Source organism: Phocoena sinus, chromosome 1 (assembly GCF_008692025.1).
Source record: "Phocoena sinus isolate mPhoSin1 chromosome 1, mPhoSin1.pri, whole genome shotgun sequence".
Lineage (NCBI taxonomy): Eukaryota > Metazoa > Chordata > Mammalia > Artiodactyla > Phocoenidae > Phocoena > Phocoena sinus.
Genome location: NC_045763.1, coordinates 20778920 through 20849656, shown reverse-complemented (window position 1 = coordinate 20849656; position 70737 = coordinate 20778920). Strand labels below are relative to the sequence as shown.

At 45.9% G+C, this 70737-nt stretch overlaps 3 protein-coding genes across 11 annotated transcripts; all 3 read right to left on the bottom strand.

Annotated features, from left to right (window-relative positions):
• Positions 1-12176: 12176 nt before the first annotated feature.
• On the bottom strand, positions 12177-15983 carry HMGN2 (high mobility group nucleosomal binding domain 2). Its single transcript, XM_032628522.1, has 6 exons — positions 15769-15983; positions 14695-14739; positions 14465-14494; positions 14048-14098; positions 13520-13615; positions 12177-13026 (listed from the first exon to the last, which is right to left on the bottom strand). Exons 1-6 carry the CDS (start codon positions 15781-15783, stop codon positions 12991-12993), a joined length of 273 nt encoding a protein of 90 aa, XP_032484413.1. The 5' UTR covers positions 15784-15983; the 3' UTR covers positions 12177-12990.
• DHDDS (dehydrodolichyl diphosphate synthase subunit) lies at positions 12184-45663 on the bottom strand. 9 transcript variants are annotated; one of them, XR_004349381.1, is made up of 14 exons: positions 45575-45654; positions 44754-44869; positions 42584-42700; positions 40053-40195; positions 37189-37305; positions 36257-36358; positions 29878-29992; positions 27255-27362; positions 18976-19403; positions 15769-18460; positions 14695-14739; positions 14465-14494; positions 13520-14098; positions 12184-13026 (listed from the first exon to the last, which is right to left on the bottom strand). XR_004349381.1 is itself a non-coding variant. In XM_032628498.1 (9 exons), exons 2-9 carry the CDS (start codon positions 44814-44816, stop codon positions 19164-19166), a joined length of 1005 nt encoding a protein of 334 aa, XP_032484389.1. In that variant the 5' UTR covers positions 44817-44869; positions 45575-45654; the 3' UTR covers positions 12184-19163. The 9 variants fall into 9 exon arrangements, 1 of the variants encoding a protein (XP_032484389.1); XR_004349386.1 differs by having other exon boundaries at positions 15769-19400; positions 45575-45663; XR_004349377.1 differs by having other exon boundaries at positions 15769-19403.
• A 4613-nt stretch (positions 45664-50276) lies between these two features.
• On the bottom strand, positions 50277-62567 carry LIN28A (lin-28 homolog A). Its single transcript, XM_032628471.1, has 4 exons — positions 62465-62567; positions 61815-61999; positions 51303-51487; positions 50277-50572 (listed from the first exon to the last, which is right to left on the bottom strand). The coding sequence occupies exons 1-4, from the start codon at positions 62493-62495 to the stop codon at positions 50356-50358; spliced, it is 618 nt and encodes a 205-aa protein (XP_032484362.1). The 5' UTR covers positions 62496-62567; the 3' UTR covers positions 50277-50355.
• Between the last annotated feature and the right edge of the window lie 8170 nt (positions 62568-70737).

The window sequence follows — 70737 nt, the reverse complement described above, 5'->3', positions numbered from 1 at the left end:
ATTGCTACTGTTATTATACATATATCTCACATCTTTATCCATTCATCTGTCGATGGACATTTAGGTTGTTTCCATGGTTTCCATGGTTGAAACCAGCCATGGTTTCTTGGCTGTTGTGAATAGTGCTGCTATGAACGTAGGGGTGCATGTATCTTTTTGAATTATAGTTTTGTCTGGATATATGTCCAGGAGTGGGATTGCTGGATCAATCCAGCAACTCTGGCAACTCTATTTTCATTTTTTTGAGGAACCTCCATACTGTTTTCCAAAGTGGCAGCACCAACTTACATTCCCACCAACAGTGTACGAGGGTTCCCTTTTCTTCGCACCCTCTCCAGGATTTGTTATTTGTAGATTTTTAATGATGGCCATTCTGACCAGTGGGAGGTGATAGCTCATTGTAGTTTTGATTTGCATTTCTCTGATAATTAGTGATGTTGAGCATTTTTCTGAACATGTCCCTCATTGTCTCATCTCTGGCCTTGCTTATGATCTCAGACCTGAAGCTTGTCTCTTTTCAACATCTTATATTTGCCCTCACCCACAGTTTACTTGTTCACATAACATTTATTGTTTCGGTCCTTTATACAGGACAGTAGAGGCCTGGTTGGATAAATTATAATACATTAATACTGTATAATACTGGATATCTATGATTGCACAGCAGTTTCAAAATTAACCTCAGTGGACTCAGAATGCTTGAATTCAAATCCCAGCTCAACCGTTCATTAACTTTGCGACTTTGGGGAAATTATTTAACTTTTCTGTGCCTCAGTTTCCTCATCTATAAAATGGGCTAACAATAGTATCTACCTGGTATACTTATTGTAAATAATTTGCAATCTAGAATGGAAGCTCTGTAAGGGCAGGATTTTGGTCTGTTTTATTCATTGCTGTATCCTCAGTGCCTAGCCTAGTGCTGGCACAAAGAAGCTATTCAATAAATATCTGTTGAACAAATCTGTGGAATAATGAGGTAATGTATATAAAGGAGCACTGTCCAACTGAAATATAATACAACCCACATATATAATTTTAAGCTTTCTAGTAGCCATGTTAAAAAAGTAAAAAGAAACAGGTAGAATTAATTTTAATAATATATATTTGAACATAATACTGTATATCCAAAGTATAATTGTAACATGAAATCAATATAAAAATTATTAATGAGATATCTTCCATTCTTTTTCTCCTACTAAGTCTGCAAAATCTGGTATTTTACACCTATAGCACATCTGAGCTATACAACAATATCTCAAGCAATATAATAAAGTAAAACATAGTTCTACCAAAAAACAAAGTTGTATTTAGCAAACAAATATTTTTAAATTTAATTAAAATTAAATACAAATTTAAACTTAGTTCCTCAGTAGCAGCTGCCACATTTCAAGAGCTGAGTAGCCACATGTGGCTAGTGGCTATCAGGTTGGGACAGCAAAGATATAAAGTGCCCAGCACAAGCTAAGTTCTTAAGAAGTTCAGCCATCATTACTAGTGATCTGGAAGATATGTCTGTGCTTTAGGTTGAGTGAAACCAGCCAGTCACTGACCACTGGGTACAACATGATTTCACTTGTGCAAACAAAAAAAAAACCCACCTCCAAACTATATATGTTAAATATGTAACCCAGATATATGCAGAAGCCTCCTTATGAGAGCTCCAATCCCAGTCCATGAGAGCAGCAGGAAAAAATGAAACGTACCACCACAGATGCCTGCTGAGGAGGGTGGGCCCAGGACAATGGAAGGCCTTTGTGTTGGCTCCACGAGGAGCTGGGGAGCTGAACTGCTTGGGTAAGGGAAGGAGGAGAATTTGAATTTCCCGAGTCAGGGAAGAATGGGCGAGGGGCAAGATGGTGGGATGTATGGGGCAAAGGACCAGGCAGGGGGTATTTCTTATCGGCAGGGGTGGCTGAAAGGACTTTGAACCCATCACAGAGATGATGCTTAAAATTGGTTGCTGCATGGGGTACAATGTGAACCCTTCAAGGAACCCCCGAACCCTTTGTGAATTCTAGTTGGCTGACCGACCAATGTCCTGGGTGCATGAGTTTCAGGGTAGAATCCAGAAAGGGGTTGAGCTTCTCACCTGGGTCAGAGAAAAGAGACGGCAAGGGTAGAACCAAGGGCTGGAGACGGAGGAGACAGGAGACTGGGCACATTCGGGCCCACCTCTTTCCCCCCATGCCTTTCTTGGGGCTCAAGGGGTCCACACCAACATGGTTGTGGCTGCCTCTGGGAGGACAGTGGGTTTGGGGAGGTGACGGGGATTTTCACGGTTCCTCTATGTTTCTAATCCTTGAATTGTTTCAAAGAATATTTTTATAGTGAGCAGGCAATACATTTATGTTTAGAAGGCAAAGAAAACACTCCCCTCACACCTCCCTCCCAGCCCATTCAAGGAATACACGGGCTATGTGGAAAATTTAGAACATATGGGCAAGCAGGTAAGAATAAGAAACAAAAGTCATTGTTGACTCCGCTGCCCAGCAGTGACCACTGTGTCCTCAACTGCTAAAACTCTCTGGGGAAGCATCCAGCCTCTGGCTGGTCCCCTGCCACGCAGGCCCTGTCAGGGCCCCACCATTTCCCCCAGCTCCAGAACAGCCAAAGGTCAGAGTAGCCAAAAAGGTTCCTTTTGGGCCCAGGGACAGAGAGGGATCTGGGCCCCTGTGCTGGGAGCGGAAATGGGGTCCTTGCTTTGGCATGGTGCCTGCTGGGCTCAACTGGGGCTATGCCAGGAGCATGGGAGCAGTGCCCACCTGTGGCACCACGGACACTGCCTTCTCCCAGCACAGAGGTCAGGAGTTTGGACAACTTACTAACTGCTCTGGGCTTCAGTGTTCTTTTTTGTAAAATACTGTTGTGAGGGTTTGTGATAATGTATGTCGTACATTTAGCACAAAGTGATCTTAGTAAGAATAAAAACATTCCAGAAACTAGTCTTTGCTCAGCTAAACCTCCAGCCCTGGTAAAGGAAGTGAGAGGGGGTAAAGTTTTTTTCTGTTAAACATAGTGGGTAAGAGATGGGGTCCCAAGGGCCAGTTTTGTCTGGTAGCAGCAGCAGGAGACAGAGTTACTGGCAACCCCATGTGGGGTGGTGGCACCAGCAGGGAAGCTGGATACATTCAGAGGTTCAGTGGTAGAAAAATGGTGGGTGGTGGGGTGGGAGTTGGCAGCTTTAAGGGCTGGGGCATATCATGCAGACTAGACCAGTGAAGGCAGGTGTAGATTCTGGTCTTCACTCTGCCATCAGTGTGGCCCAGGGAGAGCTCCCGGGGACTCAGAATAATGTGGAGATTTCTAATGCAGCCTTCTGGCTCAGACCACCCAAGTTCAAGTCAGATTTAGTCACTTGCCAATTACGCAATCTTGGGCAAGTTACTTTAACTCTCCTGTGCCTCAATTCTCCCATCCGTAAAATGGGAGCAATGATGTTACTAGGTTGTGAGAATTAAATAATTCAAATAAAGAGTTTAGGAGAGTATCAGGCTTATAGAGACCTCAGTAAGGATGCAGAGTTGTTGCCATTTCCTTTATGCATCATTAAGAGTAGAAGGTGATCCTTGGGGTTCTTTCTGATTCTTTCAAGTGTTTGACCCAGACTTCTTAGAAGGTGATTTAAGATCCGTCCCTCCTGTTCAGTTCTACCTGTGGCCCTGAAGAAGATAAAGTTTTTGAATAACTGAGAAAAATGTTCTCTACTCCCTGCATTTTTGTGGGAAAACGAAGAGCACGTTTCTGCTGTGGTCAGTCAATAATGCTTCAGCCTTCCCGTCTAGAGCTCAGTCCAGGCTGACAGTTTACATTCACATTTCCAAGCTCAACTCGTTCATTCACACTGCAGAGTAAATGTTGTCTGAGCCAGCTTGCAGGACAGAGCCATGGTTTGGGATACAGGGGCTCTGGAGCCAGATGGGCCTGTGCTGGACTCCTGGCTGTGCCACTATAGCACGTGTGACCTCGTAAGGCCACAACTTCTCTGAGACCCAGTTTCTTCACCTATAAAGTCGAGAAATTAATTCCCACTTCTCATTAATGTGAGGATAAAATGAAACAATATATGGAATCAGGGCTGTTTTCAGCTGCAAGTAACAGATTACCTGACAAAAATAAAGGCGTCTCATTATCTCACAGAAGTATCTGGAGTTTAGTAGCTCTAAAATGAGCTCACCAGCTCAGTGCTGTCCCAGGCTGTCCGCTCTGTCATCCCGTGTATTAGCAACATTTGGCTTTATGGTCACAAACTAGTTGCTGCAACTCCAAGATTCACATTGCCATAGGCCACCACCCAAGCAGGGAGTAAGCAGGGGGAAGACAGCAACAAGTTTTTCTCCTTTAGAAACTTTCTTCTTCAAACTTTAGTGGACACGAGAATCACCTGAAGAGATTTTTAAATCACAGAGTCCTGAGCCCCTTCTCCAGCAATCTGAGTCTGTGGGTCTGGGGTAGAACTCCAGACCTGCACTGTTCACAGGTATTCTGAGGCACTGCCCCAGAGAGTGTTAATAGTGGCTTGGACTGGGGTTGTGTCTTACCCTGGCATTAACCTTCTTCCTTGAGAAAGAAAAGGATTAAAGTGCTGATCCTTTACTTGGGAGATGCAAGCCCACGGTGACGAGGGTGAGGAAAAGGAAAGATGCAGAGCCATGAAATGGGATGCATTACACACTGGCTACTGCTCCCAACAAGTTGCAGACACAGCAGGACATTCAGAGGGTGTATCTGCTTGGCACAAGAGCCTTTCCTGGAAGAGCTTAAAGGAGGAAACTTGGAAGCAGACAGAGGTGCTTACCAGCCCAGTTCCCTCCCCTTTCATCGCCTGTTTGCCATCTTTCAACTTCTGCCTCTGGGGAGCTAATGACTCCACAGTTCTGGACCAAATCAACCAGCCACTTGGCTGCCTTTTAGGAAGCCAGATCTCATGGCCCAGGAGTGGTCTTTCATCCAAGTCTGCAAGTGGAGGGCTGGCTTGGCGCAGGTGGGATCCAAATAAGAGCTGAAGAGGCAGCTGAGGAACCTCATAGAGTCTGCGTCCACTGTAGGTAGCATGATGTAAACTGGTTGGGTCCAAAACAGATTTTAAAAATTGAGCCAATAGAATTTTATCAATGGATTGATCATGAATGGACTGATGGACTGGGAGAGAGAAATTAAGGTTTTGGTGGATGATGGTGCCACTTACTTAGATGGGGAAAGCCTGAGGGAAAGATTCTTTGTTAGGAAAATTAATAAATTTTTGTTAGATTGGTGAAGTCTATTAAGTGGTCTAAATCTGGATCTGAGGGAAGAGGTTCTGTCTGGAGATAAGAATTTGAGTCACTGTCACGTAGATGGTACTTAAAATCAGAACACTGGTTGTGGACACCTAAGAAAAGAGGTTGGTTGAGAGGAAAAAGGAGATAGGGGAGAATTTTTGACTCTGGCAATACGTACACCACTGTGGCCTGTTTAACAGGTGGGGGAGAGGCAAAATCCTCCTTACTGGAGTGGGTTGAGGAGAGACTGCAGGGAGAGAAAGTGGTGATGGAGAAAACAGACAACTTCTTTGAGTAGTTTTGCTGTGAAGCGGAGCAGAAAAATGGGGTGGTGGCTCAAGAGGGCCAAGGGAAGATGCTTTTGAGGTTTGGTGTGTTTGCCTACAGGAATGATCCAGTAGAGGAGAAATGGATAAGAGAAAAAGGGGACACCTGCATGGGTTTAGTCTTAGAGGAGCTGAGAGGGATGGATCTGGATGACAAGTTGAAGGCTTGGACTTAAAGAGAGGTCTACCCCCATAAGAGGAGGGGATGCAGGTGGTAGGGGAGGAGGTGGTAAGATGAGGGGGCTCCTCTCAACTGCATCTTCCATGACTATGAAACTTGAGGGGAAGTCACCGATGAGGATGGAGATGGGGTGTTGCAGAGGGGAGATGAGGTAAAGTGTGGAACAGTTTATCTGAGAGAGGAAAGGTGAATCTTTTAGGGAAATGTAACGGGGGGGTTGGCAGTGTTTGGGGCCCATTTGAAATGTGGTCTTAACTGTGAAGTGAGTCCAGCTGCACAGCAGTGGGTGTTTTCTGCAGCGTTTAGCTGTCTTCACGCACATACTGGCTAAGTGCTGGGTGAGATGACGGAGGTGGCAGAAGGGAGCCGAGTGTGGCTTCAATGCTGGGCAATGCAACCTAACTTGGGTGAGAAATGAAATGAAGACATTAAGAGAGGAGGTGACTGGTGGAGAAAAAGTGAAAAAAGTCAGTGAATTGGGAGGTTGGGTTGGAAGAGACTAAGGTTATTATATAAAGGCACCAATATAAAGTTAACCACTGAGCAAAAACACACACCGTTCTCAACAATAAAACCAAACAGCTAAAAAAAAAAAAACTAAAAGAGAAAAAATATATACTACATAAGAACTATATACAAAAAACTTGAAATACATGTAAATATAACACAAAACAATATGATGAATGCTGCTGTAAAAGGAGTGAGGTATCTGTCACACATCTCCAAATTATACCGTTAAGTGAATAAGCAAGGTGGAGAAATGTATGCTATCTTTATATAAGAAAGGGGGAATATAACATTATTTATCTGTTAGAGGGCATAAGGCAGAGAATGATAAAGGAACAGAAACTAGACTTCTCTGACTACATCGTTTTGTAGATTAGACCTGGAACTATATAATTACTTCACATAAGCAAAATTAAACTAGGTAATTCCCTGGCAGTCCAGTGGTTAGGACTCCGTGCTTCCACTGCAGGGGGCATGGGTTCAATCCCTGGTCAAGAAACTAAGATCCTGTAAGCCACACGGTGCAGGAAAAAAAAAAAAATTAAACTAAAAAATTCTTAAAGAATGTAAAAATAAAACAGGTTAATAATATAAATGTGCATCCAGTTAGGGGCAAGCCACACAGAGAGGAAGTATACTAAGTAAGTTTAAAACCAATTGCAATATGAGACCCTGTTTGGATTCTCAAACAAAAAAATTACTTAAAAAAAAAAAAAGGGGGCTTCCCTGGTGGCGCGGTGGTTGAGAGTCCGCCTGCCGATGCAGGGGACGCGGGTTCGTGTCCCGGTCCGGGAGGATCCCACGTGCCGCGGAGCGGCTGGGCCCGTGAGCCATGGCCGCTGGGCCTGCGCGTCCGGAGCCTGTGCTCCGCAACGGGAGAGGCCGCAGCGGTGAGAGGCCCGCGTACCGCCAAAAAAAAAAAAAAAAAAAAAAAAAGGGCTTCCCTGGTGGCGCAGTGGTTGAGAATCCGCCTGCCAACGCAGGGGACACAGGTTCGATCCCTGGTCCGGGAAGATCCGACATGCCGCGGAGCAACTAAGCCCGTGCGCCACAACTACTGAGCCTGTGCTCTAGAGCCCGTGAGCCGCAACTACTGAGCCCACATGCCACAACTACTGAAGCCCACACACCTAGAGTCCGTGCTCCACAATGAGAAGCGACTGCAATGAGAAGCCCGCCCACTGCAACAAAGAGTAGCCCCTACTTGCCGCAACAAAGACCCAACACAGCCAAAAATAAATAAATTTATTTTTTAAAAAAAGACACTTAGAAATTTGGGAACTTGAGTATTTCATAATATTAAGGAATTAATGTTTTTGATATGCTACTGGTATAGTATTTTAAAAAGTCCATATCCTTTAAAGATATATACTGAAGTATATATGGATGAAATATGATGTCAGGTTATAGTAAGAGGAGTAAGCAGACAGTGGTATTAAATAAAACAAGACTGGCCACGAGTTGATAATTACTGAAGCTATGTGACAGGTACATGGGAGTTTGTTACATTATTCTAGTTTTGCACATATTTAAAATTTTCCATGACAAAAAAATGAAAAAAAATTTTCCCAAAGTTCACCATGATTTAGGCACTCACTGGAAATGAGTGATAATGGGGAGGGAGGTGGGCATCTGGGCTAACTTTCAGGATGATTGCTTGAAGGATGGAATGCTTTTACCAGATGTGGGACCAGCAGGGGACATCAGTTTGTGAAGAACACGATGAGTTCCATTTTGGTCACGCTGAATTTGGGGTCCTGTGGTATGTCTAGGTGGGATTGCACAGGAAGTTGGTGGAAATACTAAACTCAAGAGAGATGTGGGGGCTTCCCTGGTGGCGCAGTGGTTAAGAATCCGCCTGCCAATGCAGGGGACACAGGTTCAAGCCCTGGTCGGGGAAGATCCCACATGCCGTGGAGCAACTAAGCCCGTGCGCCCCAACTACTGAGCCTGCGCTCTAGAGCTTGTGTCACAACTACCGAGCCCATGTGCCACAACTACTGAAGCCCGTGCACCTAGAGAGCCCATGCTCTGCAACGAGAAGCCACCACAATGAGAAGCCTGCACAAGACCCAATGCAACCAAAAAAAAAAAAAAATATATATATATATATATATATATATATATATATATATATAAATTTGGGCTTCCCTGGTGGCGCAGTGGTTGAGAGTCCACAAAAAAAAAAAAAAAAAAAGGAGGGAATGCTTGGACCTCACACCATATACAAAAATTAACTCAAAATGGTTCAAAAACCTAAATTTAAGAGCTAAAATTACTTAAAACTCTTAGAAGACATAAGTGTAAATCTTTATGACCTTGGACTTGGCAACGGTGGATTTAGATATGACACCAAAGGACAAGCAACCAAAAATAAAATAGGCTAAGACTCCATGCTCCCAATGCAGGGGGCCCAGGTTCAATCCCTGGTCAGGGAACTAGATCCAACATGCTGCAACTAAAGATCCTGCATGTTGCAACTAAGACCCGATGCAACCAAATAAATAAATTTTTTTAAATGGGCAAAGGAATTCAATAAACATTTCTAAAAAAAAAAAAAAAAAAAGGGAATTCCCTGGTGGTCTGGTGGTTAGGACTCCATGCTTCCACCGCAGGTTCAATCCTTGGTCAGGGAACTAGGATCCCACATGCCATGTGGCAAAAAAAAACCCCACAAATAGCCAATAAGCACCTGAAAAGATGCTCAACATCCTAGTCATTAGGGAAATGCAAATCAATACCACAATGAAATATCACTTCATACCCACCAGGATGCCTATAATAAAACAGGAAAGTATGTGTTGACAAGGACGTGGGGAAACTGGAACCCTCATACATCGCTGGTAGGAATGTAAAATGGCACGGCTGCTTTGGAAAACTGTTGGTTCCTCAAAGTTAAGAGATGCCATATGGCCCAGCAATTCCACTCCTATGTATATACCCCAAAGAACTGGAAACATGTCCACACAGAAATTTGTACACAATACTCATAGCAGTATTCGTAATAGCCAAAAGGTGGAAACAACCTGAACGTCCAACTCATCAATGGATAAAATATGGTATATCATCCATACAATGGACATTTGGCAATAAAATGAAGTACATACTTCCCTCGTGGCGCAGTGGTTAAGAATCCGCCTGCCAAGGCAAGGGACACGGGTTCAAGCCCTGGTCTGGGAAGATCCCACATGCCGCAACTAAGTCCGTGTGCCACAACTACTGAGCCTGCACTCTAGAGTCTGTGCTCCGCAACGAGAAGCCACCGAAATGAGAAGCCTGCGCACCGCAGTGAAGAGTAGCCCCCGCTCACCGCAACTAGAGAAAGCCCGTGCGCAGCAACAAAGACCCAACATAGCCAAAAAAAAAAAAATTAAAAAAATTAAAAAGTAAAGACAATGTGGATTAGCGGTTGCCTAGGGCTGGGAGTAGAGGGAATGGGGAACAACTGCTAATAGGTATGAGGTTTCTTTTTGGAGTGCTAAGAATATTCTGGAATTATTGGTAACTGTTGCACAACTTGAGTATTCTAAAAACCACTGAACTACAGGCTTTAACATGGTGAATTTCATGGTGTCTGAATTATTTCTCAACTTAAAATAAAGGTGGGAGGCTTGTGCTCAGCAGTGTCAAATACTGCACTCAAGCCACGCAAGGTGAGGCTTGGAGACATCACAGGAACCGAGTGCAGCAGTGATTGTCCACTCAACCCTTCTTCTGTCATCATCTATTCCTTCCCGATTCAATTTCAGTAATTCTGGCTGAATCCGAAACAGATTCTGTGGTTTCATCCCTCTTGCCACGATTGGTTCAAGACTGGGCAGGTGACCTACTTCTGCCCAATTAGACACAAGCTACTAAGGCACTTCTGGGAAGTAATTCATTATTCTTTTTTTGACCACACCAAGCAGCATGCGGGATCTCAGTTCCCCGGCCAGGAATCACCAGGGAAGTCCTGCATAATTCACTCTTCTTAAGGAGAAAAAAAGAAACAATCTTCTGCCTCTGGACACTGGCGTCAAGTTGAGGTCTGGAGCAGCTGACCTGGAGGCTGAGGTGGGTGGACAACATTCTGAGGGCAGCAGAGCAGCAAAGTTGCAAATAACCACCTGGGTCCTTAGACCCACTCTACCTCAGTACTTCTTTTAGGGAATAAATCCTCCTGTTTTAGCCGTTTGATTTTTTTTTTTAATTTAAAGAGCCAAAGCAGAGTCGCCAGTAACTCTTCCCAAATGGGCTTGGAGACAGGACTAAGGGGAAGGGAATCCATTTTTATATTCTCTGATTATTTTTAGTTCAGGTCAGGACTGCCACTGATCAAACTATTATGGCTGTCGTAAATGTCCTCACCACGTTTTCACATTTGGTTTCTTGATTTTTAAGCCCAGGCACTCTCATGGTCCACAGCCAGTCAAATCGGCAAATATTTTCTGGGAAGGAAAAAGAAGTTCAAGTTCACTCTCCTCATTCTAACTTCTAGGTAACACAAAAAAATGGTTACAACTGAGTATAACGCAAGCCAGTCACTTCATATCTGAATGTGTTTCTTAGTTATCAAATGGGGGTAATACCTACACAGGACTGACCCTAAGATTAAAGGAGAGCATCTGGCCGAACTTCTAGCATGGTCCATGGCGCAACACGTCTCGACAACCTGAACTCTTAACAAATACTAATGAGATAACCCCAACTGTGGCTTTCCTCAAATCCTGCAACTTCTGTGCAAGTAACAAGTTGTCATACCCCCACTCCTAACAGCTGTATCAGGCTCCACTCTGGAAGATGAACCATCCCCGAATAAAAACAACCTACATCCTAGAACTATTTCGGCAATAATGGAAGCAAATGCCTGGAAATTGCCCAAGTGGGCAAACGTTACTTTATCCAAAAGGCGCCCCTTAAAAGTCGAACTCAGAAATTATTTGTGACTAAAGTTGGGGGTTTGAACCAGGACTCTGCTACTCATTAGATGTACTCATAACCGCTTCTCTTTAGATGTACACATAACATTTAACAAGTCTCTTCATGTGAGCCGTTTCCTCATCGGTAAAAAGGGTGTTAAACACTTGCACTACACAACTATCTCAAAACTGAAGATTGGAGATAATACACAGAAAACTTATCAATGAAGAGCTTAACTGATATGAAAGCTCTACCGTTTTGACTAAAGGGATAAACAAAGCAATGTAAGATTTTTTTTTTAAATAGCCTCCAATTTACTTTATTCCTCTCAAACAACAGGTGACCCATGAAAGCAAATTCAAATTGCAAGCATCAATTTATTACAAATTATATTTCCTAACATAACTTCTTGCTATTTCCCTAGAGGAAAGGGGTTCTCTGCAGGGTCTCCAGGATAAGGCAATCAGCAAAGTCCCCGTTAATGTCTTTGCTTTTGGAGCTAGAGCAGTTTACCAACAAGGACAAGAATTTAATCAATTCACAGAAGATTTGCAGGTCTGCTCAACAGCAGGGTGCCATCTGCCTTACACATCTTATGGCCAACCGTGTAGACACACAGGCATTTTCTTCTCGCACAAGGACTATACAGCCGTTATCTATTAACTTGCTAATTTTATAGAGATCTTAAATGTGAATGAAGTGGAAAGGCTCTTGTACTATCAGCTGCCAGGCCCAAACCTCAGATCTACCAAATACCTGCAGTTAAAAATACACTTCAGGTAGTGCTACATAACCAAGTACAGAAACCACTTCTCTGCTCCCAGCCTCTCACCACCTGTCTACTCCTGGGATCTTTCCCAAGTCCACGTAGCACTGTGTTCTACAGATGGACCATAAAGACTGACTGTACATGGAACCTCTACACCTCACACCAGAATGCATCCTGTCCCAAGAGACTTGGAGAAACCAGGCTCCCCCACTCCTGGGAAAAGATTAGAGGCAGCATTCCAAGTCAAACTGTATCCAGCTTTATTAAAGATACTTTTCATAAACAATCATGGTATTTCAGGCAGGACATGGGCAGACAATCGTTAACAGTATACAACTTTCAAACTCCCTTTTGCAATGGACTACCAAAATCAGAAAGCCACTATAAAACCCCATGAAGTCTTCATGTGATGCTCTGAACAGGGAAAGTTTAGAGTGAGGGTTGACATTTCACATTTAGTATGTTGTTTAACAACTTTTCACAAGCCGACCCTGACTTTCAGGAAATGAAAATGGCAAAAGTATCAATCTGAAGATCCACAATCTAAAAAAGGAACCGCTGCTCTTTTGAGGGACGCCATCTCAATGGTGACAATGCAAAGTCCAGATTGCCTGACATACTGGTAACCAATTTTTGGGGGTCAGGTTCCAACAGGTCTCTGGGTTTAAGGGAATCAAGTCTATGCTGAAGGTGGAGAGGGAGAAGAGGACATAAAAACTAACTTTAGTTTCCACACCACAAGGCATTTGTGCCAAGGTGGCTACTGTGTGTCAGTATCAAGGAACCCCTCCTTCCTGGGAACCAAGAGGAAGTCTCTCAAAACCAGACGGGAAAGGTGTTTTTCTCCCATGTCAATCCAGCTTCAGAGACAATCTATTAGTGACATGTGCTCTTCCCCCAAAAAACAACAATGAAGTGTTCTGTATGCTAACAACATAGCTTAAAAAAAAAAAAGTAAAACAAAATTCTGCATTTTTATAAAACTTGATAAAAAATAGTATTTCAAACTGTACAGTCACCAGAAGTACACAGTTATCAAAAATGCACACTTCACTTGGCATCTCCAGCACCTTCAGCTTTCTGTGCCTAAAAGAAAAACAAACAGATGAATACAGTATGTAGATGTGGAAACTATCTCCATTCATATTTCATTTATAGCATTTCTTTGCTCCCAGGCCAAAGTTCAGGTTTTAGGTACTTTGACACTGAGACTCAGTACTTCTTTGGAAAATGACTTGGCAGGTAACTTTGCTAAGTCACTTCCCCTCTGGACCTTACTGTAAAATTGGGGAAGGGGGCACACCAATATTACAAGATCTGAGGTTATTCCCAACTTGAAAACCATGGTGTAGCACGAGCACAACACCTAACGACAGGACGAGACTCGTACCACAGCTCTCTACTGGACGGCAGAGCCTTCAAGAATCCAGATTAAACTCACAGAAAAAAACCACAAGCAAACTCCAGACTAAAAGGCACACTTGGAGTGATACAGATGTTAAGAAAAAGGCCATAAAAGCTTTTGGGATCATTAACTGACTGAATGGGCAGACTTAACATAAAGTGAAAACAGGTGTACCTGGTCTGTTTTGGCATCTCCATTTTCTGCAGGATTATTCCCATCCTTGCCAGCATCAGCTTTCCCCTTTTTCCCTTTGGGTACCTTCTCTCCCTTCTAAAATGGGGGGATGGGGGGAAAAAAGCTGTTTCTCCTCATTTCTATCACCAGGATACAAGTCTACAAAGCTCTGCACAAAGTAGGGTTGTTGATCAAATATAAGATACACACATAAACTACATACCCTCCCCCATTCATAAAAACAAGGCCAAATTGTGGTCTTCAATACACGGAATTCTTTATCTGAATGTAAATAATAGAATAAGACAGCTTAAACACTTGCACTTGTTTAATACCCAAGTGTACAGTTTTCTGTAAATTGAAGACAGAGTTCTTGGTTAAGGACCAGTCCTATTAACTCTGTCAAATCTCAACTCTGTATCAACAGATAAAGTTGTTATATAGCAGGTCTCCCTGTCAGCAACATGGGAAACTGTTCAGGCTTTTATGTAAATCCTAGATGCATGTTTGTCTCACCGTCCTACTCACCTTTGCAGGGGCCTTTTTAGGCTTGGGCTCTGGCTTTGGAGGAACAGGTTTCTTTTATTTGGGGGAGAAAAGGGGAGCAGAGAACATTAGTACAATGGACCAAAGAAAACAACCCACAACCAAACCACAGCACCACTGGCATAGAAGTTTCTCCTACTTTGTAAAGTTTGTGGCGGGCTTTCCATTAGAACTTCATATCTTCAGAAACCCACTCAAGTAACACTCGGAAGTGTCCCACTTTGGCTACAGCCATCACAATTTCAGAACGAGCAAATTCCAAATGGGCAAGAGTCCATAGCAGAGTAAGTCATTCAATACCAGCCACTGACCGTAATTCATGGGAAGCAAAGGGAACCGTTTTTCAATGCTTTTTAGTTTCAGGGAATAATGTGAAAATTTTAAAGCAGACACACTTACAGCAGATAACCTTGCAGATCTTCTCTGTGGCTATTTAAAAAAATAAAGAAAATTACAAATAGGACAGTTGAACCACTTAAATACAAAAAAGTTTTGCAGCTGAATTGTTCTAGACTATAAGAAGTAAAGAGAGCTTACTGAGGCAAATTCAGGACTATGAATATGGTTAATTACCACTAAAGGAGCCCAAGGCTTTGTGAGACTCCAAAAGCAGTGAGAGTAAGACTTACTTCATCCTTCACCTTGGTTTTATCTCCTTTAGCATCCCCTTCAGCCTATAAAAAACAAGCAAAAGCTAAGAAAGTTGCAGCTTCTGAAGCAGTTCTTAATGATTCAGTAAACTTAACGAAGTCCTAAAGGGGGAAGAAAAAAAAATCGAAGGAAATCTTGCACACAACTTTCCTAAGACATACAAATCCTCAGTTTGTAGCATCCCCAGCTCCTATGCAAATCCCCGAAGTGCTCAGAAAGCGCTAGGAACGCTGTTATGTGTCAGCCTCACACCCGGTCTGGTTCATAACGCAGGGACGGCGGGGCCCCGCGAAGCGCGCGCAAAGCTGGAGCGAGGCGCGCGAAGCGCAGCCCGCGCCGCTGCGCCAGGCAGAAGCAACAGCTGTACAAGGAGCAAACAAACCCCTACGGAGGTGGGGCCCGAGCGCCGTTGCCATGGCAGCCGTCGAGGGCGGGAGACGGGAGGAGCACGCAGCCGGGGGAACTCGTGGGCGGCAGCGGCGCGCACCGGGGCGAGTCTCGTGCGCGGGGGCCTTGGGCGGCGCGCGGTGGAGGTGGGGCCACACTGCGAAGTCCCGCCCCCAGGGAAGAAGGCCCCGCCCCCTCACGGCGGCGTTTTTTTGGCGGCAGCGCGTTCCCCCGCCCGCCAACCCCGAATGCCGCCTTCCCGCCCTTTCGGGTTTGAATTGCCCGCCCGCGGGGAAGGAGGGTGGGGGGCGGGGGGCGCTAGCGATGGGGGGAGGGGCGCGGGGCGGGCACGTCGAGCCCAACGGGAGCGGGATAAACAGCCGCCAACATGGCTCCTCCCGCCGCGGCCGCCGCTCCTCCAATATGGCCTCTGGCGCCCGCGGGCAATCAAGCCGCGCAGGGTTAGCCCGGGGCCGCCTGACACCGCCTCGAGCTACCACGCCGGGGGGCTGAGTCTGCTCCAGCTCGCCGCTGATTCGCGCTTCCCAAAGCCGGGGAAGCGGCGGCGGCTGCTGCATTGGTGGTGGTGGTGGTGGTGGTGGTGGTGGTGGTGGTGGTGGCGGCGGCGGCGGCGGCCCAGCGCCTGGGGCCCTCGCGCCACGTACCTTTCTCTTGGGCATGGTGGCGACGGCGGCGGGACGTATGCGCTGGACACGGGGATGCAGTGGCGCGCGGCTTTGGCAAGTCCAAGGGTCGCTCTCGCCTCTTCTTCACACTGCTCGGGCTCCGGGGGGTTTATAAAGTTTTTATAGCGCTGGGAGCCCCGGACCGGTTAGAACCGGATTTCACCTCCCGCCGCCGTTCATTGGCCCAGCTGGGGTCACGTGGGCGGGGTTTAAACTCACCTCCTCTGGAGGGAGTGAGGAGGGGGGTATGGGGGGGAGGGCGCGCGAGACGGCGGCGCGCCTAGGGGGTGGGGGCGCAGTGGGGGAGGCGCGCGTCGAGGGCAATAAATGAGGGAGGGGGGTGCGACTCGGCGAGCTCTGGGTTTCGGCTCCCGCCAAGAGCTGGCTTTTCCAAACTACCAAGTTCCTTCCACCTTATGCAACCGAGCTACCCACTTCTCCAAGCCATGCGACACTTAGGGCGCATCTCAGCCGCTTTCCTTCCTGTTCCCGCTGGGGGCCCCAGAAGAAGGGTTTGCTAGGCCTGGCCGCACTGCCCTTCTCCGCCGGAGGCGGGAGGAAGCGCGCGGCTTGGAGGCACAGGCTGCAGTTCCCAGGGCCAAGGCTGACGCTGAAGTGGGGAAAGAGCGGGGAAGCCAGCTCGGCGCAGCCGGACGTGCATCCTTCCAGGCTGCCACTCGGAGGACGCCTCTCGGGCACCTCACCTGGAAGGCGGTCCACTCGAGGTGGGGTGGGGGTTCCAGGGGGAGACTTTACACGCAGAGGTGCCTTTCGGGTGCAGTGGGGCAGGTAGGAGCTGTCCTTTCAGCACCCGTTGCTCAGCCGCCTCCCCAAACACCAACGAAGCCCCCCCAAAGCCTGTCGGGTGGATGGCTCTCCTAGGTCCTTGTATTCCTGGACCTCAGAACCCCGCCACCGAATGACGGAGAGTGGCCGCCAAGAAGGCCTACTAGCACTCCCTTCCCTCTAATCTTTACCCGCTACGGAGACATGAAGCTCAGCTGCCCCCACCCGATGCAGCCACTAACCCTGGGCGCTGCACACGCAGCTGGCGAAATCCCTCCTTCCACACTGGCAGGCTGGCTGGCTTCCTTTCACTTGCGCGAGGGAAAAGGAGGGTGGAGGAAAGCGTCCGGGCATTAGGAAACAAGTAGAGGTACAGGGGTTGCGATGGAAAAAGGGCTCTCCCAGTGGCTCTCCCACCCCGTCCCCAAAGCTAGGGATCCTGGAGGTAGCCAAGTGCACCTGAGGGAGGTAGACAATTGCTGCAGCAAAACATGATCTTCTGTTGCACTGTTCGCAAACAAGTTGTACATCTAAGAATTTTAAAAATTCTATTTGACACCCGAGAGAACGCAACACGATAAATATCCTCAACTGGGGGGGGGGGGTTGGCTCACAGGTGGGAGGACATTTAAATAGGTCTCACCTAATTTCTTGAGGCAAGGGTTGAGCTGGTTTGTACAAATCACACCGGTAGAAAGCAATCACTGTGAGTTCATATCAACTATTTGCAGCCCCTGTTCCTGAGCAGCAGCGATCCCTCCGCCTCTTCTCCTTTCCACCCCTTAGAGGCAGCCACTCCTCACCCCTCCCCACTGTGTACCTTTCCCAGAATACAGGACCTCAGGCCAAAGATACCAGCCCCATTAATCACCTCTGCTGTACCCCAATCGTAGTAGGGAAAGTCAGACCCAGAAAGGAGACAGGACTCAACAACCATGCTTCACAGGGCAGATTCCATTTGCTGCCTCCAGCCCCTCATTCCCGCCTTAATTGTAGGGCTCTGCATTATAGCCGCATAATTCATGCCTCCCTAATTAAGGCTGTCAACAGCCCCCTTGTAAAGCTGCAAAATGTACAGCACCTGCTCTCTGGGAACCCCGTGCCAGGGATTGGTAGTGGGGAGTGCCAGGTGTGTGAGGGGGGACTTGCCAAAGGGTGCATTGATTGGCTTCTCAATCGCAGTGCCGGGCATTTATGTTTGATTCTGGGAGCAGGGAAGATGCCCAAAGGGTCTCTTGTGCCAGGTATCCAGGCACAGAAAGGGGAGGAGACTGGAGTATAGGGAAGTTATAGGTTTTAAAGAATATGCTCTTAGCACTGCTTGCAAGATCCTACCTCTCCCCTAGAGGGAGGTGCTGGGAAACAGTTTGCAGAAAGTAAAACGGGAAGACTAAACAGAGTAGCCTTTGGTTGGTATTACCCGCTGGTGCTTGCTGCTCTGGGGCACCTGAAGCACAGAGCTGCTCAGACAGCTCTTCAAAGGCACTAATCCTCTCAGCAGCTCTGCAGCGAGGCCTGGCAGGGAGAGGTACGGAAAAGGACACGGCCCTTGACTCGGCCCTCTTCTCCCTGCTGGGCAACCTTGGCCCTCACAAGCTGAGACTCTGCCATGCTGGGAATAAATCATCTCACCGTCTACTTAGGGGGACAGGTCAAAAGCTGAGAAAAGCCTCAAAGGCTGTTGAGGTGGGAAGCAGAGTCCGAGATGCTGAGGGCCAGAGGCAGTCAGTTGGGAGAAGTGCTTGTTTCTGTGCTCTTGGTCCTGATGTGATCCAGGGAAGGTGGCCTGTGCTGGATTAGATTCACCAGGGCCTATAGGTCTTCTGTTACCCTGTAGCCATGGAGGGGACCGGTCTCACTGGGGAGTGGAGCCTGGCCCCATGCCCTGCAAGAGGAGAAAAGCTTGTGTGGGCTGAGTCGACAATAGGTAATTGGATTGTAATCACCCGCCTGGCTTCCGCGCACCATTGGGGGCGCTGCTTTCAGTGAACAGTCAGCACTGTGTGGTGGGAGGGGGTAGAGATTCAATAGCAAATCCCAGGTGGAGAGCCAAGGGGGAGGAGCAGCAGATGGGCAACTTTTCTTTCTGTCTCTCCCTCCCCTTCCTTGCCTAAATAACGCTGGCTGCCTATTAGCTATTTACCAGCAGATCCAAGGTGGGTCCACATCTTTTGTGAAGACTAAGATGGATGGGTAAAGGGCTAAGGTTCTGGGGAGAACTCTTCCCCGAAATTCTTTGTGTTGAAGGATGTGCTGGTGGAAAAAGAAAGTGCACCTAGGAGTACAGGTAGAGGTGGCAAAGATGGAAGAGCTGGGGCCCTCTGCTCTCTGAACCTATTCGTGATCAGAGTTTGACCTGGATCAGAGTTTGGGTTTAGTGTCCTTGTGAGAGAGACTCACCCTCAACCCTCCTGTCCAAGGCAGCCCAAAGATGTCTATGGCCAGCAAACCTGGCCTCTGGGGCTCCCTTGCCAAGCAAAGGAAACACAATTCGTCATCAGGAGGGAGGTACCTTTCACCAAGAAAAGAAAGGGGAGTGGGGCCCTGGAGGCAGAGGGCAGGGCAAAGTGGCAGGAGGCCAGCCTCACTCAGGCTGATGCAGTGCCCAGACGTGCCAGCCAGTCAGCCCGCTTGAGTTCTAAGGCCTGCAGGAAGCCTTGGACCCGCTCTTCTCGTCTGGCTGAGAGTTTGTGCAAGCGTGTCCGTCGGAGCTGGGCATCCCCACTGGCCTGGAGCCCCTCTTGCAGCAGCTGTTCTGTCACTGCAGCCTGGTCCCTCTCCAGCTGCTGCCTCTTCCGATCCTCTGCATACATGTCTCGGGCCTTCTGCTAGAGAAAAGTGGGGATTGGGGTGGGGAGATCATTTTTAGGCGTGGGTGGAATTGGGATGGAGGAGGTAAGGGTGGGGCACAGGACGGGCCAAGTTAAGTGGAACAGTGGGAAGTCTGTAGCAGATCTGGAAAGGTTTGGGAGTAGGTGTGCAATGGGTGGTGCCCATGTTGTATAGGCAGGGCAGTGGCAGTTCTGGATCCATCTTGGTTTGTTTTGGGTGGGAGTTTCTATATTTCTTGAAATTCTTCTCAGGTTTGCACTTGGAAGGGAACAAGGCAAATGTGGGTGTGACTTCTGGTTCCCCCACCACCTAGCTTTGTGGCTTTGGGCAAATCCTCTCCTAACCTCACTTCTTCATCTGTAAAGCGGGGGTTGTGACTACCTTGAAGAGTGGTTTTAAGGATTAGAGATAATACATGCAAAACCCCTCCAGCATATTAGCAGGCTCTCAAACAGAAAAAGCAATTTTACAAGTTATCACTCTGATGCAAGGAAGGTTCTATTCCTGCCTGGGGCATATGCAGTGGGTCATTTCTTTGGTTTCCCAGGTCACTCTAAGGGTGCCATCCTCCCAACTGCCTAAAGTTATCTTTCAGAGTCTGGATCCAGAACTGCCTCTCATATGGAGACCAGGCTGACTCGCCCAGCAAATGACCCTCCTGTGAACATCATGAGAAGCAGGTTCAGCTTTCTTAAGCCACTTACTTCATCCTGCCTCTAGAACAGGCATTAGTGTCCACAGTCCACATTTTCTGTTAGAAAAATGAACCCTTGGAGGCTCAGTGGAGCCCTCGGGCTCCTGGAACCAGTTCTGACACCAGGTAAGTGATTACATTCCTTGGCAGCACTTCTCATACCCTGTGTGTGTCTTCAGACAAACCCTGAACTCCTAGAGGACAGAGACTGTGGCTTTTCCTTTCTGGCACTTGGGGCACCCTGTACATGTGAAATGCTCAGTACACTGACTGTATGATCCCAGGAGGACAAGGAGGATGCTCCTGGCACAGAAGGGGAAAACCCTTTTGGAGCAGAACCAAGGCCTTGCTGTGCCTCACTGATGCTCTCTGCTCCTGCCACTCTAACAGGCTGCAGAACCTTAGCACCAGAGTCCCTCCTGCCAAACCTATTCCATGTGTGAGAAACTCCCATTTTGCTGCCGATTTGGTATCCTATACCCTTTGTGACCCTTACCACATTCTACCTTGTACTGTGGTATCGGGGTACCTGTCTGTGTCCTACTCAGCCTGTGAACACCTGGATTGCTTTGTTTTAATCCTTTAAGGAATATCTTACATGTACACAAGCACTTCATCTGTTGTCTCACTTGACCCTCGCAAAAGAGCTACAGAGGTGCTGGAGACAGACATGGAGGTTCAGAGTAGGGAAGTGATTTGCTAGGGTCTCTCAGCAATAAAGACTTACTGCATGAATAAAGATGACAAATGAAAAATCTGGAAAATCCCCCCTCCAGGCTGTTGAATGATCCAAGGCATTCAAGGGTACTCTTCCGCTATGATAACGAACTCCCATGTGGAGCTATGAAGACTAAAACAAGCTTAAAAAGTTGATGTAAGGATCTTCATCTTGTTAGAAGGGCTTCCTCCTGGCCTTAGTCAGGAGGAACCCTGGGTCCTACATACAAGACTTTATTGGGGGTACGGAAATGCACAGGACGTAGTCACCACGATCCATGTGCTTACAGGCTGAGTAGGACACAGAGATGTACCCAAATACCATAACACAAGGTGGAATGTGGTAAAGATCATCATGGAGGTAAGAGAAAGGGCCATGCAGTTCAGAGGAAAGAAACTGTGGTTGACGAAGGTCAAGGGGGCAGTGAAATCTCATGGTCAGGCAGAATCTGAGCTGAGCTTTAACCAATGGGGAAGATACAGATAAAGGTAAAGTGTATGGGGGGAGGAGAATATCAGCGGGGGAATAATGGGCTACTATAGATCACTCAGGAAATCAAAGAGCGTGATCAGGCCAGTGTGAGTCTGCCTGGAATACTGGGGTTTGAGAAGATTCTGTCCAGAGGACTCCCTCACCTCTCCAAGCCTATTTCTTCATCTGCAAAATGGGGACGATAGTGTCCATATCACTGGGTGGTTTGAGGAAAAATGAGATAATGAATGCCCAATCTGGTGCCTGGCTATTAACAGTTAGCCCTTCTTCTGTCACCACTGCTTGTGGCTAGGGCCAAGTAGGCTAAGTCCTGGCTGAACAGGAAGGATGAGGGCACCAAGCCACAGGAGGAGGAAATGCGGAGCTGGTTAAAATTGCTCCATGCGGCTCAGGCTTTTTCCAAATGGCAGCCCTAGACTGAGTGCTGAGCAGGGAGGCTGCAGCCAAGCAGACCCTGGCCCCTAATTTGCCAGGAATCAGCGATTCACTGTTAGGATGACAGAGTCAGGGGAGCTCGTAAAGACCATCAGCTCTAGCCTTCTCATTGTACAGACAAGGACACCAAGGCTGAGGTGGGGAGGGGCTTGGCCTAGGTCACACAGTGGGGTGAAGTTCCCTTGGTTTCTCCACTAACTTTTTTTTTGGCGGTACGCGGGCCTCTCACTGCTGTGGCCTCTCCCGTTGCGGAGCATAGGCTCCGGACGCACAGGCTCAGCGGCCATGGCTCACGGGCCCAGCCACTCCGCGGCATGTGGGATCTTCCCGGACCGGGGCACGAACCCGCGTCCCCTGCATTGGCAGGCAGACTCTCAACCACTGTGCCACCAGGGAAGCCCTAAGATAACTTCTTGAAAGATCTTTGGGAAATGTGTTTCGTGCCTCTGGATAAGCTGTACTTTCTAGGGGTGGAGTGGGGAACCAGTGGCCTGCATCTGGGCACCTCTGTGCAACCTCCACATGGTCTAGATCTACCTCCCTATCTCAAAGGTGTTGCAAGTTCTTCTCAGGTACTCAGCCTCTAAAAATCTAGGCTAATGGAAGTCCTAATAGTCAATTTCTCTCTCCCTGACCATACTGTCTACTCTCCCTGTATAATGACCAATCAGGGGAGAGGGCATTAATAATTACCTTAGACATTTCTTATGCAGACCTTATGTGGTCTTGGTGTAAGGGCTCCAAGGAGCTCCTTTTGAGAAATGGGGCCCTAACCTATTAATATAAATCTCTCCTGGGCATTAAGCCTCTCTGCTCTTGTTCTCTCCTCAGCAGAATTAGGGAACAAGATGTAATAGCCCCTCCAGTATATAAACCCTCAAGTTCTCTGACCTCACTGGGGCATGGAGAGGATGTAGGTCTTGGGTTTCAAAACATTCATTAGCTAATGACAAGTCTTCCCAAAAGTCCCCATTTGCCACAATCAATATGCCCAGGTCAGTAGCATGGCGGGGTGCCTTTCTGAGGGTTGTTAAGAGACAGTACCTCTTGCTGGAAACATGATGTTTTGACGAGCACCCAGAGTCTCCCTGCTAAGGGAACTGTACTGGTGATGGGATGAGCGGGATGCTAAGTGTCTGTGGTTTTTCTGGAGACAGATGAAGTCTGAAGAGCCCAGAGACATACATTGTGAACGATATTGGCCACCAGTCTCTGAAAATGAACTCTGTTCCAGCGCTTTTAGTGTATTAGCTTACTGAAGACTTATCACAAACCTGTGAGGCAGGTATTATTATTATCATTACTCCCCTCATTTTACAGATGAGAAAAATGATTCTCTGAAGGGTTAAGTAATTGCCCAGCCAGTCACACAGCTAGAAGGCTGTGCCATGACTCAAAGTCAGGAATGTCTGAGACAATAGCTGAAGTTTTTAACTTCTCTTGAGAAGAAGATAGTGACTACCTGAAGAGCACTAGAAATAAAATGGCTGATTGTTCCACCCTGGCGTTTAACCTCTGACAAATGCATCAAAGGAAGTTTAGTGGGAATATGTATATTCCCCCTCTATATCATTACAGATTAAGTGGACCGAACACTTATTCCTCATCTCTGTCAAAGATCCCCCCATGGACCTACCATCCATGCAGCTTGTAACTGAGGATCAGTGGCTCTGTACTGCTGCCCACCCCTTCCGTGCCCTAATTTTCTATCTGTCCTACTGTGTCATAGTCGAGATTTCTTCCATTTGCCAGCCCCCATTCTCTAAGACTGATGGGTGACCACCTGGAAACTGCCATGGTCCCTTCAGATACCAAGGTCTAGCCTCCAACAATTTGTAGCTGAGTCCCTGTTTCCATTAGCATCCATCAGCTGCCCTCATCCCAGTGAGCTACTATAGATCAAGAACCCAACTCCCTGCCCTGGCTTCCTGCAGGGAATGGGGACATACTGGGCTGGGCTTAGAGACAGAGCAGCTCAGAATTTAACAATGGGAATTTGGGAGATGGGTCAAGAACACAGATGTGGAGGCAGAATACCAAAGGGTATGGGAACAAGGAACTGTGAAGAGTCCAGTTTGGTGATGATACAGGATACATACAAGGGAGATGTTAGAAAGATCAGCTCTCTGGTCTGAGGCCAAACTGGCCAGGATGTTGTCAGTCTGGATTGTACGCTTAGTGCTTCTGCTGAGGTGCTAAGATTTCTAGAAACAGAGTTTGAGGGCTCCTGGGTAGAGGAAATCTGGCCAAAACCACTATGAGGTCTGCTGAAAAAAGGTTCAGGGCAGTCAGTATCTCTGTTATTACTTTGGTTTCCTCACTCTAAAAATGGGGGCAATTAATAATAGTATCTACCTTACAGAACTACATAGAATATAAGTAAAAGGATGCCTGACACGTAAGAACTCAATAAATGTTTGAAATTATGATTCTTAGGTACCAAATGAAACTCTTAATGGCTGTCCTCAAACACGGTCCACCCCATCCTAGGAAACAGCAGAGCCATCTACCCAGCTGCCCAGGCCAAAACCTAAATGTTTTGGTTCCTAATAACATTAACATTTTACTCATTTGTTTTATCCTACAAGATGAATAAAAGAGTTTCAGAGTTACATCATCAACATTACCACTAATAAACCTCCTAAGTAATGTTTAAGTTAGCTTTCTAGTTTGTATCATCCTTAGAATATATCCCACTAAAAACGTATAGTCAGAGAACTATGTTCAGGTAACTGGAATTAGTCCCTTTCTCTGGGGGTTATATTATCAACTTAGTTTCATTTGTTTCTGCTTTAACTTTTGTTTTTCCTCCATCTCAGTCCACTCAGCCCTCCCCTTCTCTACAGCTGCAACCCCACCTTGAGGCACATTCTCCCACCTGGACTACTGTAGGAGTTTGGTCTCTGACTCCTGCCCTTTGAAAATCCTGAGTGATTTTTACAAAATATAAATCAGATCCTGTCACTCCCCTGATCAAAAGTCTTCAGATGTGTCACCATGGCCTGCAAGGCCCTCAGTGATCAGAGGCCTGACTCCTACCCAGCCTCATCCCACATCCTTCTCCCTCATGTGTGCTGTCCTCTTTGTTCTTCCAAGACCTAAACTTTATAACTTTAGTATCCTTGCCCTTGCTGCTCCCTCTGCAGAGAATAATTCTTTCCCCCCGGATTTTTACCCATCTGGCTATCTCTCATCTCTAATATAATGGCTTAAAAAAGACCTCCTTAGAGAGGCCTTCCTTGACTGCTTTATTCAGCACCTCCTGCTCTCTTCATTACTTTCTAGCATATCACCCTATTTTCTTCATTGCCTTATTACAATCTGAAATTATTGTATATACTTGTTTCTTATTATCTGTCTCCTCAAGTAAAAATACAAGCTCCACGAAGGTAGGGATCTTGTCTGGCCAACCAACTGCGTGACTCTCTTTTTTTTTTTTTTTTTTTTAATCATCTTTATTGGGGTATAATTGCTTTACAATGGTGTGTTAGTCTCTGCTCCACAACAAAATGAATCAGCCATACATATACACATGTTCCCATATGTCTTCCCTCTTGCGTCTCCCTCCCTCCCACTCTCCCCATCCCACCCCTCCAGGCTGTCCCAAAGCCCCGAGCTAATATCCCTGTGCCCTGAGGCTGCTTCCCCCTAGCTATCTACCTTACTACGTTTGTTAGTGTGTATATGTGCGTGACTCTCTTGTGCCTAGTACTAACATAGTGCCTGACTCAGACCAGGTACTCAGTAATAGACATTTATGAAATGAGTGAAACTTGAGGTAATTCCTCCGATAGCCATGTGGGAAAGTATCTGAGAAACCTGAAATTACTAAAAGACTTCTCAGCAGCCAACTTAGAGACAAGAATATCCATACACAAAAGCTCGTGCACCAAGATCCTCTGGGCTTCATGCAAGGCCAGTTTACTCTCACTTTACAGACATAACTCTAACAAGCTTGGTTGCCTGGTTTCCTTGCCTGTAGCTGATTTAAAACTGGAAATAGGAAGAGAAGGGAAGAAGGGATGCTGTCAAAATTAGCCATTGACCATATACAAGAAATCCCAAAGCCAAGTATTTTGGGACAATCTAGCTTAGAGAAAGAGTCCCACCCTTCAAGGCCATCCTGCACAGTGAAGTACTTCAAGAGGGCAGTTACTAACAATATTATCATCAGCAGCATCATTAGAATGTGATTATTCTAATCATCATCATTAGCAAGTGCCTGGTATACAGAAGGTGTTAATGAATTATGCACAAGACCTGTTTCAGAAAGTTTTCTATCAAAATAGGATTAAAAAAAGTTTTAGTTCTTAAAGGGAGACTTGGTCATTTGGAAAAATCTGATATTCATTCCTCTTTGACAGTGGATAATTGAGACTTTGCTGTTTTTCCTTTTACTTGAACTTTACTTCCTTTTTCAAATTCTGAGACTAAGTGATCAAGCACATGACCAAACCTTCATGATCTGATTGACTTATTCCAGGAGTTCTGGACTTGGGATTCATGGAAAGATTTCAGGAGTTATGTGAACCCCCAGAAGTAGTTTATGTGTTAAAGGGATTAATGTAGTTCTATGCAAAATGCCATGTGTTAGAGTGATCTTTGCAATTTTTCTAGGGAGATGGTCTACGGCTTTCGTTAGCTTCTCCAAGGAGTCTGCGATGCCAAGGGGACCGAAAAGCCCTGACTTAGATCATTATTTCCTCCTGGCCATTATCTCTCCAGACTCGAGAAGCATCACCAGCTTTGGGTTTAAAATTCTGTGACCTTGGGACAGTTTCCCCGCCCCTCTGTTGCCATATCTGAAAAACAAGGACGCCAAGCCTGCTGGATTGCTGGAAGGGTTAAATAAGAAAACTTACATGAAAACACCAAAGTGCCTTAATAGACCCTCAATACGTTAGCTGCCACCACCACACACACTGCCATTATTATTAAGAGTCCTAATCAGACGTAGGTGACTCTGCCTCCTAATGAAACCTGTTTCAAGATCTGGTGATCAAAACTGAAAGCAGAACTTCAAGTCTTGGTAGAACACAGTTTCATACAAAGACAGTGCTATTTCATTTTTAATCCCTCTGGAAGCATCTTGGATTTTGTATACTTCCACTTCTACAATCTTTTATTAGGCCAATTCCTTCAGGGAATAATGGCCAATCTCTCTGAGAAGCCTTTCCTGGGTTTCCATAGTAAAGAGATTAAAGATTTATCACTTGAATCCCAGTTCCATCTTTTATTGGTTATGTGTCCTTAGCTAAATAATTTTGATTTACTCATTTGCACAAATGGGGCTAATAATACCTAGCTCACTGGGTTCTTGGGAACACTGAATGAGACAGTGCATATAAACTGTTCGCAGTGCCTGACACATAGCAAATACTCAGTAAGTGGCAGCTCCTCATCATTAACATGATTATCAGCAAGTGCCTGACATCTACAGCCCTGGGTGGCCATCAATGCTAACCTTTTCTTCCATTCCATCCAGCCAGGCCAGCCCTGAACTCTTACCTGAAGCATGCTATGGTTCATCTGGAACTGCAGGATGGCCTCACAGAGGTTCCAAAACGTGTATTCTGGCCACAGAACAGGCTGGAACACCAAGCAGGAGTGGGAGGTCTGGGAAAGGTGGGGAAGGAAGAGAGTATGGTTTAATAACATGTTACTGGAACACATCCCTGGTCAGGCTCCAAAGAAAGAGCAGGCTGATCACACCCAGAGATGAGGCTGGACAGGCATCCTGAGCTGCAGCTGCCGCCAGCCCGGATTCCCTCACCAACAGGGGACGGGTCATCTGAGGCAGTAAAATCACCTGCCTGTAGCAAGGCAGAACTAAAGCGAGACTAGATCAACATTTCCACCAGGATTTTTCTAAGCCAATTTTAGGACTATGAAATAACATCTAGATTATGTTACTGGCTCTTGGCCCTTAGAGGTCATCTGGGAGACACAGTGTCTGATAAAAGTTAGCAATGAACAAATGGTAGCTGCCACTGTTATTTTTAAGTAGCAGAGTATGGGACAATGGTTAAGAGCATGGGCTCTGGGGCCCGACTGCCTGGCTTTGAATTCTGGCTCCACCGTTTACCATCTACTTGACCTCAGGCAAGTTACTTAACTTCTCTGGGCCTCAGTGTCCTCAACTGTAAAACTGGGTAATAAGAATAACTAGTTTTTAAGGTACTGTGACAATTTAACAAGATAACATACATAAAGCAAAGAGCTGGGTGAACCTTTAACAATCATCACTGATATAAGACTCCCTTTTGGAACATTCTTGACAGCCACTGCTTGACACCTTTACTGGTGAGGAATTCAGTGCCTCAAGGGGGATAACTTTAGCTGTCAGATAGCTCATTAAGTTAAACCAATGTCACCTACCAAGGTCTCAGGTCGTTTCTCTGGAACAACTTTATTTCTTCTTCAAAGTGACATTCTTTCAAATATTTGAAGGCTAGCTTAGAACTGCCTGTTATCTGTTCCCAAGGTTGTAATGACTTGTTCACTTGTCTTTTCCAACAAACTGTAAGTTTTAAGATAGTAGGGATTGGGCTTCCCTGGTGGCACAGTGGTTAAGAATCCGCCTGCCAATGCAGGAGACACGGGTTCGGGCCCTGGTCTGGGAAGATCCCACATGCTTCGGAGCAACTAAGCCCGTGCGCCACGACTACCGAGCCTGCGCTCTAGAGTTTTCGAGCCACAGCTACTTAAGCCCACGCGCCTAGAGCCCGTGCTCCGCAACAAGAGAAGCCACCACAATGAGAAGCCCAAGCACTGCAACAAAGAGTATCCCCCGCTCACGGCAACTAGAGAAAGCCCACACACAGCAATGAAGACCCAACGCAGCCATAAATAAGTAAATAAATAAATAAATAAATGATAGTAGGGATTATTTGTAACTTGGTTACTGCCATATTTCCAGCACAAAGGAGGACCTCAATATTTTTTTCCCAAGAGAATAAACTATCACCATTCTTCTCTTTTCCAGACCATTATTCTTCACTCATTCCTTATAGCAGCGGTCCCCAACCTTTCTGGTGCCAGGGACCGGTTTCATGGAAGACAATTTTTCCATGGACAGGGTGGGGTGGGGGGATGGATGGATGGTTCAGGCAGGAGTGCGAGCGATGGGGAGTGGCAGATGAAGCTTTGCTTGCTCGCCCGCTGCTCACCTCCTACTGTGCGGCCCGGTTCCTAACAGGCCACAGGCTGGTAGTGGTCCGCAGCCCAGGGGTTGGGGACCCCTGCCTTATAGGACATGAGCTTCAGACTCCTTGCCATCCAGGCTGGCCTCTTCTGCTAAGTCCTCTAGTTTACCAGTGCAATCTCGTAAAACCCAGTGCCCAGAAGTAAACTCTCTAGACATAATCTGGCCAGCAGAATGGGCCATAAAACCACAAGATGCACATTATACTGCTTTCAATATAGCCAAAGACTAAAGTATCTTCAGTAGCTAAATCTTGTTAGCTCACTCCTAAGACTATGGTCCATTAAAATTTCCAGAACTTTACCATGTGAATTGCTTCCAAGCTGAGTTTCTCCCTTCAGGCTCTCCTTGAACAAGATTTCCCCCAGCCAAGTGCTACCCAGGGGCCAACTTAACAGATAATGGAGATTTTCAAGCAAAGACAAACTTATTTAGATATGGGATTTTAGAGAACTACCTACACTGGGATAACTGAGCTGATAGGCAATGGCAGGCCCTGAAGAAGTCTGCATACAGTTTATATCTCCTGTGGCCTGTGCTTGTGTAGATGCAGCCCTTTATTCTAAAGGCGAGAAATTAGTAAATGCAAGGCGAGGTTCTAGCCCAGAGGTGCTGGGTGACATGGCAGGTTACCAGGGCAGAAGCTTATGCTCAGGGACCTAAGGCAGAAGTCCAGTTCCTTAAAGAGAGGTACAATAAAGCTTTCACCACAGCCGGATAGCCTTGATTCTTCCCCTGGGTACTTTAGACAGCAAGAACTACACAGGCTCACAAAGCCAGGGACAGATGAGGAAGGGATAGCAAAAGTTACCAGGCACAGCCTGGAGACATTTCTCTGGATTTTAGCTGACCCTCCCATCTGTTTTGTGGGTGCAATCACAGTTTTCAGTTTCGACACAAACAGAACAATGGTTGGAAACGACCTACCTGCCAGAGGAGGAAGTCACTGAGCCTCACTTCCCCAGAAGTCCGTATCAAGATGTCAGGATGAGGAGAGTGGTTGGTATAAAGGCACTTATCCAGCAGAGACTCAGAGACATCGCTAAGGTGAGTGGGGAAGAGACAAAGATAAGTCCACATCTCTTTTTGGATTATTCTCATGGTGAACTTCCTTATATAAAGCTTCCCAGTTTATAGAATAACATCAAATACATTAGCCAACACTACCTAGTATGTAGAAGGCCCTCAGCAAATGCTTGATAAATTAATGAATGGTTTCAATCCTCACAACTACATTAGGTACTTCTATCCTCACTTTATAGATAAGGAAACTGAGGCTCAGAGAAGATGAAATGTTTGCCCAAAGCCATTTAGTTGCAGCCTAAAACCAGATGCACCCACCAGAATATGTGTTGTCCTTCACTTAAAACACTTGTTTTTAAAATGGATACACCCTATGATTCTGCAATTTGATGAAATACTATGCAACTGTTTTTTTTTAAAAATAAATTTATTTATTTTTGGCTGCATTGGGTCTTCGTTGCTGCGCATGGGCTTTTCTCTAGTTGCGCTGCACAGGCCTCTCATTGTGGTGGCTTCTCTTGTTGCGGAGCACAGGCTGTAGGCGCGCGGGCTTCAGTAGTTGTGGCACGTGGGCTCAGTAGTTGTGGCTCGCGGGCTCTAGAATGCAGGCTCAGTAGTTGTGGCACACAGGCTTAGTTGTTCCACGGCATGTGGGATCTTCCTGGCCCAGGGCTCGAACCCTTGTCCCCTGTGTTGGCAGGCGGATTCCTAACCACTGCGCCACCAGGGAAGCCCCCTATGCAACTGTTTTTAATAGAGGTAAATCTAAACGCATGGACTTGGAAAGATGTCTAAGATGTAATATTAAATGAAAAAAAGCACATTTCAGAAAAAATACAGTGTGGAAAATACACACACACACTTACTCACACATGTGAATACATGTATATATAAACAAAGAACAAAATCTAGAAAGGCATACACCATTCTATTAATGGTGATTACCTCTGGAAGGTTGGATAAGAAGGAAATACTATCTCTTTTTACTTTATATACTTCTGTTATTGTTTGAATTTATGATAGAGAACATTTTTAAAACCTTAAATTTGGGCTTCCCTGGTGGTGCAGTGGTTGGGAGTCTGCCTGCCGATGCAGGGGACACCGGTTCGCGCCCCAGTCCAGGAAGATCCCACATGCCTCGGAGTGGCTGGGCCCGTGGGCCATGGCCACTGAGCCTGCGCGTCCGGAGCCTGTGCTCCGCAACGGGAGAGGCCACAGCAGTGAGAGGCCCGCGTACCGCAAAACAAACAAAAAAACAAAAAAACTTAAATTTAAGTCATATGGACCGTGAAACACTGCAGAACATCCACTTTACTTAGGATTTGAAAAAACAGCAAAATGATGAGCCCTCTTGTGTTTGATAAGAGCTACTTTCCCAAGCAGACAGACACTCAGAAAGGAGACGGAATGAAGAAGAATGGGGACTGGCAGCACTCATCTTAAGTTAAACTCTCCAGTCCACGGAAAGAGGGTATTTGCAAGACTGGTGTGTGGTGGTTCCAAGAATACTGTTTACCTATCCTGCCAAGTACCCAGAGGCAGGATTCAGAATCTCCAGGTGGTAACAGCTGCATCTTAGGAAGGGTCTAGAAGACAAAATTTCTGTGTGGGAACATTTTTCTGGGAGCATAGTCAAAAAAAAGCAGAGATCTGGGCTGAGTGTTCAGAACAAGGATCTACACTTACTAGCTGTGTGCCTTTGGGTAAGTTACTCCATCTCTCAGTCATCGTTTTGCAAACCACAGAGGGAGCTTTATTTTCTGTACCGTCATATGGTAAATAATATTCACTTATGACTGGGCAATAGGAAGGGCTCTGGTTCAGATTTCCCTGATAATTTCCCTGAGTCTTGTCTTGACAGCATGATCTTAATTCTTTAATTAAGAGTGTGAAACCTGGGAGTTCCCTGGTGGTCTAGTGGTTAGGATTTGGCACTTTCACTGCCATGGCCTGGGTTTAATCCCTGGTCGGGGAATTGAGATCCTATAGGCCACATGGAGCAGCCCCCCCCAAAAAAAAAAAAGTGAAACCCTGTGCAATCAACAATTTCTCAGCTCTCTTATTTTTGAAATGGCATATTTGTCCTATCTACTTATAGGTTATTGTGAGAGTCAAATCAAATGAAATAACAGATTTGAGTGTACCTTGGGAACTATAAAGCACTACATAAATAAGAGGAATAAAGGTTATTTCCAGACCCACTACCTTGCTGTGGGACTTTGGATCCCCACATAACTCCTCTGAATTTCAAATGTGTCTGCATTTTTTTTTTGGCCGCGCCGCGCAGCATCGGAATGACATGCAGATTTCAATTCCCCAACCAGAGATCGAACCCGCAGCCCCTGCAGTGGAAGTGCGGAGTCTTAACCACTGGAGCACCAGGGAAGCCCGTCAATGAAACTTTTTAAACCTTCGTTAACTGGTCTTATAAAATAAGACAAATAATAGTCACTACCTTATACGAAAATTAGATGAGAATATGCATGATAAACTCCTACTAGTCTCATGCCTGCCTCATAAGATCTGATGACTACTGTTTATTTATTTTTAGTGTATATATATATACACACACACACACACACACACATATATTTTTTTTTGGCGGTACACGGGCCTCTCACTGTTGTGGCCTCTCCCGTTGCGGAGCACAGGCTCTGGACGTGCAGGCTCAGCAGCCATGGCTCACAGGCCTAGCCGCTCCACGGCATGTGGGATCTTCCCGGACCGGGGCACGAACCCGTGTCCCCTGCATCAGCAGGCAGACTCTCAACCACTGCGCCACCAGGGAAGCCCCTTTAGTATATTTTTTTGATGTGGACCATTTTTTTTTTAAAGTCTTTATGGAATTTGTTATAATATTGCTTCTGTTTTATGTTTTGGTTTTTTGGCCACGGGGCATGTGGGATTTTAGCTCGTGACTAGGGATCAAACCCACATCCTGTGCATTGGAAGGCGAAATCTTACCCACTGGACAGTCATGGAAGTCCCTGATAACTATTAGTTATTAATTTTTATTTTTATACTGTGTTTTTGTTCGTTTCAACCTTCCTATAAGGCAGTCAGTATGCCATAGTGAAAGAGAACACAAGCTCTGGAGCCAGGTTGGAAATCCTGGTCAACTGTGTGAACTTGGACAAGTTATTTAACCTCACAGCAAGGTTCAATTTATAAAAACAGTATCTACTTCAAAGGGTCTAAGGATTAAATGAAATAATGTACGTGGAATACTTAGCAAGTGCTGGGCACAGAGTAAATGCTTAGTAAACATTAGCAATTATTATTATTTTATTTATTTATTTATTTATTTTGCGGTACTCGGGCCTCTCACTGCTGTGGCCTCTCCCGTTGCGGAGCACAGGCTCTGGACGCGCAGGCTCAGTGGCCATGGCTCACGGGCCCAGCCGCTCCGTGGCATGTGGATCCTCCCGGACCGGGGCACGAACCCACATCCCCTGCATCAGCAGGCAGACTCTCAACCACTGCACCACCATGGAAGCCCGGCAATTATTATTAACACTATTGTTTTAAGAGGAAGACAGAGGCCTACAGATGGTCAAGACCTGCTCAAGAGAGTTTATTAACTATCATTTATGCTAAACCTAATTCCTTCTTTTATAATTTGAGATTCAAAAAACAATCTATTAAAATGACTGGTAGAAAAAAATATATTACCCTGGAAGAAAGGAAAATGAGGAGTTGGATGGTGGTGATGAGAGAATAGAAAAATTCCAGTTATGGGAAGGGTAGAGCCTGACTATAATTAACTCATTGACTCTGTTATAAATATGGATTTGTCTAAAGCTGAATAATGTAAAAACCACTGCCTCAGGCCCTGATCAGTCCAGTCTGAGTTGAACACCAAGCTTCCGGAGCTGATGGGTTGAGACATCAGCCTCCTTACCCTAGTAACCCGCCCAGCCCACGCCATGTCTGCATGACTAACCCACACAGGCAAGTTACTAAACCACGCAGGGCAGAGAAAACGGATATGAGAAAACTAGCTGGGCAAGAAGCAGGGGGTCAGTGGCTACTGCAATGTGGTATCAGTATAAAGCACACTGCACTAGGAGGCAAGATCAGAGTTCTAGTTCCAGGCATGAATGCATATTAAATCTGCTTGCTAAATAGCTTTTTTTCTTTTTAGCATAAACATTTGTCCCTTATTTTTTAAAATATGTTATTTAATTTATACAAAAAATTATATAAAACATGAATCGTAAAGCACTAAGAATAAAATGAACTATGAAATCATTCCCCAAGCCAAGAATCAGAAAATTATCAATACCTTTCATCTACTTATATATCCCTCATCTACTTATATCTCATCTTCCTGCCCAGCCCCCATACTGCCAACTTAACCAGTATCTTAATGTTTCTCCCCCAATGGCTAATTTTCAATCCACATATTAATTGACCTCTCTACAGCATTTAACACTGTTGCTCCCACCAATGCACACCCGCCACCCCACCTGCGCTAACAAACACCCTCTTTTCTTGGCTTCTGTAATACTGGCAGCCCTTTTGTTTCTACCTTTCTGGTTGTTGATTCTCTTTTTTCCTTAAGGCTTATTTTCCTCTACCCAGCCAGTAAAACTTATGAGTTTCTCAAAACTCCATCCTAGGCCCTCTCTTCTCACAACTCCATCCTAGGCCCTCTCTTCTCACTCTAGACTCTCCTTAGATTCCTCATGCTCTCTCTTTGCTTCAGTTACCAGACTGCTATCTCTAGTCCCCACTTCTCTCTACTGTCAACCTGATATCTGTGTTCAACATCTATAATATATCCCAAACCAAACTCCTGACTTTCTTCCTCAAACTGCAGCCTCTCAGGGTTCTCAGCACAGCAAAGGGCACCACTGTCCACTGTTTTATAAGTCAAAAACCCTGGAGTCACCCATAACACATCCTTATCCCAGAGTCAATCCATCAAGTCCTCTCGATTTTTTTTCTCTCTCACTAATATTTTTTCTTTTTTGAATTTTATTTTTTTAATACAGCAGGTTCTTCTTAGTTATCTATTTTATACATATTAGTGTATATATGTCAATCCCAATCTCCCAATTCATCCCACCACCACCCCGCAAGTCCTCTCTATTTGATCTGCTTCATAGCTCTTAATGCAGTCTGTTTGGTCTATTCCACCATCACCACCATAATCCAAGCTCCCTTCCAAGTACTCTCTACTTGAATTATTCCAACAGTATTTGTGCAACCAAAAAGCTCCTCATAATACTGCTTCTTTCCCCAGTTACTGCTTATCCTCTCACCCCCTTCTTATGTCATTTATCATTTCCTTTGGGGAGCCTTCCCTACCAGGTTCATTCCTCTTATTATAAATTCTTGTTGAACCATGCATCAATGCCTTTATCATGCTTATCATCATTATAAATTTATGCTAATTTGTATAATATTGATAATGTTAATTTCATTCTCACTGAGAAACTTCTTCATTTTTAATTTAGTTTCCCAGGAAAATCGAATTATACCCAAGAAGGGAGTCAGAAAACCTCCTGGGTCCCACAATCCCATATATAATAAAGGTAAGGACAAAAGCTCTGGAATCAGACAGTTTTTGATAGAAGTCCCAGCTCTGGCACTTACTAGCAGAATGACCTTGGGACAGTCATTTCAATGTGAGCTCAGTTTTCTCATCTATAAAATGGAGAAAAGACTCAAATCTCTTAAACATGAGAATATTAACTTAATCAAATAAACACAGCATAACACATTGCCTGGCTTGTTTTTTGCTACTATTATTTTACTACTGCTGTTGTTAGTTTACTAATATTATTACCAAAGGTTACACTAATAATAACAGGGGAGGGACTGAGCAGATAGATGGCTTCTAAAGTCTCTTCCAGCTCTAATAATTCTACCGTGTTGCTAATGATGAACAACTTTCTTTTTGAAAAATACCTGGATCTTGCATGAAACTGTAACATGAGAGGCCTAAAGGCCAATACCCCCAACAAGCTGCATTCCTGAAAAATCATTCTTAGAAAAACTCTGCCAAAGGGCCAGCAGGGCATCATGTTTTATTGAATGCCGCAGTGTTGCTACAAGCCATGCCATTTTTTCTGGAGCTTCTTGGTTTGTGGTGAACACAGAAACTCTGAAGCAGGCTATAAGAAGTCATTCCAAAGCTCTAAGTGCAGGGACCACCCCTCTCAAATCTTTCCACATACATTCCCGATTTGACTTCTGGCTCAAGTACATGACTTAGGAGGGATTTTATGGTTCGGTGTATGCCTGTTTTCCCTATCATGCTGAACAACTGCAATACCTGGGATCCAGCAGGCCTTGCTCCACTCCCCAGGCCATCTCTCTCACAGCATTGCTGATCTCATGACGGGATGTGTAAGCAAAACAGACGTTCAGGAAACACCTGAGAAGGGAAGAACAGAATAATTTACCAAAGGGGGACAGGGACTAAGGAGTGGAGTCACTTATTACAGAGCACCCCTTCTGTGGTAGAACAAACACACACCAAATGTTAACCATGGATACCTCTGAAAAGCGAGATTATTAATTTTTTGAGTTTTCCAAGTTTTCTTGGGAAAAAAACATATTAGTTTTGTAGTAAGAAAAATACTAACTGACCCTTATTATTCTCCTAATCTTCTTCCCTTCTGCTAACCCCCAGCTTTCAGAGGATGTGAATTCACTGTGATATTAGAACAAGCAAAGAATAGGAAGGAAGTCTGATGTGAAACAAATCCACTGCCAAATATGCATTATATTCCAAAGCCACACATAATGAAGTCTGGATTATTAAAGTGTTCCCCTCTGCATCTACATGCCCTTCCAAGGTCATCCCCTCTATTGGTTAAAGCAGTGGGACAGAAAGAGAATTTCTTGAAGGATCTGTCTTCAGAGACAGGGATAAGGCCTGCTACATTCCCACCCCATTCCCTGTCAATTAAACACACACACACACATATATATATATAAAAATACATATGTACATGGGGGGCAAGGCACATGAAGGAGGAAGATAAGAAACTGTATGTGTGAGTATACACACATAAAACAAGGTGCTGCAGAACCACCTCTGGTCTGCCCTGCAGATGGAGGAAGAAGTCTCAAGCATCCAAAACCAACTCCTCATTACCTCTTGTACCAAATGCAGACCAACGAAGGGCCAGGACGTCTCCCTAAAGTTAGCAGGGGGTCATAGATTAATACAGGTCCCTAAGGGGAAATCTGAAAACTTACTTGTTGTAGTTCTTGGTGGCCTGCACAGCCTGTGCAATCAGCTCCTGGAGATCCAAGGGCAACAAATGCAGATCACCCAGGACCCGGATACATACCCCATGCTTCTGCAGTTTCTCCCTGATCAGGGGGGAAAGGAGGCAGGTTTGGGAGGTGGGACAGAGCACCTGCTGAGCTGGAGAAAGCAAAGTGCTTAGCTGATACTCAATTACCAGTTTTTGAGTGCCTTCCTGTGTGTCAGGCACTGATCTACAAGTATTATTTCACTGAATGCCCTCAACAACTCTGAAGGAAGTTTACTACATTTCCTGTTCTACAGCGGGAAACTGAGGCTCAGATAGAATAGTTAGATAGGGATTGCCCAAGGTCATACAGCCATCAGGTGTTGTGTCGGGACCGAATCCCAGGTTTGCCTGATTTGAGAACCCAAACCTCTTTACTACACATTACACCGCCTTGTGTGTCCTTGTCGACAAGTTGCATTTCACATGTTCTGTGCTGTTTGTCCCATTTTGATGGGTGAATAAACTCCTCAACAGCAGGAGTTGTATTATTGGTTACTTCTGTAACATCTAACATTAATTATATGTTTACTAAGTGCCAGACATTGGTCTAAGTGTTTTACATGCATTCCATCCTTACGTCAACCTTTGAGGCAGACATCATTATCATTCCCCTTTTACAGACGAAGAAACTGAGGCACAGGGAGGTTAAGTAATTTGTTCAAGATCAGACATATATATATGGAGGCAGTGTAATGTTGTGATTAAAAAGACAGGCTCTGGAACCAAACTCCCTAAGTTCGATTTCTGGCTTTCTACTCACCAGCTGTCTGATCTTGAACAAATTACTTTGTTCAAATGTTGCTTTGAATAAGAACACCTAGATTCAGGAATTCCACGGTTCCTCCGTGGTTCTACTGCAGGGGACACGGGTTTCATCCCTGGTCGGGGAACTAAGATTTTGCATGCTGTGTGGTGTAGCCAAAAAAAAAAAGAATACCTAGATTCAAGCCCTAGTGCCTAGTGCCACCGATTACTATCTGACCTTGCATAACCACCCCTGTCATACTGTGAAAGTGCTTATTCTCAGACATCAGGCACATGACCTGACTAAGGAGGTGTAAAAGCCCTGGCAAGGAGCCAGGAGATCTGGGCTCCCAGCCTGGCTCTGCCACTAGCTAGCTGCGTGACCAGGGGCAAACCTTTCTCTTCTCTTCACCAGGATTAGTTTCCCAACTGATGAAACTGAACTAGGCCAGTGGTTTTCCAAACTTCTTTTAGCAAAACAAGTCTTTCTTCAAATCAAACCTTAAACAGAAGCCCAACATATAAAATAGATAAATGCAAACAAGCACTGTATACCCCATTCCCTCTGGGTCCTTGCGTGCCCACTCCTCACAACTACGGGTTTCTGTGGCACATTGCTGGAAAACCACCACTAAGGTTTCTTCTTGCTCTGTCTAGGACTTCATAACCTAAGACCATCTTCTCTACTCGTAACTGATTAGAACAATCTCAGGAGCACCTCTACTGCCATGCATTTTGATCTTTCAAGAAGTGTTAAGACTGCTTCTTGTCTCTACAGCAGACAACAGCTCAGCTCTAGAGTCAGAAAGACCCTGTGTGTTTTGGCTCTGCCTGATAGCTGTGTGACCCAGGATACACCCCTAAACTTCTCTGGTTTTTACTTTCTTCCTCTCTACAAATGGGATAATAATATCTTTCTCACAGGATAATATGAATTTTAAATGAGAGTACATGTTAGGCTCAGGGCCTGACACATAGTATAAACACTTAAAAAAGGTAAGATTAGTGTGAAGTACAGAAGAATTTGAAGAATTTGAACACCTGGAATGTGTCCCCATTACCTCTGTCCCCAGCCCCTTGGGTGTGAATTCTGAGCCACAAGGGAAGGAGTAATGTCTGTGGCCCAGAGACTAATATGGATAGAGAGAAGGCTGGCTATGCTCCCCACACCCTGACCCACACAGGGATGGAAATACCTGTCCCAGGCCCAGCTCCACTAGAGCTCTAAGCTCTCTGTTCTCTCATCTTCCTGGTCCTGGTGTGGGGAGGAGCTGGGCAGAGAATGGTTGTAATGAACACTTTGGGGCAGTCCTGGCTGAAGAGGGTTCCACGCTGTGAAACAAATAATCTCCACCAAATTTCCATTTTGCCCCATTCTGGCTTTGCTCCCTAAGTTAAGCTTAAACTTAGTGATAGCAAGAACAGTACTGACTCATCCCCATAAAGGGCTTTTATGCATCATCCTATCCCGTCCAAGGGTATATGCAGGGAAGTACAGTAACTTTTTAGGGATGACTGCACAGCAGAAAATGGCTTTTTCAAAGTCTCTCTCACTCTACTTCCCTGGTCCCAGTTCACTGGTCCTGGAGTAGAAATATGAACTAAGGTGGACCAATTAAGGGTTTTAATTCATTCTGAGCAGCTCTCTTGAAGAAGACAAAGTCAGCCTGTGGAGCAAAGGAAATAAATGTCCGAGGAGGCTCTACCTAATCGATTTCAATCCCTGGCTTCGGTTTTGCCTGAGGTTGGCTATCCGTATCCTTGAATTCTGTGAAATACCTCTATATCCTCAAATAAATGTCCAAGAAAGAAAGAAGAAAGGAAGAAAGGAAGGAAGGGAAGGAAGGGAAGGAAGGGAAGGAAGGGAAGGAAGGGAGGGAAGGAAGGAAGGAAGAAAGGAAGAAAGAAAAACTAGCTTGCCATATTTGCCACTGAAGAGGTCTAACTAACAGTAGAAGGGTTTAGAGTTCCTTAACTAGCCTCAGAAAAGACAGTTGAGGGTTAGGTAAGGCTGGAGGTGGTATAAGAACACAGGCTCCCCCTCTGACAGCATCTTACTTTTCTTCCATCAAGCGGCTGAACTTCTGCCGGGCCAGATCCATTAGCCCATCTACCTCACTCTTGGAGCGTTTGAAGTTCTCAATGCTGAATGCGTAGACCGTCACCTCTAGGACGCCCAGGTTCAAACACCAACGCAGAGTCTGAGAGGGGAGAAGGCAAGGAGCTAGGGTACAAGGAAAGAGCAGGAAGGGAAACAGGAGATGCCTCAGCCCCGACTCAGTGAGAGACAGACTTTTCTCCTCCCCAAACTGGGTAAAGCTAGGATAATACCAATGCTTCTCTCAGAATAATGAACCAAATAAGCAGAAAGCCACCACCTGAGAGACTGAAAAATGTGAACTTAATGAGTACTATTATGCTGATGCTATTGTGGTTTACTGGAAAGAGCTCTTAACTGAGAGAATAAAGATCTAGGTTCTAGTCTCTCACTCCATCAAGCACTTGCTATGTGACTGCAGGCATATCATTTAACCTCTCAGGGCCTAAGTCTCCTAATCTGTAAAATAGGATCACAATCCATCCCTCACAAGGTGGCTAAAGATACATAAAAACACAAGGTATTATTACTCACAGCATAACATCATTATTCCAATAGACTGAGAGGCTGATGAGTTATAAGAATAAAAGCAACAATTGCACAGCTGTGTATCATTTAAGCCTGCAAAGGGTTTTCACATACATTATTTCATTTGATTCTTCAAGCTACCCCTTGAGAAAGGAATTATTGTTTTCATGCCTACTTTAGAGATGATAAAATTGAGGCTCAGAAAGTTGAAGACGAGTCAAAAGTCCACAGCTCTACCATATGAATCCATTATATGAGGTTCTAGAACAGCAAAAACTCATCTAGAGTGATAGAAATCAGAAGGTGAGGGGGAAGGGGAGGAGAAGAGGAGGGAGGACAGGGTTTGACTGGGAAGGGGCACAAAGGAACTTGCTAGAGAGATGGAAATGTTCTATATCTTGACAGGGGTGTGGATTAGACAGATGAATGCAACTGTCAAAACCCCAAATCTGTGCATTTCCCTGTATGAAATTATACCTCAACGAAAAAAGAAGTGAAACTCAAATTTAAACTCAGTCCTTTGGTACGGTACTGCTCTAACCCAGTGCCACTAAAGGTGGAGAACAAACTGGAGATGAGAATAACAGTGTTGAGATGGGGAGCCTGGAGGTTAAAGGTAAGGGACAGAAGACATTCAAACAGAACTGAAGAAATAAAGCTGAAGAGCTACCTTTCTAATCCCTTATCAGACATACAAACCCATTCACTGCCACCTCAGGAAAATTACCAGCGCAAACCTGACACTTGAATAGGCTTGGGACCTGAAGATCTCACCAGGCAGCAAACTTGGTGGGTACACCTGGGTCGGAGCCCACCACTGACCTCAGTTAATATAGGCTAATAACAACAGCTTCAATGTTTTGAGCACATCCTTTATGCCAGGTCTTGTGCCACATGCTTTTCATTGTGCCATCTTGTTTAATCCTCATGTAATCTCCCCATTTTACAGATGAAGGAACTGAGGCAAAGGGAAGCTACGTAACTTGTAGCAGGTCACAGAGCCAGGAAGTGGCAGAGCAGGGGTGCCAATGAGTTCTGAGTGATTACAGAGCTTAAGCTCCTAAGCACTAGGCAAAACCTGCCTCTTAGTCACAAAAGAGAAACTGAGATCAACAAACCTGAAGACCTCAGTGTTGGAGAGAACCCCACAACCACTCATTCAAGGCAAAAAATATCACTGCCCTGGCTTCAGGACGTGTTCTTGTGCCAAGAAGCTGGGATCCGTGGGCTACAGAGTTTCACAAAGATCGACATATTCCATTCTTATTGATAAATTTACTGTTTCCCAATTTGCAGTGGGCATTAAAACCGTAAAATGTTGATGACGTTTGGTTGGAGTGATGTCCTGGTTTGTCTGGCACTCTTCCTAGTTTAAGCACTTAAAGGCCTGTGTCCTGAGAAACCCCTCAACCTCAGGATGGGTAGTTACCCTCTACCTTTGCTCTGGAAATGTCACTTCTAAGAATTTATTCTAAACTAGTACCATTTATAATGTCCAGTAATAGTGGAGCAGCTAAACAAACTATGTCAGATCCTCAGGAAAAATGTTCCACAGCCATTAAAACATATAGGTAGAAAGCCACAGATCAACCTAGAAAAATACTTGCCAAAATGTCAAGAAAAAAATAAGGTTATCAAAGCTATAGATGTAATTTTATAAACGTTAAGTCATGTTGAACATATTACAAGGATTGGGATGAGGCACAGAAAAACATAAATTGTTGATTAAGGTGGTAAGAGGAGACAATTTTGTTCTTATTTCTAATATTTTGCGATGATTCACTGGATGACTTAATTTTCTGTTAATGTTGATATGAGATCTATGGCTAGCAAGCAAGCAATAAAACAGACAAACAGCTATAAAAAAGCACTCTCAAACCACAGCAAACTCAGGGCCTGGTTTTCTAGCTATAATCCAATTCTCCACAGACCATTCACCTTGGGTTCTGCAACGTGTACCCACCTCAGCCAGTTTGTTGAAGCCCTGTGAGTGACCCTCTTGCCTCTCCACTTGGCACTTCTTGGCATAGCGACGGTTCCCATCCATTATAAACGCAATGTGTTTGGGCATTGGGCCTGCCTGTGAAGTAAGAAGACAAATGAACACATCACATACTCCTCAGAGATAAAGGGAGACAATAGTCCAAGCTAACAGGCTTGAGCTATATGATAAAAGCCCTGAGGAAGGGAACTGGGTATTCTGTACTTTTAGCTCAATACATAAGCATTAAGCACTTTTATTCATTTTTATTTATATGTTTATTGAGCCCTTACCACATGCCAAGTACTATGCTGAGCTTTTCACATTTCATCTTAATTTTTTATCATACAAACATATGAAGTAAATAGTGTTATCTTCATTTTATAGGTGAAAAAACTGAGGCTCAGAGAGGTCAAGTGACTTGCATAAGTCACACAGCCAAGAAGAAACAAAGTGGGGATTCAAATTTAGGTCTATGTGCTTTCAGAGTTCATCTCCTAACCATATGCCTTTAACCACCACCTTGGTTTCGTTAGCCTTCAACTGGAAGGCACAGGAAGGATATTGATGGGTATGGCCAAATGTAAAGGGCATCCTCCACATAAAAGAGGCATACACTTCTCAGTTGTATCCGAGTCCTGTCACACAGGAATGGGGGCCTCATATTGTTGGATCTTCTTATTTTACAAGAGAAGCTAATCAAGATTTTTATAAAAATTTAAATGTCAGGAGCCATTTGAAAACAAACAAAAAAGATATTTTGGGGGCAAACAAAACTTCTTACCTGGCCTAGAGCAGACTTTTGTTGTCTATCATAGCAAAAATTCACTCCTTGGGCGATTTTTCCTCACTGGAGGGGCTCTTCATAGACCACTTCCCCTGCATCTCCCAACATTTTCTACTTTTGTCCCCCATATATAGCCATAAAAAAAAAATTCCAGTAAAGTCATGTAGCTTGTTCTTCCCAACATGTGACCACAGTGTTTCCTTGAGGAGATGCTTTTCTATTTCCTGGACTGCCTGAGATCACCTGGCATTTGTGTGTGAGTGTATGTGTGGGTACAAGGCTTACTTACTCATAAATTCACTGCTACTTGCTGCTTGACAGCCTGTGGCTGAAAAATAAAACCAAGCTGACTGGCTCCAATAACAAACCTTTCATGTGAGGAGGATATTACATTGCTGTGATTCCTAGAGAAAAAGCTGAGGGAAGATCTAGGGAGTGGAGTGTAGGAAACAGAGTGATTGTAGTCTTGAAATGATTGAAGGACAGCCCCAATAATAGTAATTAAAAACTGCTAGACACAGTGCTGAGTGTTTTCTATGTAGTTTCATTTAATCCTCAAAATCACCATATAAAGTCACATGGTTAATAAACGATAGAAGAGAACTTTCATTCATGTTTGCCTCCAGAACCCTCTTAACCATTATGCTCTACTGTCACATCAAAGAACGATTAGTTATTTTATCTAAACCCAGAGGTCAGGGACTTCCCTGGTGGCGCAGTGGTTAAGAATCTGCCTGCCAATGCAAGGGACACAGGTTCAATCCCTGGTTTGGGAAGATCCCACATGCCGCGGAGCAACTAAGCCCGTGGGCCACAACTACTGAGCCTGAGCTCTAGAGCCCGCAAGCCACAACTACTGACCCGCATGCCACAGCTACTGAAGCCAGCACGCCTAGAGCCCGTGTTCCACAACAACGAGAAGCCAGCACAGTGAGAAGCCCATGCACTGCAACGAAGAGTAGCCCCCACTCACAGCAACTAGAGAAAGCCCGCACACAACAATGAAGACCCAACGCAGCCAAAAATAAATTAAAAAAACAAAACAAAACAAAACAAGCCCAGAGGACAGTACTAGGAATAATAGATCAAAGTTCTAGGGAAACAAATTTCAGGAAGATCTAACAGTCTATGCTGCCCAATGATATTGGGAGGTCTCAGGCTTCCTGAAAATGTGAGAGTTAGGACAATAATCTGCCAGAAATGTAGACCTGGAAGTTACCTGCAATTCTAAGGCTCTTTGATACCATTGCTAAATTCCACTACAAATCCATAAACATCATGGGTTACCCAGTTTTTATAACAGGTTTTAATATAAGATTACCCAACGAACCAAAAGGCCAACTGGTGCATTGGGCCACTGCTCACCTTTATGATGTTGGCACAGAACCGCTCCCAAAACGACAGCTCTCCTTCCTTGATCCATGACATAGTTCTTGCCTCAGCAGAAGAAGCACAGAACAATTAGTCACCAACCAGGTAACCTTGTATAAACAAGACAGAGAATTAGAAGTCACCACACCTGCAAACAACTATGGCTGACTTGCAGGGATTCACCAAAACGGTAGAGATCAGCCAGCATTAGAATCCAAAAACACTGGCCCTGGACTTCCCTGGTGGTCCAGTGGCTAAGACTCTGCGCTCCCAATGCATGGGGCCCGGGTTTGATCTCTGGTTAGGGAACTAGATCCCACATGCCACAACTAAGAGTTTGCATGCTGCAACTTAAGATCCCGTGTGCCACAACTAAGACCCGGCAGAGCCAAAAAAAAAAAAGAAAAAGAAAAAGACACTGTCCTAAGCCTCTAGCCTTTCACTACCCAGAATTTATAAGCCAATAGGACCTTTGGGCGCAGAGGCCTTTCCTTGGGTCTATGGGCTTGGTGGACCTTGCTCCCTCCCATCCCCTTTTTTCTCAGAGTCTGCACTGCCTTTTTCTGAACATGTAAGTCTGCTTCCTGTCACATCGTAGTGCCTACATCCTGATCCTTCCCCCTACTTCCTTCTCCATCTTCCACCAGGCTGTTTCCCACTCTCGGGGCTCCGGGTCACTAACACCCGTTACCTCCTACCCCAGAGATTTCCCAATTATTTACTCCTTCACTTGTATCTTCCACGGTCCCCTTTGTCTCTCCCACAGCTGCCTCCCGCTCAGTCTTCTCCTCTAATCCACCCCCTGAATCCAGCACCTTGACAGGCTCCGCCGGCAGCTTTCAACAGCTCGAGGGGACCGACACTTCCTCACGACGTGGCGCTGGAAGAACACGTCATCGTTTGGCGCTGGGACACGCTTCTGCCGTCACCTAATGGGCGGGGCCGTGGCCTGCGCCTGCGCGCTCGGAGGAGGGGCGGAGCTGAGCTAGAGTTCTCGACTGTTCGCATTCCTGGGGCGGGGCAGATTGGGGTGAAGGGGATAACCGCGCGGGCTACCCGGCCACGGGCCACGTGCGAGGGACCAGGCTGGGGAAGGCGGGGTTCAGACCACCTGGGAGAGCCGAGAAGTCTGTAGACAGGCGGGCTAGGTTACGGGGCAAGAATTAGGGGAGCCCCACCTCAGAAATGCTGGGACTTCTTAGCCACTGGTGGCAGTTTGGACTTTTGAGAAAAGGGGTAAGGCGGCGTCCTGCTAGCTGGAAGGCCGCTACACTGGCTTTAGAGCTCTGGTACAAGTGTTTTTTGTTTGGTTTTTTTTTGGTAGAAGTCTTTTTTTTTTTTTTTTTTTTTTTTTTTTTGCGGTATGTGGGCCTTTCACTGCTGTGGCCTCTCCCGTTGCGGAGCACAGGCTCCGGATGCGCAGGCTCAGTGGCCATGGCTCACGGGCCCAGCCGCTCCGCGGTATGTGGGATCTTCCCAGATCAGGGCACGAACCCATGTCCCCTGCATCGGCAGGCGGACTCTTAACCTCTGCGCCACCAGGGAAGCCCGGTAGAAGTCTTAAATATCCTGTTTTTATACCGTTTTGTCTTATTTAGTGAATTTAATCGTTTGCGAAGTTCCTAGCCGTAGTTAGCCTCACAGGGAGGGCACTTAATATCAGTCCATTTTGTGCTGATTTAAGGCACTCAAGATTTTGGGATTTGCATTCTCAGGACCTACTCAAAGAACTCAAAAAAGGGTTAAGGCCAGAAAGAACTCTAAGAATGACTTCTAAAGTTTAAGAAAAGGCCATCGACTAACCCTGACAGAAAAATCAAGGGCATTCATTCTGTACCAAACCTTTAAAGAAAAGGGTTGCAGGAATTTGAGGCACTAACTCACAAAAGATATTGGGAGTTTAGTTTTCTTAAAATGAGAGAAGGGGAAAAAAAAAAACTTTACCATTTTCAGAGAATCTTCTTGTAGTTTCTTACTTTGGGTTGCAGTGTCAAGGAAACAAGGCAAGAGATACTGTAGTCATGACTCCCGATTCATTACTTTTGTCTTCCACTCTTTCTGATGAAAGGGTTATTTTTAACAGAGTGAAATGATCAAAGAATGCCCTACAGAGATGAGTAACCCACCCATGAATGGTCTCTTAAGCTTTTCCATCCTTCCTGCTTTGCATGTAGGTTAGTAAGTTTCTGCCTAGCTGATTACTTCAGTTTTGCAGGAAAACCATTTAGTGAAGTCCAGTAGTAGCTTGCTACTTTTATCTTCCAAGGTCAGCTTTGACTTTTGGTAGGAAGTCCCTAGAGGGATATATGAAACTTCTTACCCTTGTTCTGTTAACGTTTCCGTGCACTTTGGGTGATAGTTGGTAGGCCTCCAATCAAGTCTTTCTTTTCTAAACCCTCCTTCCCTTAGGGGGAGCTAGATGTTTAAAAATACAGTGTTCATCAGAAGGCTAGTGAACTTGTTAACGTGTTTATAGCTGGTCAGTGTATCTCCTCTGGCCTCAATTTCAACAGTTTCCCCTGTATTTCCATCCCTGGGTTGCTGCAGGGGGTTAATTAATTAAGATTTGTAAAGGGCTTTAAGGAGCAAGGGACAAAGTATTATTAGGGTCTCATGCCCCAAGCCATGGCCCCATCCTTTCATCCCAGTCAGTGGCACAGGCAACCCCATTCTTATGCATGCCAAGCCCTTAATCCCCTCTTGAATGTGGCAGCTTCCAAGGAAAGGACAAGAGGCCTTAACTAGAAACAAAAATCCACTGTAATGAGGTGCTAAAAAGACTGAACTTTCAAGATTCACTCCTAACAAAATGGCTGAACAGAAAACTTAATGGTTCTTGTGACTTGAGTCCCAATCCAAGAAAGTGGAAATAATGGTAGGAAGAAAGCACCTTAAATATCAACCAAGGAGATGACAGTTTCGGTACCAATAAGTCTTTATTCATTGTATTTTCCCAAGGAAAAGAAGGGGAAGGGAAAGGGGTCAGCATGTGTGTTACAAAATGATAGCAAATGGGAAAGGAAGTACCTGGCACAGCAAAATCAACCAACAAATAAACACTGCCCAGATGGGGTCGCCAAAGCCCAAGGGGGCTCAGTCTCCTGCAGTTCAGTAATGAGGGGAAGGGATGAAGAACAGGTACATGCTTTTCTACCCTCCCTCCCTCCCCATAAATTCAAGATTTCACACAAAGCTTTGGTTTCTAGCAGTAAACATGGAGTTACATTCGTCCGTCTCCTATTAAACAATTTTGCGGCCACTTTGACATAAGTTTCTTGCACCTGCATAAAAGTTCCTGAGTGACTTGACTATACATTCATCTTTCCTTTCGTGGTCTCCCAACCCCACTTTCTACATGGAAGGCCCCCTCGTTGCTCCTCTCTACCCTAGGATTAGAGATTAAAGTAGGTTTTAATCCATGCAAAGACAGCAGTCTGTTTGGAATGAATCAAATCAAGGATTGGTCATGACTCAGGAGATTGAGAACAAGGGATGGTGAGTTCTTAGCTTCTTCAGGATTTTTGCACAAATCATTTAATCACAGACACCCCACAAATTAAACGTATAGGTGTATGGACTATTTTGGGGGAGGGCACGAAGGGGGAAAGAAGAGGGGGTAGGAATACAGGGTTTAGGACAGAAGATCTTGTTCGAAATAGGAAACAGGGGAAGGGGAACACAAAAGAAAGTGTAGTTCAAGACCTCCCACTTCAAGAAGAGGGGCCCCCAAGTTTATGTTTCAGATCTTTTTGGCTGGTGCAGACCTTTTGTCAAAGATGCTTTGGCTATTTTTCTCAATATAAAAAGAAGTTTGTAAACAATAAAACCCCAAAAGAACATGGAGAAGACCAACACATTATATTTACACAAACTAGGCCACCTAGCAATCACCAAATCAGCTACTTGTGAAGTCCTACGAAGTCCAGACAAATACAATAACTAGAGGGGGGCAGCAATTGGGGGAGACAAGAACCCAGGATCAGACACACATCACCCAATGCGTTCTATTGCATTTGCCCCGTTACAACACAGTGAGGTAGGTTTGCAGTGATCTCACAGCATGTAAACGAAACCCCCTTTTCTCCTTTAGCTACCATGACACTAATTACTGCTGCAGCAGGGCAGGACACTGGCTCTGGGAACCACAAAGAAGCCATCACTGATGGTCTCTCTGGAAACCAAGGAGGAAAAGTCCAGAATTGTTAAAGATTAAGGATCTTGTCCTTGCTTCATATATCCATCCCTGGGCAGCTCAAGATGGGTACAGAGGCATCATTCTTAAAACCTGTCCTTACCAACTCACAGTTTTTACAAAAACACATACAATACACCCTGTTGTGTATGTTAGGCCTAGCCCAATCCACTGAAGGATGGACCTGGTATGTAAAGCGAGTCCTGTGCCCTGGGATTACAGGTCTGGAACAGGTATCACTTATCACACATACAGATGACCTCTGCCTAATCTTGGCTTCCCCTCTCTGCACCTTTTACCTGGCCCAGCCTCTCCTAAGCTCTCTGTACCACCTTTTCCTGTTCAGACCAATTTCCAATCTCTCAGTAGAAGGAGACCAAGCCATGGGGCAACCCAGTTAAAACCTAGTCTCCCATGAAACATTGAAGATGGAGGGGTTTCAAGAGGACACTGTGGCAGAAAAGCCAGCTCTAATTGGCAAAAATGAGGTAGTTCAATAGGCTATACGCTCCAAATAGTTGTTCTCTCTGGTGATAGAGCAACAAAAAGTATTCCTGCTGTGCAGACCCGGAGCTGTCGCCGACTTATCCCTGAGATTGCTCACGTACCTGAGAACACAGTGCAGGAATGAGGGCCTTAGATTAAAATACACAAAAATACAAAACCAGAATATTTATATTATGAAAAAAAAAGTTAAAATGCACAAGATACGTCATTCGCACACAGCTAGTGCAGTTGGCATCCTGAAGAAAGTGGGACCCAAGGTACAGTCATCCAAGGGAGCAAATAAATAAAATTGTATTGGCCCAGAATGGGGTGGGAGTGAGCTTAGAAGCAGCAGGTCTGCAGCTGTTCCCTCAACCCCCCTTTTGCCTGTCATCACAACCCACTGCTTGGGACAGTTCTCTCAGCACTCTCTCCCAGGAGGAGGTTGTGAGCAGACAAGATGTGGAAAACCCTGCCTTACCCCTGAGATATTTCCTCCCACAGAATGTAGTGGCTTGTGGGTTGGGTCCATCAATCTGGTCTCATGCTTAATCTTTTCACTCTGGCACGGGAAATATTATTCCATATCCTTCTTGAAGAGTAAAACAACTTCCCTATCCAGGCCACTTTCAAAAGCTGGAGATTCTGGGGGTGGAGACTCAGATAAAGCATGCAGGAAGGGTTACCCCCCAAAGCCCTCATGTGCATTTGGATAGAGCATGATTGGAGTTTCTTTGCCTCACCCCTTCCCCCCCGACCAAGAGGGAAGAGGAGGTGAGGCTTTGGCCCCCGGCCTGAGATATATGGCAGTGCCAGCTGCCCCCTACCCACCCTGTCCCCACTTTCTCCACTCTGCCGATTGATGCCTGTTCCTCAAAACTTTCTGATCACAAACGGATAGCCCCCACCCACTGTGGCTCAATTCTGGGCCTCTGGGAGCATGGCAGGGCTATGGATCTCTTCTTCCTCCTCCCGAAAGTAGGCTGGCTTTCCCTGGGAGCTGGGAGCTTGCTGGGCCTTCAGTGGACACGAGGCTACCATATGGTTGATGCTCTGGCAGAAGTGGCACTTCTTGGGCTGGGGTGGCAGTTTGCATTCCTTGGCATGATGGTCTAGACCTCCACAGTTGTAGCACCTAGCACCAAGCAACATGGTAAAGTTGAGAGAAAGGAGTGAGAAGAGACTACAAGCCTTCCTCTGAGAGAGGACACCTGGGCTCTGGTTCAAGTTGTCACTATACCCACTTCCCTTCCTAGAGACCAATTTCCCCACTTACAAAAGGAGGAATATGACTAGATGACTCTGAGTCCTTTCCAGATACGTAATTGTCTAGATGATATCTTCAGATTCATGTCAACTTGAAAATACCAAGAACAGAAATTCTGGACCCCAATTGGGAACTACTATACCTTTAAAAAGAGTACCTGTCATTCATTAAAAATATAGAAATTAAAGGAGCCAGACTATGTGATCTGTTTGAGCACAGAACTAAGATGGAAGAAACCAGCCATTCGGAGACGTGGTGAAGAAGCAACAGGTACAGATACACCATCTTGTCCTGACCACATACACTTTCACATCCATGGTCTCTTTTAGTTCTAAAATAATCATGTGAGGTTAGTATCGTGATCCCCGTTTAGCAATCGAGGCTAGTGCTAACAGAACGTAATTAGTTGTCAAGTAGAAGAGCTAGGTCATGAAGTACCCTCCTCACATACTGCCCTCTCTTCACCTCCCACATCCAGGGGCCGCAGGCTTCCTTTTACCTTTGGCAATCTGGTCCAAGAAAGGGGCAAAATGAGGAGAGTTTTCCTCATCCTCAGCATGTCCCTCCCAACCCACACAAGCTGCCTTGCAATCCATACCTGTCTCCCTTTGATCTGCGTTTCTGCATGTTCTTCCCTTTGGGCCGCCTCTCACTCCCAATACAGAACACCCCACCAGGGCCGGTGACTCGGATAGATTCCAGGCCCTTGGCAGACTTCTTAAAGGTGAACTCTACGGCCTCACCCTCCTTCAGGCTCCGGAATCCCTCCATGTGCAGCTTACTCTGGGGGAGGGAAGCATGGTAGATTTTAATGTTAAGTCTCCATTATTACACCAAAACCAAAAAAACCTGCATGCACATGTTCCTCTAAGGTTGGAAGAACACTTCCATTTTATCGGTAAAGAAACTGTGACTCAAAGAGTCATCACAATTAAGAACAAAATATCTACATCACATTAGGAACAATCATTAGATAAACAGACGCCATAGCATTTTTTGCAGCTAGTCTCAAAGTTCTAAGAAAAATAAAACAGAAGAAAATTCTTAAACATAGCATTTATAAGAAATCAACCAATGTAAATTTGTAAAATATAAAGTAACAGACCTGGGGCTTCCCTGGTGGCGAAGTGGTTAAGAATCCGCCTGCCAATGCAGGGGACACGGGTTCAGGCCCTGGTCCGGGAAGATCCCACATGCCGCAGAGCAACTAAGCCCCTGCGCCACAACTACTGAGCCAGTGAGTCACAACTACTGAGCCCGCATGCATAGAACCCATACTCCGCAACATGAGAAGCCACCGCAATGAGAAGCCCGAGCAACACAAGGAAGAGTAGCCCTGCTCGCTGCAACTAGAGAAAGCCCGCGTGCAGCAGTGAAGACCCAAATGCAGCCAAAATTAAATATAAATAAATAAATAAACATAAATAAAAATAAAAAACAAATAAAGTAACAGGCCTATACACTTAAAAAAGGTCAGTCATGAAAGACAAACCCCAGAGAAGTAAAGAAACTGAATGCAACACATGACTCTGGATTGGATCTTAGAACAAGAAAAAATATTAGAACAACTGACAAAATTTGCATATGGTAGATATATGTTTCAATGTTAAGTTCCCTAATTTTGATCATTGTACTGAGATTAGGTAAGAGAATGGCCCTATTTTAGAAAAAACACTGAAATATTTAAAGATGCTTGATATCTGTCTATCTGTACAAAGAAAAAGAATAAAAAAGCAAATGGGACAAAATATTAAGGACCGATAAATCTGGGTAAAGGTTATATGGGAGTTTTTAGTACTATTCTTGCAACCTTCTCCCAAGTTTGAAATTATATCAAAACAATGTTTCTGAAAGTTGAAGGGAAAAGACAGTATGACCCAAGCAGACAGATCAGTGGATTAGAAGGGAAAGTCTACTGGGAGATCCAAGATTAAGTGGAGAAATCAACATGTGAGGAAAACAATTCCATAAATACCATTGAGAAAACAGTTATCCATTTGAAAATGAAGCCAGAAATCTACACTTTGCATCATATGTATGCAAAACATATTTCGGAAGAATTAAATATCTCAGTGTTAAGAAGAAAAAACTTTGGAGACAGTTTTTTTAAAAATCAAGACAGATAACTAAACTGATAAAACTACAAAAAGCTACTGTAAGTCAGTAAGAAAAAAGAATCACAGGGCTTCTCTGGTGGCGCAGTGGTTGAAGAGTCCGCTTCAAATGCAGGGGACACGGGTTCCTGCCCCGGTCCAGGAAGATCCCACATGCCGCGGAGCGGCTGGGCCCGTCAGCCATGGCCGCTGAGCCTGCGCGTCCGGAGCCTGTGCTCCGCAACGGGAGAGGCCACAACAGCGAGAGGCCCGTGTACAGCAAAAAAAAAAAAAAAAAAAAAGAATGAAAAGAATCACAGAATATAAGTAGGTAATTTGCAGGAGGATTTAGCATGACACATATGTTCAGTATCTCACTTGTTCAAAAAAAACAACAGAAAACAAAAATACCATGAAGCCATTAAAAAGAATGTAAACTTGTAAATAAAGTGACTGTTTTGTTCACTGCTGCATTTTGACACCTAAATAATGCCTAGCACATTTTGGATGAATGAACAAGGAGGTAGGTTTTAATTATTTAACTTGGGAAGATGAGCAAATTGTTAAAGGAAAGGACTTCGAATAATGTGTGGAATGATCTCACCAAAACACTGCATGTTTGAGCCAAAAAAAAAGGAGTTATTCACACAGCTAGTTGAATGGCAAAACCAGGGTCAGAAGAACCCAGGGTTTCCGATTTGAAGCTCAGTCCATTTCACCTTGCCACTTACTGCGACAACAACACATCAGTGGAGTGACAGCCTCTCCCAGACCCTGCCCAGGATAGGCTTCATTATAGATAGCTTCCAAACCATCCAAAGAGCACGTCCAGTATGTCAACAAGGTGCAGTCCTCATTGAAAATGCGGTTCAGAAGCAAAAGGGATCATCGTGCACCCAGTCCTGGCTTGAGGCATGTCATGCTGCTGGTGGTACTGATGGGGCAGGGTGGATATTTCAAACTGGGACTTAGGTGAAACATGCTCTTTTGCCAGATGCGATCCCCAATTCCTCAGTCATTTACATTTTTGTTTTAATTTAGATGGTACTGCTTAAGACAAAACTTCCGTTGAGGTAATTGGTTAAGAGCATAGGCTCAGGTGCCAGACACAACCTGGTTCATGAAATGCTGTTTCTACCAATTTCCAGCATCATGTGTGACTTTGGTCAGTTACTCACCTCTGGGCCTCAGAGAACAGGATAAAAACCTACCTTAGGGTTTTTTTTGTTTTTTTGTTTTTTTTCGTTGCACTGGGTCCTAGTTGTGGCAGGCGGGCTCCTCAGTTGTGGCCCGCCGGCTTCCCAGTTGCAGCACCGCGTGGGCTCTCCAGTCGCAGCAGGCGGGCCCCCTTAGCTACGGCTCCAGGGTTCCTTAGCTGTGGCATGCGAACTCGCAGTTGCAGCACGCATGTGGGATCTAGTTCTGAGACCAGGGATCGTCGCTGGTCCCACTGCACTGGGAGCGCAGTCCCATCCACTGCGCCACCAGGGAAGTCCCTACCTAAGATTTTTGGGTTGTTTGGTTTTTTTTTTTGCGGTACGCGGGCCTCTCACTGTTGTGGCCTCTCCCGTTGCGGAGCACAGGCACAGGCTCCGGACGCGCAGGCTCAGCGGCTATGGCTCACGGGCCCAGCCGCTCCGTGGCATGTGGGATCTTCCCGGACCGGGGCACGAACCCGTGTCCCCTGCAACGGCAGGCGGACTCTCAACCACTGCGCCACCAGGGAAGCCCCTAAGATTTTAATGAAGATTACACGGGCAGGGAAACATCAAGAATATATGCTCAATAAATATCAATGAAATATTCCAAAGGTTGGGGATACTTTCTTCTTTTTTCCACAGGAACAGCCAGAATTGTGATGACTCCCCCCCACCAATCTTGATGTGGAGCATTAAAGCAGAAAATGAAAACATTTCAGAAAGGTTAAATCTCTTTCCCCCTCCCCGTTGTGTAACAACCACACTGAATTTGATGTTAAATCTGACTTGTCTCTTTTTGAGCTGGGACAAGCCAGTGAGTCAGGAGGTGCTGGAGGAGCCAGACCAAGAGCATTCTTGACCCAGGCAAACCCAGCTTTTCCCATTTGCCTAGTGGGCTCTTAGGCTGGAACACTCCCAGTCCTTGCTGTGATTCAGCAGATAGATAAGTGACTAAGAGCCAGGGTTTAGAGTCTGACAGCCTGTCCCCGCTTTCTGTGCTACCCTACAAAATGGAGTAAATAATTTTATGGTGGTGCTGTGAGGGTTTATGCATGAAAAGTAGTTAACACATAGCCTGCCACACATAAATCCTGAGTGGCAATTATCATCAACCTCTTCAGACTGGATGAGGGCGGGGTAACAGTGAGAAGTGTCAAGAGACTGGGAATTTTAACTCTAGTTTTTATCACTAACTGGCAGTGGAAACTCAGAAAAACATCCCCTCTCTGAGCTCCAGTTTACTGAGGACAACACTCTCCTCCATCCACACCTCCTAGGCTTACTATGAGAACCAGAGGATAATATAAATGGGGACATATGAAATTGACCAGCCTTCTCAGCTCACCCACTCCATCACTGGAGGATTTGAGGTCTGCTTAAGACTTTAAAAGGGTGAAAAAGAACAAAAACAAAACCAAAAAACCCCCAACCCTGCAGGCACCTCACCATAACCGGTCAAGATTTAGACTGGTGGTCTCCAAGGGTGGCTCCCGGGGGTGGGGGTGGGGGGCCTACCCCGCCCCTTTCTAAAACACATAGTTTGAATTCCTCTCTTATCAGGTAGGTAATCGGCGTGCAGCCCGACGGAGCCTGCCTCACAGGGCCTGATCGGAAAGGAGCCTGAAATTCTTGCTATCACCCCACCCCACCCCCAGCCACACACAAAGCGGGGCCTGGGCCCCGCCCCTCTCTCCATCCCCTCCAAAAAGAAAAGACCTGGGGGGGAGGGGCAAGGCTTGAGCTCCCCCAATAGAGCCCAGCTCCGGGGAAACAAAGAGTTGACACTGGCTGGTTCTGGTGGTCAGATTCCTGGAGTTCCAGAGGCTGCAGATTCCCCCCTGACTCCCCCCCCACCCCACATTCACCGCATTCATCAGTTCCTTCCTTCCTCTCCACATAGGGGTTATGGTCACGGTGAGAGAAACGGATACAGAGACACCTTTCTTCCCCAGTCAAGCTTGCTGGTCTGGCAAAGTCACCATCGCCAACAGCCATCTTTCCTTCTGACCTGCCCTCCCACCCTTCCAGGGCTTTCAGTCAAACCTTTTACTCAGGGACCTAATTAGGGTTATTTATTCAGATAAATTATATTAAAGGTGGGAGGGAGGCAGGCCTCCCATCTTCCTTTCCCAATTTGTTTGAGGTAGGAGGGTGGGCAGCCTATAGTGGGGAGAGGGGAAGATGGCATTTAATCATCGGACAGAAAACAATTACAGGAGGCATTTCTCTTTTTTTGGATGGCAGGGAAGGACTTGGGCCAGTTACAGTACTTAGTCTTTCCACTCCCCTAATACCTCACCACTGCCTACTCTAAGCTTCCCCCACATCAAGTATTATGCCTTTATAAGTCAGAGATAGAAGGGACCTGAGGGGTCACTCAGGACACGTGGAGTAAAAAGCTCACAGGAACCCGAGTTTCCCTCAACTTGCTCTATGAAATTTGGATAAGTAAGTTCTGGTTTCTATAATCATCTGTAAAAGCAGGGGATCAGACTTGATCAAAGCTTGGGTTTCTGGCTTTTCTGCAAAACCCGGGGCCCTTCCAGCTCAAGACTACCTAGTGCATGTTTATATCCTCAGTTCTAGGTGCCTAGCAGTGCACAAACATTTGTAGAAGAAACTAAGTTCTCTACTATCTAAAATGACTAAGATTTAATTTTATTACTAATATTTACTATAGGCTAAGCAGTGTTTTAAGCACTTTACATGTTGTAACACATGTGACCCTCACACCAAGCCTGTGAGGTAGACCTTATCATGCCCCCTGTGTTACAGGTGAGGTCACAGAGGCAGAGGGGTGAAGCATCTTGACCAAATTTATAGTGTGAGAGCCCCGAGCTGCTTGCAACTAGCCGGACTCTATATCCAGCACCATGCAATATAATGCAAGACGCACAGCCGTTTAAAAACTTTCTAACAGCCACAATGAAAAAGTAAAAAGCCGCAGGAGAAGGTAATTTTAATGACTTGGTTCCAAGGTGTCCTCGCAGTTCAACCCAAGCGTCATTCCTGAAGGTAGGGTTTGGTAGGAGCTAGGAAACCAATGGGTTCTATTAGAAGCAGTTTATTTTGATGTGTGTGTCAGGGAGGGTGGGGGAAAGAGATCTGTCCAGAACCAAAGGCTGTGAGCATACAACCCTACACACATCGCCTCTGCTCAGACACACAGCCAGGACCACGAGCTCCAGCCTGGAGTTCTCCACCAGATGGTGGTGCTCATCAGCCAGGCGGCACAAAGGCAGCCAGAGGGCGACTGGAGCAGAAGAGAGGAAGGAGACGCGGTTCTCAACTCTGCACACAAGTGTTCACCTAGATCGATCTCTCCAGCTCCTTAGGGTGGGCGTCTTCTCCTTGGTCCGTAGGAAAATGGAGTCGCAAGGAGACTGAACTCTGATGAGGACCCAACCCAGGGTGGTTCCCCAACCCCCCCCCCCCACCCATGGAGTGAAGAAAGTGTCCGGGAGTTTTAAACCAGTAACCCAGTTGTTCTGCTCTGTTGACAAAAGCCATTTACTCTCCTTTCCAGTCTGAATTAAGTAACTCCAAGCTGCCTCTGTACTAAGTGCCTACTATTCTTGAAAGTTTTCTCCCCCCGCCCAACCTCCTTTGACCTCCCAGATTTAACACTGATAGTAATTGCCATTCTTGCCTGCAGGAAGAAAGGAGGGGTGATTTGCCTAGGGCTGTTTCTCAAAAAAAAAAAAAAAGCGCCAGCAAATTCCAATAGGTAGTTTGATTAGGAATGTTCCAGAAACAACCTTGCCCTGGAGAAAAATCACTGACAACCACTTGTATGGCAAGCTTGTGGTGTCACCAACCACAAGCTTTGCTCAGGATGGTGGCACAGCCTTTACTTGGGACACTGTCTAGAAAGCAGGTCTCTTCAGAAAGAGAAGGACCCAAGAAGATCCCATAATGCTCAAACCAACTCTTGTGCTTCTCTGCCAACTTCCTGAAAAAATCCACTCATTTAAAAAATAGTTTCCTATTAAGATGGAAATGAAATAACTAATGAATGACCCATCAAACCCTTGCCTCCGATAGGATCGGGAGCTCAACTGCAATCCACTGACCTTCACTCTACAAGCTTTCATGGTGTTTCTACTGAGTGCCAGGCCCTATTCAGGCCCTAGTCCAGAAAGAGACAGCAACTATCAGTTAACATTCCCTCCATACCTCCAGCCTTTTGTGTCTGGAGGAAGACTTCTGCTGACAAGGATCCCCAACTGTTAGTGTACTCCTGATTCCTCAGGGGACCCATATTCATTTCTTCAGCCCACCAGGTGCGTACTAGAAAACTAACCAGACTGCTAGTCTTTCTCTTCAAAGAGTTTACAGGTTAGAAGAGGGGTTAAGACAAGTACATCAAAAAATGAAACATAAGTGGGTAATCAGAGCCACTAGTGAGGTTATAAACCAGGTGGGAAAGATCCCTTTACATTCTCCCTGCCCCCAAACCCAAGAGCCCTACTCTAGATGGGTCTGAGTTGCTCTCACTACCCCCCACTCATCCTTTTCAGAAAAAGCAGGCCACGTGGCTTCAGCAGTTTCTGGGTATTGGAAATTTCTTCTCCTAACCCAAACTTGGTCTCTCGGTCAAATTTGGGCTCTTCTTTTGCCTCCAAGCCTTGTAATACAGCATTTTAGCCAGAAAGCCATTTTAAACAGACTTGGGTTCCAAAGAGCTGTGGGAGAAAGCAGGGGACCTTTTCCTCATTTTCAAATTTCTACATATCTAAGGGGTTTGGGAGTTGAGCCCCAGGAAAACATGAGGTAAGCCAAAACTCTTAAAATGGCCATAGAGAATTGAGAATCCTTGGTGAACACCTCAGGAAACCAGGAGACAGTAGTTAGCTCTTTCTTGTTCCACCTTGCGATGTATAACTGTTTTTCAACTGGGGGTGAGTTTGCCTCCCAGGGGGCATTTGGCAATGTCTGGAGACATTTTTGGTTGTCGCAACTGAGGGATGCCCAGCATGAGAAATTCTCCCGCTCGAAACACGTCAATAGTGCTGAGGTTGAGAAACCTTGATTTAAGGGCTGGCCACCTGCCATTATTATGATTCGTAAATTCCCCCAAATTCAGGGACAGGAAGAGAGTTCTAGCATAAGACCTGTGGCTGAGTAAAAGGGTTGTTACAGAAGTCTCTTTGCTTTATTGGTTTTATTTACTCATTTTTTAAAAAGCTAAAGGTAGGTTTTCTTTCCCACTCATCCACCCCTGTGGGGCACTGCGTGTTTGACAGGGAGTGTAAAAATAGTGAACAGCGTGTTGGGAACCAAATAGGCCAAACCTTGGAAGGGAAAAGACAATGTTTAATTGCTCCCCCCTCCTCTTTCCTTAGGAAAGGGGCTCCCTGACCCCCTCCCTTAGCAGATGTTATCTTAGGACAATTATCCTGCTCACCACCCACCCTGCAATTCTAAGGTACCCACCACCAGCAGCCAAAGGAGAGGTTTTCAAATGTCTTACTCTCTCTCCACTTTGGGAACACTCCCCTCCCCGCAGGAGGATTTTTAAGGATTGTCCTGCATCTACCTAACTCCTCTATATTAGATCCCCAGGGAGAGATTTCAGATTTCTCAAGTGCAGGACTGGAATCACTAGTCTAACTGCTAGGGTTTGAGGATCAACCTAAGCCCCAGCAGTGCACAATCGAAAGACAGAGCTACCAGGTAAGGCTCAGGGAATTTCCACCATTGTCCTCTGTGACTGTTAGTAGCGGGTGTTAGGGAGACAAATGCTTGATTCCTTATCCCAGCTCAACTCCTCCTGATAACTTACTCAACTGTGGAATGTCCCTGGACATTCCAAGACCCCAAAGTCCAGTTATCTCCCAGCAAACCCATCTGAAATAATGTGGTACGGGCTCCACTCCCCAAACCAGAAGGTCCCTGCTTTCCTTTATGCCCTCCAATATTTCCCAACTGCTTTCGATCCTAAGGGTAAGTGGGCTGAGGCACAGATCCATTTGCTCAGGAAAACCTTCCTTGGGAGTTGGATATCACCAAAGAACCTCAGAGGGGCTACCTTCCCCTCAGTCGTTCCCTGTTCAACAGCCTTTGGAAGGGAGGCAAGAAAACGTTGGGTTTGACTCTTTTATTCCAAGCCTTCCAAAATTGGGGAAGCTGTCCAGTCATCTCCAGACCAGGAGAGATTTTAATCTCTTTGTGATCAGATAAATGGGAGAGTGGGGGAGCTGGCCACCCCGCTGAGGAGGGCCATTCAAAGCTGGTTCCTGTAATAAAGTGATTTAATAGATCTAAAGAGGCCAATTCCCTTCTTTTTCCCACAATTACTTCCTGTGGGTTATCATTCACATATGTAAATGAGACAGGGAAGGGGGCAAAGCCACCAGCCAGAATTAGTTGTCTGATGGGGAGGGGGTAAAGTTGGGGGTGGAGGAACTGGGTGAAGCAAGGGGATAGCCAAGCATTCTGCTGCCGACCCTTCTGGAAAGATGTTCTAGTAGCCCAGTGACCCCAACATTAACTGGTGGGGCCCCCGTCTCCCCATATCCTCTACCTCCCCTGTTCCCCTCATTCTGTGTCCTCGCTGAGGGCCATGCTCAGAGACTTCCCCGCTGCCTCCAACTTCTCCACCCAGCATCTCCACCCCTCCCCCTCCAGAATCCCATCCCTCAGGCTCCAACCCTTAATCCCCACATCCTCCTTTCCCCTCCCCCACTGCTCCTAAAGCCAACCTCTCCGAAGTAACCCCTCCATGCCCGGCCTGGGTGTCAACCTGCTGTGCCTGGGATTAGCAATTTCTTCTCAGGTCCAGCCCCAAACCTCCAAAGGTGGAGGGAACACAAGCAGCAGCTTCCTTTACGTGGTTGTTATGTGTGGCTTGTGCCCAGGACCACAGAAATGCTTCTAAGATATTCAGGAAGGGGTGGCCAGGGAGGAGGGAAACCTGAAGTCTCTGGTTCCTTGTTTGAGGCTGGGAATGTTGGGACAGCAATCAATGGCTGTCTGGGGCCATAAATGCCAAGCTGAGGAGAATAGGTCCAGAGGCTAGCCTCCCTCCACCCTCTGCCCTGCGACACTGAATTTCACCCCCACTGTGCTGCCTTGCTTTAACTGAGAACTTGGGGTTGCAACCGAACTCCCTCCGAGCCTGGCCCAGGAATCTAAGGCCTGGGCTCCTCGGGTTTTCTTTCCTGATAGGAAATGAACAGTAAAAGCTCAGCGAGTGAACCGTGTGCCTGAGGCTGTGTTCTCAAGGAACTTTCAAGCCCCCAGAGAGATCCTTCAAGGATCTGCCAAACCGACCCAGGCCCCAGAGCTTGAGTTTTGGGTGACCACCTGGGTGAGGAGACCCCACTGACTTCTCAGCTTTACCCCGTTGGGTCCCGAAGTGGTTTCCCTCCCTCTTTCCAGGCCGGGAGCTCCATTCACACCATAGTGAAAGGCGCGGGCGCTCAGGGCTCTGCTCTGACCGGGCATGTGCTTCCCTGGCCGGCCTGCTCGCCCTCCCCCCACTGGCAAGCACAATACAACCTTAGTTCTGCCACATGGGGTCATCTCCCTGCCCCCTGCCCCCTGCCCCTTGCCCAGGGGAAAGAGGTAACAGACACGTGGTAAACCAGAGGGGTTCCCGGAGGGGGGTAGGGGTGCTGATACTCGGCTCTGCCCCCATCTCTCGTCCCGCTGAAGTTAAAGGGGACTCAGAACTGGGGTGCCACGGCAAAGATGGGAGCGCACAATGAGGGCCCTTGATCTCCCTCAACCCAACAGCCGAGGGCCGTCTGCCCACCCTTGGATCCGCGCGCCAACATCCCCTTCCCGCGGCAAAGTTACAGGGATCGGTCTCACCTGGTGCACAAAGACATCCACCGGGGGGTCGAGTGCGACCCCGGCGCGGGCAGTCATGGACAGGAAGCCGAATCCCATGCGCACGTTGAACCACTTACAGATGCCGGCTCCGTGCAGCAGCTGCGGATCCTCGGCCGCCCGGGCCGCGTCCTCCTGCGCCTCCTCCGGCGCCTTGGCGCCGCCACCTGGAGATTGGGAGGGCGCTCAGCTGGGGGGCCACGGAATTGGAGGACCCCACCAGAGACCCCGGCAAGAAGACCTGAGCGTGCAGCCCGCGGGTGGACACCCAGGGCGCTGCAGCTACCAAGATGCCGACGAGAAAATACCTGTCCCGGCTGCCTCCCGCGCTCCCCAAGCTTAAACTGAGGCCAGTGGTGCCCCGAAAGTTTTGCTCATCTTCCCACAACACGTTGCCCGGGGACAGACGGCCAGACAGGCCCCTCCTCTTCTCTCCCCCCGCCCCCGTAGCTTCAGCTTGCACGGCACTGGGACACCAGGGTTCCTTGCTCCAGAGATCGCCCCCTGAAACAGGAGGCCGCAGACTTGGGGTCCTTCGGCTAGCCTGGGGGACACTTCCCCCACGTCCCTTTGATGTGGCTTCTGGGCGCCCCTGCAGCCTAAGTTGTCCCCAGTAAGTCCCGAGGTCGAACCTGCAAACTGCTGGTTTGACACAGAGCCCATGGTAGTCGGCTGAGCCCGCGGCCCCGGGCCCCAGGTCGGCCGGCTGCTGGCCCCAGAGAAGTCCGGAGGCAAAGGGGTGGCTCGGAGAAGAGGCTGCTACATCTTCCCCAGCACAATAGCGGTGGGAGGGCCCACGGCTTTTCAAAGGCTCCCAAATTCTAAAAGACAATGACCCAACCCCCCGCGGGCAGCCCCCTCCCCTCCCCTCCCTCTCCTCTCCCCTCCCTTTCCCTCCGGCTCCAGCTCCGGCCCCCACCCCCCACCCCCGCCCCATCGGTCTCTGACACCTCTGGGGTGTCCCTTCTCAGAACCTTGAGGTTTGACACCCCCCCGGCCCCCCCCAACATCTGGAGATTGGGGCCGTCAGCCCTAGAAGTCTTGAGTACCCGGGAATTGGGGATCCTGCACTTTAAGGACTCAGTGGGGGTCCCCAAAGCAGCATACAGGTGGGGGGCCTTGTGTGGGGGGGTAGTTTTAAAACCACGTGACTGCTCCCACACACACTCACACACCACCCCCACCCCCCTTGCAGATAATTATACATTCCAGAGAGTTGGGGGAGGGAGGTGTGAGCCTGGCAGCGCTGGCCAATCAGAGACACAAACCACCTGTCAAGGGAGAAATGGATGAGCCCTCCCCCTCCCCCAGCCCTTGAGCGCCCCTCCCCCTCCCTTCCCCTTCAGGTCTCAGAGCTGACCCGGCAGCTCAGCGCTGACCCGCTCTCACCCCCACCCCCGTGTGCTTAGATAGACCTGGAGTTCAGGACACTAGGAAGCCTAGGATGGGGAAGCAGGGGGGAGGTTGGAGACCCAACAGGGCTGATCTCCACTCCTGACCTAGGTGCAGCCTCTCAAAGTCTGTCTCTGACTATCTGAATGTCTCTGCCTCCCTGCGTTTCCTACTGAGTTTTTCTGGATCTCTCAAAGCGCTCCTAAATTGATTCTGTGTAAAGAATCCTTCCTTGTTTCCTGTGTCTAAAACTGACCCCACGTGGAGTTCCCTGAGAGAACAGGAGGAACCCAAAGAGGCTTGAAGGGTGTTCCTCTCTCCACCAGCTGCCCTCATCCTGCCCCCATTCCCATCCCATCCCTATCCGTTGCTGGGATCCCACACTCTCAGGTTCCCAGACCCTCCACGTTTGAGCCCCATCCTGAAATGCCCTCTCTTCCCTATCGTGAGGTTGGTGGGGGAACTGGAGTAGCGGCTCTCCTCATTTGAAGAGTTAGCCTCCCCTTCTAGAAGATAAAGAGGGTTGGCCAGGGGGGTGGCTAGTGCCCTGGTCGGAGATGGACAATGGCTCGGGGCTCAGTGCACGGCCCTGGCCCTGCCCCTTCACTTCCGGTGCTCAGTTCAAACTGGACAATGCCAGCTCCGGCCAGTTCCCCTCCCCCACTGCTACAACCCATTTAAAGGGACAGAGCCTGCTTTCGGGGGCATCCGCTCGCTCGGAATTCAGTCGTCTCCACTAAGTGTGCAGGAAGCTCTCGTGTTTCTCACCCTGCGCCCGCGCGCGTGCACGTGTGTGTGGGTGTGTGCGCACGCGCGCGCACGAGTATACTTGAGAAACAGAGAACGGGGATGAGTGGGGGTAGGGAACGGGAAGATGGGGAGGAGAGCAAGGGGCTGCGAAGAGATTATTTCTCTGTCTTTCCTGCCAGGAGTGCTCTCCAAGAGACTAAAACTTCAGTATGAGATGGGGGATGGGACTTTGGGATAAAAAGGACAACAGTGGCCCTTTGCTACTCAGCCTAAAAAAATACAAATCATTAAAAAATGTCACTAACAATGCCACACTCCCATCTGAGGACCCCGATTTAGATCTTCCAAGAGTTGTGGGAGTACATCAGCCAAAGCCATTTTTTATATATATAATACTCCTCACCCAAGTCTTATCTCCTCCCGTTACTAGCCCCCTTAAAATATACTCACTCTCTGTACCCCTGTTCCTAAGATTCAGGAGCAGGTGACTGAGGTCTCGTTGAAGAAAAGAGGGAATACGGGAATTTAGCGCTCTGCTTTCACTTGGTCTGCTCTCAAGTCAGACTTGTTCCCGGCAGGCTCGACCAGCTTCTCTGTCCAGGGTCCTGAAGGCGCCCGGAGCTCTGTCCACGGTGCTGAATAGAGACCCGCTCTCCTGGCTCCCAGCTCCCAGCTTCGAGAATGCCTTCTTGAGTTCTCACCTCCAAGTCCTTCCCAGAAAACCTGGTTCTTCTCAACTCCCCAGTTACCCTGACACATTTGAGACGAAGGAACAGACCTTTCTGAACGCTAAAGAGAGGGCATTTCCAGACGTACATGATTCTGTGAGAGCAGCGCAAGTATCTCAAGCTCCCCTTCAGAAAAATGGGTATAACTATGCAAGTAGCCCTAGAGAGTGAGGAAAGAGGAAATAATATTTTTGATTCAAATAAAATGAGACTAGAAGAGAGACTAATCTTTTTTTTCAAATTATTTTTCTAATTATTAGCACTTTTCATGGGAACACAGACGTTGGAATCAGATTGTCTATGTTTGAATATCTATTTATAGCTCTGACACCTGGGGCAACTTCTTTATCTTTTTTATGCCTCAGTTTCCTCCTCTGCCCAATGGGGATAATGAGGATTTAACTCTCAGAGTTATTACGAGGATAAAGTTAGATCATCTAAGTAAAGCTTTTAAAATTGTGTCTGACATAGAGCTAGTTCTTAACAATGAAAATTATTACTATTATTATAGCCATTGTGCACCTGATTCTGTGACCTAGAACTTGCTGAACCATTTGCCCCCTGAGGATTTGGACCATTCATGTGTTATTTCTTTCTGCATCTTCTCTCACATCCTTACCAGTATTTAGCACAGTGACTGGCCCACAGAAGACACCCAAGAAGAGTTTCCTGAATAGGTTTTTTTTTTAATTTATTTTTTATTAAAGTATAGTTGAATTACAATGTTGTGTTAATTACTGCTGTACAGCAAAGTGACTCAGTTATACATATACATACATTCTTTTTCATATTCTTTTCCATTATGGTTTATCACAGGATATTGAATATAGTTCCCTGTTCTATACAGTAGGACCTTGTTGTTTATGCATTCTATATATACCAGTCTGAATAGGTTTTGATTGAAATAATGAACGTTGTTACAACAGTCATAATACTTATTCTTCTAGGCTGCCTCTCTCAAGTCTAAGCAATACAAACCCAGGAAGGCTCAGGACTCCATAAAGTTGCACATGTGGAGGCAGAGGATGAACTAGGAAGGGACACATGGCTCCCAACATAACTAACTGTTTCCTCATCTGCATTGGGTTTTTTCCATGTGGGAGATGGAGGCTCCTGACTAAACTTTCTCCCTTTCTTGGGTCCCCATCTCAGTGAAAACTTATTAGGTAGCCACTATGATCCAGTCATTGTGCTAGCTCACACATTTGGTGGAGGAATCAGATACATAATATGCACTAAGTAGTGTAATGACCAAAAATGTACCCCCAAAAGTAAAGAAGAAACATTTCCTGCCATCCAAGAAGTTACAGTCTAGTTAGGGGGACAAGACATGATATAGCTAAGTATTGCAAATTTCTTGTGTATTGGTTTCTGGGAATAATATTATCTAAGTAAAAGGAAGAAAAGGGAGCTCTTTAGAAAAGACAAAGTTGTCTAGTATCAACACAAAGAACATCTCCCCTTTATAGTACTTTGCTAAGTTTCTCTTGTGTAGGCTCATATCTTCATAAAAGGAAGAGTTGAAAGAGGTCTTAGTAATATTAATAACTCATCAACATTAAGAAATATTTATATTTATTGAGCACTTCCTCTGTGGCAGGCATTGTTCTAAGTGTTGGGAGTAAACAATGCAAACAAAAATCCCACCTTTGTGGAGCTTATATTCTGATAGGTAATAATAATAACAGCTATTATTTATCAAGAATACAGGCACTTTTCTTATCTAATTCAAGCCTGTCAATAACTCTAAGTAATAGGTATTAATGTTTCTACCTTACAGGGGAGGAAACAAGCCTAATGAATCAATACAGCTTGGCTAATGTAACTCAGCTAATACATGGCAGAGACATATTTGAACCCATATGTTTAACTCCAAAGCTCACATTCTTTCCACAGTCCCAGTATGTTGTTATCATGACTGGTACTGTCCCCATTTTACCAATGAAGAACAAGATATGTGCAAACAAAATGGCTGTGAGGGGAGACTATATGTCTTATATAATTAGTAAATAGGACCCAAGCTTGTGATTCCTCTTCCCTGGGCCAGAGCTCTAGTCTGCCATTTCTACTGATCACCCTCCCCCAAACTCCTTGACTTTCTAAATCAAAGAGCTGACAAGAGCCAAAACAGGTCCTCTTTTGGGCAATCATCCACATCCAGCTCACATTTCTGAAGTGTTTTGAGAACCCTGTGGTGAGGTCCAGGGTGGTAGCTTGGAATTAAAGCCTTGACCATATGCTAATATGAGTGATGGTGTGCATTTGAAAAAAGTATTTTCCACAATGTGTCCCTCAGGATACTAGTTCCATGAGATCATTAATACATCTTACCATTTAAAAAAAGTCTCTATAGTGAAATCATTTGGAAAATGGTATGTTAAGTAGGTTTCTTATACAGGACTTTGTAAAGCCTTTAGTATGGTAACATGCTCTGTTATTCATGAGGAAGGGAATACGATGTGTGCAGTGTTTCCATTCATTCATCGGTTCATTCACTAAGTCATCTAACAAATATTTATTGAGCATCTATTATGAGTCAGGTGGCACTGTTTGCAACACTGGGGATACATCAGTAAACAAAACAGATGAAGTTCCTGCCCTCATAGAGCTTACATTCTAGAGGAGAGGGACAGATAATAAACAAATAATTAAGTAAAATGTATAATATATATAGTTTCAGCCTGTTAATTTGTCCTGTGATCTCAAGAAAGACACCTAGGTTTATGCTTTAAGGGTAAAATGAGGGAGATGGGTTAGCTCTTAGACAAATGTTTCTTCCATTTCTGACATTCTAAAGTGATATGATGTGTGTGTTTGTATGTGTGTGTGTGTGTGTGTGTGTGTGAGAGAGAGAGAGACAGAGAGAGAGAGACAAAGAGAGAGAGAGAGAGAGACCCCATTCTTAACTGCTCTGAGAAACAATCTGTTTTCACCCCATGCTGTCATCTTCATCCCTCTCCAAGGACCAGGGCTTCCTACATCAAGCAGGATTGTGCACCTCTCACCTCTTAGGCCTGTTGAATTGGCAGAAGGAGGATGAGCCAAGGGAGTCCCCTTCCTTCTTTCAATCCTACTCCCCATGTGGGCCTTGCTTCACAGAGCAAGACGCCAGGCACTTGCTTTCACCAATAATGGCTTCATTACTTTGAAAGGAGACTAGAGTGACCTCAGTGAAATAGACTTCCTGACCCCAGCTGACCTCTGACCCTCACCCTGACAGCCTCTAAATCTTTTCCTTCTGACATATCCCCCACAAAGTACAAGCAAGAGGAGGAAATGATGAGCCTGCTATAGCCCACTGTCCAGAGACTGTAACTCACCAGGTGTCCTCTTGCAGTGGAACTTGCCAAGCCAAACTGTAATTTCCCTCATGGCTGCTGATCGTTTCAATGTTCCTCACTGTGACTCTACTCTGGCCTGTGAATCACAACCCAGCCAGCTGTCTTTCACCTGGTGTCCATTTGTATGTGTCCAATGATTGTCATGTACCATGGAGGCAAAAGGCAGGGTATCTCACCAAGTGCTGTCATTTCCGCAAGACAACTTGAGCCTAGTCCTTAACTTATTCTTCCCTGATACTGCAGTTACTGTTTGAGAGCTGATTATATACCAGGTATGAGCTGAATGCTTTGTGTATATTGTCTCTTTCTGTCCTCAACCATCCTACTATGATCCCATTTTACTGGAGAGGGAACTGAGACTCAGTGGAGTTAAGCGACTCACTCAAATATTCTTCCTCTTCTTCTTTTTTTTTTTTTTTTAGCAGTTAAAGTAATTAATGCATGTGGTTAAAAAAATCAATTCGTATTGAAAGAATTATAATGAAAAACAACAGTACCCTGACTACCCTACCCCCTCCACTCCCACAGGTCATTTCTTCTGGAGGATATTTCCATGTCTCTAAGTAATATGCACGTACCTCTGTTCCTTGATTTATCAATTTTAGATATTATCTATTGATTTCCTGTTATGGTGGTTGAGGACTTACCTTGTGTACAGGGTCTACCTCTCCTTTCCTCTTCTTCCCAGTACAGTTAAATCACCATTTTCAACTAGATTGATGACCCATGTTTACATTGTCATGTATGGAAATGTTCACTGCATTGCCAAGTAGTATACTAGGACAACGTTTCTTTTCTTATACTCTGTTTTATTTTCCCTGGACTCTCTAACCTCCTCTCTCTCTCCACAATATTTGTCATTGAAATATCCTCAACTTTTTTCAAGGGCTACATCATATTATCTTTTCCACTAAGCCCTTTCCTGAAGCCCTCCCTCCTGGTTGCTCTCTGGACTTGCTTCACAGCTGTCACCTTCACAGCCTCGCACTACAGTGGATACAGCCACTCTTTCCTGGATCTTTTTTTCTTGCTTCACACTTGAGGAGCATCCTCAAACAGCCACCTAAGAAAGGCTGCATGGGAGAATTCCCTGGTGAGCCAGTGTTTACAACTCCGCTTCCACTGCCAGGGGCCCGGGTTCGATCCCTGGTCAGGGAACTAAGATCCCGCAAGCTGCACAGCGTGGCCAAAAAAAACAAAAGGAAAAAAAGAAAGGAGATACGGGAGGGGGATATTTTGGACCTTACAAGTCTGAGCCTACTGCTTTTTAACATTACTTTTTTGATTGTTTCAAAGCCATACTCTTTACCACTCTGCTCTGCTGACCCCTAGCAGGATGAAAAAAGACACTTGGCTTGCTTTGAGGTTATCGAAATTGGAGATGTCTTTTCTACATGCTGAGGTTGTGAACCCAGAGGTATCAATGGGATAAAAATTACAACCGTTAACGTTTTTCGAAGGTTCTCCATGTGCCAGGCACTGTGCTGAGTGCTTTACATAAAGTAGCTCATTTATTTCTCACACCAAATTTATGAGATAGACATGGTTATTGTTCCCATCTTACAGATGAAGCTGAGCACAAAGGGGTTAAATAACTCCCTGAAGGTCACAGAGTAAGTGATAGAGTCAGGATTAAAACCCTGGTAGGTTGACTCTGGAATTAGCATTCAGGTTCAATAATCTACACTTCACTTCTTCTATTAGAAGAGGCTTATAAGTTAGTATCTTCAGACTTTATCTTCTCCCAACCTATTTTGTAAATGTGGAAACAAGACCTAAAGTCCAAGTGACTTGTTCAAGTTCCATAGCTAGCTAATAATAAGAACTAGAAACACAGGTTTCCTAGTATTCCCCTTTTCAGTCAGGGAATGGGGCTTCAAATTCAGGATTGGTTTCTGTACCTTGGTTTCCCTGTCTGTGTAGTGGGGAGAAAACTAGTGGAAAGGACATGTAAAAGATATACTGGGTTGGCCAAAAAGTTTGTTCGGAAAACCCGAATGAACTTTTTGGCCAACCCAATATATCCCATCAGATTGTGGCTGGGACATATAATAGAGACACATGTAATGCACTGTGGAAACAATGAAAGCTGACTCCTTTTATATGTCATGGAAGGCTTCCCAGGAGGAGGTGGCATTGCACTGGACCTTGCATAGGAATTTGAAAGCCAGGGGAGGGCAGGGCATTACAGAGAAGAGGAACAGCAGAAATGAAAACAAGGAGGCTTGAAAGTGAACAGCCACAGAGTTTGGTTCCCACGTCAGCAAGTCCTCCACGTCCCTGTGAAGACATCCAGAGAGACCTGTACTCCCTTCATTCAATCTTCAGTCACACATTCATTCAACATTTTGTCAATAATAGAGATAGAATTGTATGGTAAGAAAGTTCTGGTTCTAGTCCTAGATCTATCACTAACTCACTGTGCGACCTTGAGCAAATCTCTTCTTCTCTGGGCCTCAGTTTCCCCATCTATTAAATGGGAGTACAGATTTATGATTTCTAAGGCATTTTCGTACTTGCTGCATCTGTGATAATTACAGAGCAAGAATAGGACAAAAGGTATCGTGGTATCTTTGACTCCCGTCCATTAGTGGAAGGAAGGAAATAATATCTGTTAACTTCTGCTGTGTGCCGAGCATAGCCCCCTCCAACCACCCTATGAGGGAGATGTTATCTCCTCACTTAACAGAAGAG

Bases quoted from the DNA above. Each gene is read 5' to 3' on its own strand.
- DHDDS (XM_032628498.1), bottom strand. From the start codon at position 44,816: ATGTCATGGATCAAGGAAGGAGAGCTGTCGTTTTGGGAGCGGTTCTGT. The intron at 40,196-42,583 runs GTGGGTACACGT...CTCCCCTCTCAG, and splicing joins GCTTCAACAAACTGGCTGAG to ACTCTGCGTTGGTGTTTGAA. The intron at 36,359-37,188 runs GTAAGTTTTCAG...TTCCCTTCTCAG, and splicing joins GCCACCAAGAACTACAACAA to GTGTTTCCTGAACGTCTGTT.
- LIN28A (XM_032628471.1), bottom strand. From the start codon at position 62,495: ATGGGCTCTGTGTCAAACCAGCAGTTTGCAG. The intron at 62,000-62,464 runs GTTCGACCTCGG...CCCAATCTCCAG, and splicing joins GTCAAACCAGCAGTTTGCAG to GTGGCGGCGCCAAGGCGCCG. The intron at 50,573-51,302 runs GTATGGATTGCA...GCTTGGTGCTAG, and splicing joins CGCAGATCAAAGGGAGACAG to GTGCTACAACTGTGGAGGTC.
- HMGN2 (XM_032628522.1), bottom strand. The intron at 14,099-14,464 runs GTAAGTGTGTCT...CCCAAATAAAAG, and splicing joins GATCTGCAAGGTTATCTGCT to AAACCTGTTCCTCCAAAGCC. The intron at 13,027-13,519 runs GTACACCTGTTT...TTTTTCTTTTAG, and splicing joins GAGATGCCAAAACAGACCAG to GCACAGAAAGCTGAAGGTGC.